This window comes from Hemiscyllium ocellatum, chromosome 35 (genome assembly GCF_020745735.1).
Source record: "Hemiscyllium ocellatum isolate sHemOce1 chromosome 35, sHemOce1.pat.X.cur, whole genome shotgun sequence".
NCBI classification, from domain to species: domain Eukaryota; kingdom Metazoa; phylum Chordata; class Chondrichthyes; order Orectolobiformes; family Hemiscylliidae; genus Hemiscyllium; species Hemiscyllium ocellatum.
Window position 1 is genome coordinate 12,182,813 of NC_083435.1, and position 72,089 is coordinate 12,254,901.

Sequence of the window (72,089 nt, forward strand, 5' to 3'; positions counted from 1 at the left end):
AAGTGAATAAATTCATGAGAGGCAATGGATAGGGTGAATGCACTCAGTCTTTTACCCAGGGTTGCAGAATCAAGGAAGAGAGGACATCAGTTTCCAGATAGTGGGAAAAGAATAAAAATGGGCAATGATTTTACAGAGAGGGTGGACTGCATACAGACTAAGCTGACAGCGAAGTGGTTGTGACAGGTGCATTAACAGCATTTCAAAGAAATTTGGAATAATAGGAAAGGTTTAGAAGGATATGGGCCAAGTCCAGGGAAATGGGGTTAGCATGGATAGACCATTTGGTTGGCATGGACCAGTTTGGGCCAAAGGGCCTCTCTCTATGCTGTAGGACTCTATCAATCTCTGACTCTAACACCCGAAAGAAGGTAGGAATGACTGAACATCCTGAGTAAATGTGGGATAATTTCCTGTGAATAGTGAATTTTAAAATAATCCAGACGAAGTTGGAATGCAAGGTATAAGGATACATATTCTGGAGGAGTTGACAAATACAATCTTAACAGGTTTACTCCCTTGGATTTATTGATGAAGTATTTCTTTTTACAAAGCCTGACGCACACTCTAGTGAATCACAGATGTTGATTTGATTGAAGAAACTATTTTCAAATTTGACACTGCCCTCCAATATAAATTATAATGACATAAATGTAAACATTGTCAAAATCTGAATTGGTTTCGCGCACAGACTGCTGGAGTAATGATTGTTATCAAACAGACATTTTCCTTGGGCTGACTTAAGGATTATCTCAGTGGAGTTAATGATGATAGATATTAACTCAGGGACAAGTGATAACTGAAATTCCAACTGCGTTGCAGTTTGTACCAGCTGAACCGTTTCAAACAGGGTTAAATATGGTCTGATTATGACATAAATGATCAGTTCACCCATCACTTTCAAATCTGAAGTATTCAAATTTTCCAATTTGATGAAAGAGCAGCAAAATTCTGGACAATAGTTACAAACTGAAAACAAAACAAAACCAGTCTCGCTATGTTACTAAATCATGTACATTACTGACACACGATAGAAATCTAAAGAAGATCAGTCTGAAATGTTTATTTTGATTGAGCTCAGTTCCCCCCCGCAGAGACCCCACTGACTCTGCAGTGAAAATGATTTATATTTCCCCCCGGTAAGACTCCACTGACCCTGCAGTGAAATGATTTGGTGTTCCCCCTGGAAAGACTCCCCTGAGCCCAGTCTGAGACCCTGATGAAGGGCTTATGCTCGAAACGTCGAATTCTCTATTCCTGAGATGCTGCCTGGCCTGCTGTGCTTTGACCAGCAACACATTTGCAGCTGTGATCTCCAGCATCTGCAGACCTCATTTTTTACCCCCAGTCTGAGGCCCACTGACTGATTCATCTCCAACACCGTCATGTAGCGCCACCTCCCGCCTGTGGAGCAACATTACAGGCAGGAAGGTCCCCTGGTTCCTGCAGCTCACAGCTCATTCTACCCAATCAGTCCCTCTCCACAATTGAGCTTCTATTTGTTTCTTCTCTCCCCCTCCTTCTTTCCCCCAGACTGAGACCGACCCCCATCAGTTTACAGCTGGCAGGAGGCAGGGGGACGGGGTGAAATTATGGGATGGATCTGTCAGTGCCCTTTAATCCCGCAGATTGTCAGCGGGGCGGAGTTTTTCCCGTCGTAATTCCCTCCCGGATTGAAGATGGGAAAGATCCTCTCAGTGAAAGTGTGGGTGAAAGTGTGGAGATGGGACATGGTGTCCGCATTGTAAAATGACACCTGTCCACCCTCATAGTCCAGGAAAACCCCGATCTTCCGGGGATTCACACTCGGGGAGAGGGGGGTCCATGAGGAGGGGGAGGTGGCGGCTGAATAACCACATCTGGGAGACAGCCTCACAATCCAGAATCCAGTCTCCGGGCTCGGGGTGATCCACCCGTTCCTCTCCACAGACTCTCGGGCCACTCCCAGACCCCAGCAGGTCTTCTCCCCCACCTCCACCTCCCAGTAATGTCTCCCTGATGTGAATCCCTCTGTTCCGAGGACGCATCGCCAGAAATAAAATCTCTCCGGGGAGTCAGGGAGCGGCTGCTCTGTGTCTCCGAGTCTCACACTGGTCCGGTCCGCAGACAGGATGAGCAGGGGATGCGCTGTGTTCGGATCCAGAGTCAGAGAGTCTGGAGCTGGGGGAGAGATCAAATAACACCGTGAGAGAGAGGGAGAGAGGGAGAGAGAGGGCAGCAGGAAGGGAGGGGGTTGAGCGATGGAGGGGGGTAGGAGAGAAGGGAAGATGAAGAGAGTCTGGAAAAACAGAATTTGAACAAGAGGGGCGGAGGCAGGGAAAGGGGAGTGAGTGAGGGAGAGTGTGGTGAGTGAGGGAGAGCGGAGGTACGAGGAGGAAGGATGGGGAGGGATGAGTGAGGGAGATGAGAGGGCTCAGTTGGAAGGATGTGAGTGGGGACATGAAGCGCACAGGAAGAACAGAACCCTAACCCTAATCATAACCCTATCGCAGGAGGGAGGGAATGGTTAAAGAGATAGGGAGAATGAGGAGGTTGGGATATAGGGTTGTGATTGAGGAGAGGTAGGAAAGAGAGGAGGGCTGAGTGAAGGGGCAGTACGAGAGAGAGGTGTGGAGAATGCGGAGGAGCTCAGAAGGTGGTGAGCAATGGGAGGGTTGAGTACTCAGGAGAGAGCAATGGCAGGTCGGAGAATGCAAAAGAAAAGGGGAGAGTGAGGTGATGTGAGGCAGTGGGAATGGGAATAATGAGGGGAGGCAGGAGTGATGGGCAGCAAGGGAGTGGGGAGACTGAGGGACGGTAGAGTGAAATTGCATTTGTAAAGGAGAATTTAGATAAGTGGGAGGGGAACATCTGGAGAATGGGAGGAAATGAGGGGAACTATTTAACCCCAGGGCAGGGAATGGAAGAGTGAAGAAATGGAGTAAGTGATAAAGGGGGGGATGATTGGAATCGGAGTAAGGATATTGGAGAGGGTTGGTGGTTTTATGAGGGGAGTGGACTGTTTGGAATGCTGTAGGGGAGAGTGAGTTATTCTATAGAATGGAAGGGTGACAACAGGAGGTCTGCAAAATAAGTGGACATTTGAGGTTTGGAGATCAGGAGAGTGAGTGGTGGAGATACAGTGAGTGAGGGGAAGAGAGAAAGGGAGGTGGGAGTGAGGAGGAAGGGATGGCTGAGCTGGAGGGGAAAAATACAGATTCATTTTGGCCATAGGAGGTGAGAGTGAGTGGGAGAGGAGTTTGAGTGGCAAGAAGTGACAGGGTACATAAGGATGTGTTAACATGCCAGAGAATTAATCCACGTGAGGAAGTGAGAGAGTGCAAAATAAGATCCTGTGGGAATTCTGGAGATGAGTGAACTGGAGGATGATGTGGAGTCGAGCAGGGAAGAGGAGAGTTAAGATGAGGGAAATGTACGATGGGGACTTCAAAGGAAGGACAGAGTTGGCTCTCAGAACTTGAAGACGTCTGTGTGGAGGAATGTGGAGGAGTTGAGTGAACGTGAGGATAAGGTGAAGAGGAGAGAGGTGGAGGCAAGTGTGAAGTGGAAGAGGAGTTTGAGGAGGCAAGATTAAACCGGGAGGGAGAATCAGGGGTGGGGGGAAATCATGTCAGAGTGATAATGGAGAATGGAGTGGAGGGGAGAGCGAATGTGAGATCGGAGTGAGGGGCAGAGCAAAGAAGAGGGTGAGAGCACAGTGAGGTTGAGGGAAGAGTGACCGGATTGGGAAGATGTGCTCTGGAGGTTAGTGAGGGAGAGGGAAGAATGAGCTGACGGTAGGAGGAGGAGGATGTGAGATTGAGGGGAATGGGAGAGCAGGAGGGAGTGAGGGGCATTGATGTGGAGGTGTGGGCAAGCAGACTGTCAGGGGGATGTGGAGTGACAAGGAGAGGGAGCATGGGAGAGTGAGGTAGCAGCGAGAGGGAATTGTGAAGGTAGGACAATGAAGAGAGGATGGGGAGGACTGAATGGTGAACAATCAAGAGGAATGGGGGAATGTGGAGGGGAGTGGGTTGTTGGGTGGAGAATGCAGTGAGGCCATGGTCTGCCAGGCTAAGGGATGTTTAATGGCAGGTGCAAACCAAGGTCAAGGGGAGAGTGTCCGGGATGGGAAGCTGTGCTAAAGGGGACAGTGAATAAGAGGGAAGAGTGAGTGGAGAGTGAGCAGGACGGCAGAAAGAGAGTGGGGGAGGTTGGGGGTGGGGCGGGAGAGTAGGGTCAGAGATGGGAGTGGGGAATGAGCAGAAGGGAGACAATGAGAGCAGGAGAGAGTGGGGTGGGAGATCAGGAGGGAGTGTTGGTTAGAGGGAGGGCGTGGAGAGTGAAATCCATGGAAGAGTGATGGGAAGGGAGGATGAGGAGTGTGGGTTCTGTATGGAGATGGAAGGGCGATGCAGTGAGGGATAGGGACAAGGAAACTGAGGAGAGTGAGGGGATGAATAAAGAGGTGGACTGTGTGAGAGTTCATGACTGTGGAGGAGGGGAGAGCCAGGGTGTAAGGGAAAATTAGAGGGACGCTGGCAGCAAAGGGGATGGAGAAGGGGAATGTAAATGAGGAGGATCAGGGAGGTGGGAGGAGGAAGTGAAAGGGAGATGTGTGGGGCAAGGCATAGAATGTGGGGATGAGTAAGGGGTGTGACGATATTGCTGCTTAATTAAGGTTAGGTTGTCCTTGTTTTTTTTTCGAGGGGTTATAAACACAGATTCCGATGTCTCTGGTTTGTATACATTTTTGGGACAAATTGATCAGGGATAACAGATACTGCCTTAGGAAAAAGGCTTTCAAGTTTAATGAAACGCTTGTATGATCGAAGGGGAGTGTCCAGGTCTCCCAAGTCAGGTTAACTCTGGTTTAGATTGGGTTTGGGAAGCAGTCAGTTTTTTTGACCCTCTCTCTCTCTGTCTCTCTCTCTGTGACATCTCTCCTGTGAGAACCTGGGTTTAAGGTTTCCTTTTTTTTGGCCAAAGAGGTGCTTATGGGGATGTTGCAACTATTTGCAACAGCATCAGTGAGTTGTGATTGTGTCGCTTGGGTTTTTAAATACTTACGTTATTCTGAGGAGATAGGACAACTTCAGGGTGGTAATGGGAGTTGTATGGGTGAGAGAATAGGGGATACTGTGATGTGAGGGGAAGGGGAGTCTTCACAAGAAGAATTTTAAAAACAAGAAGCATTGAGACAGAAAATGTTCAATGCAACAACAGTGAGTAATTAAGAATGTTAATCTTTTTGCCGAGGTATTCTGAACGTTGCAGTAAAAATGATTTCTTTTAGTTATTGACAGAATCTGCGAGAAGGAAGCAAAGAGGTCCTTCTGCAGCTGTACAGGGCCCTGGTGAGACCGCACCTGGAATATTGTGCGCACTTTTGGTCTCCAAATTTAAAGAAAGACATTCTGGCTATTGAGGGAATGCAGTGTAGCTTCACGAGGTCTATTCCCGGAATGGCAGGACAACCTTACGCTGAAAGATTGGAGCAACTGGGCTTGTATATGCTTGAGTTTAGAAGGCTAAGAGGGGATCTGATTGAGAGTATAAGATTGTTAAAGGATTGGACACTGTGGAGGCAGGAAGCATGTTTCTGCTGATGGGTGAATCCTGAACCAGAGCACAGTTTAAAAATAAGGGGTAGGCCACTTAGAGCAGAGTTGAGGAGAAATTACTTCACCCAGAGAGTGGTGAGTAGATGGAATGCTCTGCCCCAGAAGGCTGTGGAGGCCAAGTCTCTGGATACTTTCAAGAAAGAGTTGGATAGAGCTCTTCGGCATAGTGGAATGAAGGGTTATGGGGATAAGGCAGGAACAGGATACTGATTGAGGATGATCAGCCATGATCATAATGAATGGCCTACTCCTGCACCTATTGTCTATTGTCCACTGCTTGAGCCACAGGCTAAAAGAAAGTGAAGTCGACACAGTCCCAGAGGCTACTGTCTGATCTGAGAGTGAAAGCTGGTGGTGATTTTATTGTCAGCATCACCATCCCTCACTGAAGGGGCATGGATGAGAAGACAAGATGTTCACAGAGTAGGAATTGAACCTGAATCGTTACTGTCTGTCTGTATTATACAGTCAACTGATTTAACCAACCTACATAGCCATCGAATAACACAGCATCAAATGAGGCCCTTAAGCCCATTGTGGTCATTAATGGCCTATCAAATTCTATTCCATTTCCCAGCAGCTAGGGAACTTGGGGAAATAAATAGCGATGGCTTGAAAAGGGTTCACATTACAGAAGAGGATGTGCTGTTGAGATCTTCAATTGTGCAAAACTCGGTACATTCCCATGACCAGAAACTCAAGAAGCTCGGGAAGAGATTGCTGGACCAATTGCTGACATATTTGTATGAACAACAGCCACAGGTGAGGTGCCAGAACTAGAGGTCGGCTAATTTGTTGCCATCATTTTAGAAAGGTTGTAAGGAAAAGCAAGGGAACTATAGAACCAGTGAGCTTCACAGCAGTGGTCGGTAAGTTACTGGAGAGGGTGGGACAGGATTTATATGACCCTCTTATTAGGAGTCATCAACATGGCTTTGTAAGTGAGAAATCGCGTCTTGATTGAAATTTTCGAAGACGTTACAAAGTAGATTGATGAAGACAGAGCAGTAGCTGTTGTCCTTATGGACTTCAGCAAAGCATTCAACAGGGATTTGCAGGGTCGTCTGGTTAGTAAGGTTATGGGATTCAGGGAGAGCTGGCTGACACAGTACAAAATTGGATTGTCGGTAGGAGGTAGAGTGTGATGGTAGAAAGGTTACTTTTCAGACTGGAGATCAGCAGTGTGACACAAGGATTGGTGCTGGATTCCACTGCTTTTGGACCTATATATAAATCATTTGTGAACATCGGAGGCATGGTTTGTAAGTTGGTCTGTCTCGGACAGCTGCCTCCCCTTCTTGATCTCTCTGTTCCCATCTCTGGCAACAGTCTCCACATGGACGGTTGCTATAAACCCACAGACTCTCACAACTGCCTGGACCACACCTCCTCCCACCCAGTATCCTGGAAGAACTCCACTCCATTCTCCCAATTCCTCCGCCTCCGCCACATCTGCTTGGACGAGGAGACATTCCACTCGCAAGCATCCCAGGTGTCCACTTTTTTCAAATAATGTGCATTCCCCCACCCTCATCCAGTCAGCCCTCCACCGCTCCACGTCCATTCCCTGTTCCACTGCTCTAAACATTCCCACCTCAACGCAGTAAAGACAGAGACCCTCTTGCCTTCACCTTCCACCCCACCAGTCTCCGCATCCAACTGATCATCCTCAAACACTTTTATCAACTCGAACCTCACCCTACCTTCAATAACATCATCCCCTGCCCACTCCTTTCTGCCTTCAACAAGGACTGTTCCTTTCACCAGTCCTCGGTTTGTGCCACTCATCCCACTGACAGTCCCCCACCAACACCCGCACCATGCACCCGGACTCTCACGTACCTTTCTCTGCAACCAGAAAAGGTGCAAAACCTGCCGATACACCACACCACTCAGTTCCATCCAGGGCCCCAAACAGTCCTTCCAGGTGAGACAGAGGTTCACCTGCCTCTCTTCCAACCTAGTTTACTGCATCAGGTGCTCCCGATGTGGTTTTCTCTCCATTGGAGAGATCAAACGTAAATTGAGGGAACAGTGTGCTGAACATCGCAGCCGAGTCTGTAGGGGCCAACGGGACCTCCCAGTCACTGCCCATTTAATTCCCCTTCCCACTCCTTGTCTGACATGACCATCTTTGGCCTCCACCATTGCCACAATGAGTCAACCCCCAAATTGGAGGAAAAACATCTCTTCCGTTTGGGCAGTCTGCAGCCCGTAGGACTCAACAATGAGTTCTTCAATTTCAAATTACCTCCCTCCCCTTCCCCCACTCCCTTCCCTTCCCCCACTCCCTTCCCAGCCCCTCCCCCACCCTTGCAAACCTGCTCGCCACCAACTGGATTCATTCCACCCATCGACCAACCCTCTGCCTGTCTTCACCAGCCCCACTTCACCATCCTATTTCGAACACCCTTTTTATCTGTAGCATCTCCCCACCACGCCCCCCAATCCCCTCATCCATCCTCAGTCCGGAAGAAGGGTTACACTCGAAATGTCGACTTCTCTGCCTCCTGATGCTCCCTGGCTTGCTGTGTTCTCCCCACCTCCTATTTGTCTAACATGGTTCATTAGCTGGCAGATGACATGAAAATATTGTCCACTGGACAGCAAAGCAGATTATATTAGACTGCAATTGAACCTTGACCAGATGGCCAGTGAGTTGAGAAGTGGCAGATGGAGGTAAATTTAGATAAATGTGTGGTGTTGAATTTTAGTCGGGCAAACCAGGCCAGGACTATTACAGTTGATGGTGTGGCCCTGGGGAGTGTTATTGAGTGGGAGGCCTGGGCGTGCAGATACATGGCAGTGAAGTATGGCATGCTTGCCTTCATTGGTCAGAGCATTACATATTGGAGTTGGGGCATCATGTTGCGGCTGTGCAGCACGCTAAAGTGTGATTCTGGTCACCCTACCATGGGTAAATATGTAGTGAGGCTTCAGAATGTGTGGAGGACATTTGCAGGGATGTTGCTGGGACTGAAGGGTTTGAATTATAGTAGTGACTGAATAGGCTGGGGAGTTTTTTCCCTGTAGCATAGCAGGCTGAAGGGTGACCGTATAGAGGTTTATAAACCGTAAAGGGCATGGATAGGGTGAACAGCTAATGTATTTTCCCCAGGGTCGGTGACTCCAGAACTGGAGAGCTCAGATTTAAAGTGTTTTGGGAAAGATTTAAAAAAGAACCTGATGGGTAACTTTTTCATGCAGAGGGTGGTGCATGTATAGAATGGTCTGCCAGAGGAAGTGGTGGAGGTTAGTCTAATCACAACATTTAAAATGCATCAGAATGGGAATATGAATAGGAACGGTTTCGCGGGATAGGGACCAAATGCTGGCAAATGGGACTAGGGTCTGTTCAGGATATCTGGTCTGTGTGGACTCATTGGACGGAAGAGTCTGCTTCCATCCTGTGTGACTTTATCGTTCCATTTGAATAACTTCCTAAATGCTGCAAAGATTTCGATCTCTTTTCAGGCAGTCAGGTCCTGATGCCGACCATGATCTGGGGGAAAATATTCGCCTTAATTCCCCTCGAAAACCCCTGCTCCTTCTCTTAAATTTATGCACCTGTTATCGTCCATTCCATTCCTCATAACTTTCTACACCTTCATCAGGTTGTCCCCTCAGCCTTCCATGCTTCAATGAGAACATCTCCAGCCGATCGAGTCTGTCTTCAGAGTTGAAACACGCCAACCCAGGTAACATCTTGGTGAATCTCAGCTGTTCCAGCCCGGCCCTGCCTCCTGTTGGACTTGCTACCCACTGCCTTAAAAAGATCACGTGGAGAATTTGTAAGAATTCTGTCCTGTCCGAGCCCTTCACAATCTCCCTGTCCCAGTTCATCCTGGGGAAGCTGAATTCCTCCGATGTTACAACCCTTTTGCTTTTTTCATTCCTCTGAGACTTCTCTACCTATCAGTGCTTAATCTCTGACTGGCGTGGGTCTATCGTATTTTCCGAACAACGTAATCCCCAATCTTTATGAAGTTCTCCTCATGTGGCCTCACCGGAGATGCTGTTAGACTCATAGAGGTACACAGTATAGAAACAGATCCTTTGGACCAACTCATCCAAATTAATCCCATCCCATTTGCCAGCACTTGGACCATTTCCCTCTAAACCTTCCTGTTTGTGTATTCATCCAAATGCCTTTTAAATGTTGGAATTGTGCCAGCCCCCACAATTCCCTCTGCATCTCACTGCATACACGCAGCACCCTTTGCGTGAAACATTTTCCCCTCAGATTCCTTTTAAATTTGTTCGCACTCACCATAGACTTCTGCCCACTAGTTCTGGACTCCCCCACTCCTAGCTTGTCTATTTGCCTTATCCATGCTCCTCATGATTTTATAAACTTCGTTAAGATCGACTCTCCAGGGAAAACAGGTGCACCTGCATATTGAAAAGAAAATATTCTTGGACACATTTAGACTCCTAGTCCTACTCTCACTAGCACATGGTACTGGGAATACCACAGGTATTACTACTATAGAGGACGTCTTTTAATCTCCTGCATTACTATTGGGAACAATGCAATGTATTAGTTCCCTCTGTATCACTGAACCTTTCCACCACAACTGATATCATCAAAACAGATGACTTTTCATCATCACAGTGCTCTTCCTGTGACATCACTGTTCACAGATTGATTCTCCCATTCAGAATCATAGAGTCAGAGAGATGTACAGCACGGAAATAGACCCTTCAGTCTGACTCGCCCGTGCCGACCAGGTATCATAACCTAATCTCGTTCCATTTGCCAGCATTTGACAATATACCTCTGAATCCATTCTCTTCATATCCCCATCCAGGTGCATTTTTTAATGTTGTAATTGTGACTATCTTCTGGCACTCCCTCTGGCAGCTCATTCCAATAATGTGCTATGCTTTGCATGAAAATATTTCTCGTTAGGTCCATTTTAACTCTCACCCTAAAGCTATGCCCTCTACTCTAGACTTCCCTACACCAGAGAAAATACCTTGTCTATTTATACTATCCATGCCCCTCATGATTTTATAAATCTCTATCAGGTCACTCCTCAGTCTCTGATGCTCCAGGGAAAACAGCCCCAGCCTATTCAGCCTCTCCTTTTAGCCCAAATCCTCGAACCCCGGCAACACCCTTGTCAATCTTTTCTGAACTCTTTCAAGTTTCACAACAGCCTTCCAATAGGAGGGAGACCAGAACTGCACACAGTATTCCAAAACTGGTCTAAGCAATGTCCTGTACAGTTGCAATATGACCTCACAACTCCTGTATTCGACGCTCTGACCAAGAAAGGAAAGCATGCCAAATATCTTCTTCATTAATCAATCCACTTGTGACTTCACTTCCAAGGAACATGAACCTGCACTCTAACATCTCTTTGTTCAGCAACACTCCCCAGGACCTGACCATTAAGTGTGGACGTCCTGCTCAGATTTGCCTTTCCAAAGTGCAGCACCGTATGCTTATGTAAATTAAAGTCTATCTGATACTCCTCGGCCCATTGGCCCCATCTGACCATGATCCCGTTTAGTCATCTGCAAACTTGCTAACTATCCTCCTATGTTTACATTCATGTCATTTTTATAAGTGATGAAAAGTAGTGGACCCACCACCGATCCTTGTGGTACATCACTGGTTACAGGCCTCCAGTCTGACAAGAAACCATCCACCAACACTCTCTGTCTTCTATCTTCGAGTCAGTTCTGTATCCAAATGGTTAATTTCCCCAGTATTCCATGAGATCTAACCTTGATGATCGGTTTATCATGAGGAACCTTGTTGAATGCCTTACTGAAGTTCATTTAGATCACGTTCACTGCTTTGCCATCATCAATCCATTTTGTTACTTTTTCAAAAAACGAGGGGATACTGCATGTCACAAAAATGTAAATTTCAAAAGGACAAACAGAAATGAAAGTGCGATGGCATAGCATTGTGGAAATGGGATGAAGTAAATACAACAGCAAGAAATAATCTGAAATCAGAAGAATATAGACTCCACATGAGTGAAGGCAAGAAGTAGTTTGGCAGAAATGGTCTGTAAGACCCCAAACAGTAGCTACACGGTGGGGCAGATAATAATCAGGAGATAAAAAGTGCAAATAGCATTAAACCTGGGTGACATTTATCAGCATGTTGATTTAAACAGTGAGAGTAGTAGAGGGAGCTATGAGCACATAGTTTCCTGGAATAATAATATCGTGAATCCAACCTTGTATTTGCCAGTTTGAATCTGGTGAAGTGTAGTGAGACAGGTTGGATACATGTCAGAGTCAACACTGACCATAACATGGATGAATGTCGCATTCAGTTTGAAAAGGAGGATCTTGGTTGGAAAATAACTGTGCGAAGCTTAAACAAGGGTAATTGCAAAGGAATAATGGCTGAGCTTGCTGGAGTGGACTGGGGAAAGCACTTAGCATCAAAGATATTCCAGGGAGGTGAAAGAGAGGATTAGCAAAATTATTCTGAGTAGGAGTGAAAGGAACAGGGTGGTCAATGTGGGGACTTTAACTTCCCCAATATTGACTGGAAATGTTATACCTCTTGTCCATCGGATGGATCAGTGTTTGTCCAGTGTGTACAGGAGGGTTTCCTGACACAGTATATCGAAGGGCCAAAAAGAGGGGAGGCTACACTGGATCTGGTGCTTGGTAATTATTAGATTCCTTACAGTGGGGAAACAGGCCTTTCAGCCCAACAAGTCCACACCGACCCTCCAAACAGTAACCCACCCAGATCCATTTCCTCTCTGACTAATGCATCTCACACTATGGGCAATTTAGCATGGCCAATCAACCTGGCTTGCACATCTTGGTCACTGTGGGAGGAAACTGGAACAAACCCACGCAGACTTGGGAAGAATGGGCAAACTCCACATAGACAGTTTGGCCAAGGCTGGAATCGAACCTGGGACACTCGGGTTGTCAGGCAGCAGCACTAACCACTGATCCATCAAGCCGCACAGTAATGAACCAGGCCAGGTGTTTGATTTAGTTGTAGGTGAGCACTTTGTAAAGTATGATCATAATTCAGTTATGTTTAGTTTCGATGGGGCAAGGGCAATATAATGCGATTAGGCAAGAATCAGGATGCATAGAATGGGGTAGCATAGAGTGGGGGGATACAGACTATCGAAATATGGAGGAGGTTTAAGGAACAGATATTGCGTATCCTTGTTAGGGATGTCCCTGATAGGTAGGGAGGAAGTGATAAAGTAAGGGAACCGTGGTTTACTACAGAAATTGCATCTCTTGGTAAGAAGAAGAAGGAGGCTTATGTGTTGATGAGGCAAGATGGTACAGATGAGGCAATGGAGAGTTACAGATCGGCTAGGAAGGATTTAAAGAGAGAGTTAAGAAAAGCACAGCGAGGACTCGAGCAGTGTTTAGCAAATACAATAAAGGAGAACCCTAAAGCTTTCTATAGGTATGTGAGGAATAAAAGGACCATGAGGTTAGGAATAGGACCAATCAAAGACAATAGTGGGAAGTTGAGTGTGGACCCTGTGGAGATCGGAGAGGGGCTAAATGAACATTTCTCATCGGTGTTCACTCAGGAAAAGGTGAATATTGTGAAGGAGAAGAAGGAGGTACGAGATATTAGACTCGAAACGATCGAGGTTAGTTACGTACAGGTGTTATCAATTCTAGAAGGAATGAAAGTAGACAAGTCCCCTGGACTGGGTGGGATTTATCCGAGGATTCTCTGGGAAGCGAGGGAGAAGTTACCAAAGCCGTTGGCTTTGATATTTGAGTCGTCATTGTCTCCACATTTAGTACCTGAGGACTGGAGGACAGTAAATGTTGTGCTATTGTTCAAGAAGGGCAGCAGAGGTGACCCAGGTAATTAGAGGCTAGTGAGCCTTATGTATGGTGTAGGAAAGGTCTTGGAAAGGATTATAAGAAATAAGATTTATAATCATCTAGCAAGCTATGATTTGATTTCAGATGCTCAACATGGTTTCATCAAGGGCAGGTCGTGTCTCACAAAACTCATTGAGTTTTTTTGAGAAGGTGACCAAGCATGCAGATGAGCGTAGGGCAGTTGATGTGATATGCTTAGACTTCAGTCAAGCCTTTGATAAGGTTCCACATGGTAGGCTGATGGAGAAAATGCAGAGGCATGGAACTGAGGGTGATTTAGCAGTTTGGATTAGAAACTGGCTTTCTGGAAGAAGGCAGTGAGTGGTAGTTGATGGAAAATATTCAGTCTGGAGTCCAGTTACTAGTCGTGCACCAAAAGGATCTGCTTTGGGACCAATGCTGTTTGTCATTTTTATAAATGACTTAGCGGCAGGCATAGGTGGATGGACTAGTAAATTTGCAGATGATAGGAAAATCGGTGGAGTAGTGGACAGTTTGGAAGAATGTTACAGGTTAGAGGGGACTTGGATAAACTGCAGAAATAGGCTGAGAGATGGCAAATGGAGTTTAATGCAGCTAAATGTGAGGTGATGCACTTTGGGAAGAATAATAGGAAGGCAGAGTATTTGGTCAATGGAACGATTCTTGGTAGTGTGGATGTGCAGAGGGTTTGGAGTCCATGTGCATAGATCCCTGAAAGTTGCCACCTGGATGGATAGTGCTGTGAAGAAGGCATATCATGTGTTCGGTTTCATTGGTAGAGGGATTGAGTTCCACAACTGCAATATCATGCTGCAACTATACAAATTGCTGTTGGAATATTGTGTACATTTCTGGTTACCCCATTGCAGGAAGGATGTGGAAACATTGGAAACAGCGCAGAGGAGATTGACCAGGATGTTGCCTGGTCTGGAGGGAAAGGCTTATGAGAAAAGGCTGAGAGACTTGGGTCTGCTCCAATTGGAAAGAAGAAGGCTAAGGGGGGATTTGATAGAGACAAACAAGATGATCAGTGAATTAGGTAGGGTAGACAGTGAAATACTTTTTCCTCATATGATGACGTCAGCATGTATGAGGGGCATAACAACAAATTGAGGAGTGATAGATTTAAGACAGATGTCAGAGGAAAGTTCTTTATACAGAGAGTGTTAAGGGCGTGGAATGCCCTACCTGCTTACGTAGTCAACTCAGCCACATTCGGGAGATTTAAACAATCCTTAGATAAGCACATGGATGATTTTGGGATAGTGTAGGTAGTCGAGCTAAGTATAGTTCACAGGTTAGTGCGACATCAAGGGCTGAAGGGCCTGTTCTGCGCTGTATTGTTGTGTGTTCTATGTTGTAAGATATTTGAGGAATAATGGCAGACGCTAAAAAGAACAGCACATGACTCACAGCAAAGATATATTTCAGGAAGAAAAAAGAGTTAAAGGAAGGGGATGACCAAACAACAGTTAACTAGAGAAGTTAAGCACTTATAAAGAGTCATCTAAACTTGAAATGTTAGCTTGCTTTCAATGTTCGTGTGAAGATTTGTAGCTCGGGTGACTACTCATTGCTCGTTTGCTGCCATATTCCCAATATTCCAAATCACACCCTTCCCTCACTTGGAAGTGATAGCAGTTTTCCAGGTACCTGCTCCCTCCTGCAGGACCATCCCGTACCTTCTCATATTCTGAACCCTTGGAAAAGTGACCAAGAACATTACATGGAATAAGTAGAGTCAGACTGAATTGGACCTCTCCAAAATGTCATGTGCAGACATTGGGTTCACTGCTTGATCAATAGGATGACTGAAAATATTGGAACAGTGGCTTCGTGATTAGTACTGCTGCCTCACAGCACCAGGGAGCCGGGTTCATAATCCAGCATCAGGTAACTGTACGAAGTTTGTAATTCTCCCATGTTTGCATTGGTTTCCTCCCACAGTCCAAAGATGTGCAGCTTTTGTCCATTGTGTCCAGGAAAGTGCAGGCTTTGTGTATTAGCCATGGGAAAAGTGGAGTTAAAAGAATATATGAAGGCAGTGGGTCCTGGAGGGATGCTTTGCAGAGAGTCAGTGTGGATTCGATGGGCTGAATGGCCTGCTTCCACATTGGAAGGATATTGTGATTCTAACAACCTCACGACCAGCAAGCTGGAAATTTATAAATATCTCTGTCTTGTTTAATATTAGACAACGTTACACCTACAGATATTTATCAGGCTCAGCAGGTCTGGCAGCATTAGATTAGACTTACAGTGTGGAAACAGGCCCTTCGGCCCAACAAGTCCACACCGACACGAAACCCACCCATACCCCTACATTTACCCCTTACCTAACACTACGGGCAATTTAGCATGGCCAATTCATCTGGTGGAGGAAACCCACGCAGACACAGGGAGAACGTGCAAACTCCACACAGTCAATCACCTGAGTCGGGAATTGAACCCGGATTTCAGGTGCTGTGAGGCAGCAGTGCTAACCACTGTGCCACCGTGCCGCCCACAAACCACAGCATCTGTGCAGAGACATCAGAGTTAACGTTTCAGATCAAGTCACCCTTCCTCAGAACTGATGGTAGCTGGGAAATGTCAGTTTATATACAGAAGCTGGGGTGGGGGGCGAAGGGATGAGAAGTAAATAATAGGTGGGGATTGAGCCCAAAGAGAGAGAAGAGCAGTTAGATAGACAAAGGATTGGATAACTATCTGGGTAGGGGAGTGAATAGCTGTTAATGGAGACTGTTAGTGGATAACAATGCTTTGTCTGTAATATCAGACTCTGTGATAACAAGGCATGGGTGTGTGGGTTGGAGTAAGGACATGGGAGAGCTCAGACCTCAAAGTTATTTCATTTGATATTGAGTCTGCAGGATCCCCAGGCTGAAAATGAGGTGCTGTTCTTCCAGCTTGCACTGACCTGCATTGGAGCACTGCAGCAAGCCTGAGACAGAGGTGCTGACCAGGTTACAGGGTGGTGTGTGAAAAGGCAACTGGAATTTCAGGGTTTTGTTTTGGAAAACGGAATACAAGTGTTCTGAAGTCGACCCTTCATACCTCCAATAGAGAGGAGGCCGCACTGTGAGCAGTAAATGCAGGAGACTAGATTGTCAGAAGTGCCGGAAGGTGAAGGTGTGTTTGGGCCCTTGGATACTGAGGAGGTAGGAAATAAATGGACACATGTTACACCTTCAGCAGTGGCAGGAGAAAGTGCTATGATGCTGTGTGGGGGTGTTGGAAGTAACCAGAGTGTCCCAAAGGGAACGATTCCTGCAGGAGGGGAGGTGTGTGGTGTCTGGTGGTGGCACCTCGTTGGATGTGGCAGAAATGGCAGCTAATGATCTTCTGAATGTTGATGCTGTTGGGATGATAGGTAAGGACAAGGGGAACCCTATCACTGTTGCAGAACGGAGGAGAGGGGATGAGGGCTGAAGTGCGAAAGCTAGGTTGGTCCCACTTGAGGTCCCAGAGGTATCCTCGGTTGAGGAGAAACGTGGACATTTTGGAGGATCACTTGTCAAAGCTAACATTGTTAGAACCAATGTGATGGAGATGGAATAACTAGGAGAATGGAATGGAGACTTTACAGGGAGCAGGGTGCGAGTATATAAAGGCCAGGTAATTGTGAGTATTAGTGGGTTTATTGTGGATTATTAGTGGCCAATCTAACCCCAGAAATAGAAACAGTGATGTTGAGGAAGGATTCAGAGATAGACCAGGTGAAGGTGAGAGTGAGGTGGAAGTTGGAAACAAAATCGATAAACCTTTCAATTCTGAATGGGAGACGGAGGTGGCACCATGTTCCATGCCCTCAAATCCAATCCTGACTTTGTTATTAAACCTGCAGATCAGTATGGGGCTGTAGTAGTCGGCAAATGGACCACTACAGTGCAGAAGCTGAGATCCCTCTCAGATTCCTTTTCCTATCGGCGTCTAATCTGTGATCCCACAATGGAACATCAGGTCATTGCATCAACCACGGTCAGCAACCTCATTTCATCTGGGGATCTGTCCCCACTCCAAATACCTCCAGCTGGAAGTCCCACAATCCCAGACAGCTCACTTCTACCTCCTTCCCAAAATTCATAAACAGGATGACCCAGGCAGACCCATTCTTTCTGCCTGCTCCTGCCTCTCAGAACTCATCATTTCCTACCATGACTCAGTCTTGTCTCACCTGCTGCAGTCCCTGCTCACTTACATCCGCCATTCCTCTGACATTTTATGCACATTCCAAAATTTCCAGTTTGCAGCTTCAGCTGCCTCCTCTTTAACATGGACATGCAATCCCTCTGCACCTCCATCCCCCACCAGGATGGTCTCAGGCTCTCTGCTTCTTCCTGGAACACAGGCTGAACCATCCTCACCCCCCACCACTCGCTTCCCCGGGCCGAGCTCATCCTCAACTTCTCTTTCAAAATCCCTCATTGTTTTCAGTCAGAGGGGTGGTCAAAGGCACCCATCTAAGCCCCCATTTTTGCCTGTCTCCTTATGGGGTATGTGTAACATTTCTTGTTCCCATTCCAGTCCGACACATGCGTCTTTCTCTGGTATATCAATGATATCATCGGTGCTGCCTCCCTTTCTCATCTGGAATTGGAAAAGTTTATTCATTTTGATTCCAAGTTCCACCCTGCTCTCACCTTCACCTGATCCATCCTTCCCTTTCCTCAACATTCCTGTTTCCATTTCTGGCGATAGACTGGCCAATTATATCCACAATAAACCCACTGACTCCCACAATTAGCTGGCCTGTACATTCTCGCACTCTGCTTCATGTAAATAGTCCATTCCATTCTCCTCGTTACTCCGTCTCCATCGCATTCATTCCGATCCTTCCAACTTCAACAAAGGAGCCTTGAAAATGTCTACTCTTTTCCTGAACCATGGATTCCCCAGCACTATTGTTGACAGCGCCCTCGACTGGGTCCAACCCATCTCTGACATTTCAACCTTCACCCCTTCTGTTCCCTCCTGCAACAGTGATATGGTTCCCCTCGTCCTTACCTGCAATCCCACCAGCACCAACATCCAGAAAATCATCAGCCATAATCTCTGCCACCACCAGACACATATTCCACTCACCTCCTTGTCCACCTTCCATTGAGACTGTTCCCTCCAGGACACCCTGGTCTATTCTTCCCTCACTCCCATCAGCCCCCCACAGCCTCATGGCACCCTCATCTACAACTGCAGAACATGGAACACCTGTCTGTTTCCTTCCTCCCTCCTCAGTAGGCAAGGGCCCAAACAGTCCTCCTGGTGAAGCAACACCTTATCTGTACTTCACTTAATTTAGTCAACTGCATTCACTGCTCACAATGTGGTCTCCTCTCCATTAGGGAAATAAAGCATAGACTGTGTGACCGCTTTGCTGCACACTTGGATTCTGTCTATAAAAAAGACCCTGAGCTTCCAGTTGCCTGCTCCTTTTAACATCACCCTGTTCCCTGGCCAATATCTCTGTTTCAGGCTTGCTAAGAACTGCACCTCATTTTCGACTTCTGGACTCTGCAGCCTCCCTGACTCAATATCGAATTCAATAATTTTAAGAATTGAGCGTTCCCATGGCTTCCCTCAACCCCAACACATTAGGCCTCATCATTCAGAGTCTGGTATTACACACAGCCCATTGTTAGTCACAAACCATCCCCATTAACAGTTCCTCACCCTCTGAGCCAGACTGTTATCCATTCCTTTGTCTGTACAACTGTTCTTCCTTGTCTTTATGCTCTGTGCCCAGATATCGTCCAGTCCTTACCACAATCCCCACACTAATGTCTGCATATAAACCGACATTTTCTGAGCTGCCGTCAGTTCTGAGGAAGGGTCACTCAATCCGAAACATTAACTCTCTCCACAGATGCTGCCAGATGTGCTGACTTTTTCCAGCAACCTCTGTTTCTGTCTCTTATTTACAGCATCCACAGTTCTTTCAGTTGATATTTATCTGCTACAGTTTTCTTCATTGACCACTCGGTAAGACCATCACACACCTTCCATGACACAATGTAATCTCTCAGTATTTGCTACTCCTTCTCTTCGCTAAACTATCTAAATCCCACCTTCCCCTCTCAAACATCCTCTTCCACCTCCCCCCCATTCTCACACTGCTAATGTCCAACTTCCACATCACCCTCACTTTCACCTGGTCAATCTGTGATTCCTCTATCTCTTCCTTGACATGTCTGTTTCCATTTCTGGGGATAGACTGACCAATAATATCCACTATAATCCCGTCTCTCCCAAATACATAGAGTATACATTCTCACACCCTGCTTCCTGTGAACACTCTATTCCATCCTCCCAGTTTCTCCGTCTCCATTCCATCTGCTCTGACAAAGGAAACTTTGACAAGGGAGCCTCGGAAATGGCCACATCCTTCCTCAACTGAGGATTCACCAGCACTGTCATTGAGAGTGCTTTCAATCTGGTCCGACACCTCCCACACTTCTGCCCCCAGCCCCTTTCTTTTCTGCACAACAATGATAGTGTTCCTCTTGTCCCAACCTACCATCCCACCAGCATCTACAACCAGACAAGCATCAGACACCATTTCCGCCACCTGCCAGTAAGATGTCACCACCATGTACATATTTCCCTCTGCTCCCTTGTCAGCCTTTCACAGGGACCATTCCCTTCCAATCACCCTGGTGCTCTCTTCCTTCACTCCCAACACGCACCCACAGCCCCACAGCAACATCCTCAGCAACTGTCAAAGGTACAACACCTTCCCATTTACCTCCAGTATTCAAGGGTCCAACACACCTGCAAGGTGAGGTAGCACTTCACACAATCTAGTCTCTTTCATTCACCGTTCACAAAGTGGTCTCCTCTGTATTGGGGAAACAAAGCATCTGTGTTCTGCCATTTAAGAAAAAGGACTCTGAGCTTCCAGTTGCCAACCACTTTAACATACCATCCTGTTCTCTGGGCAACATCTCTGTCTCTGGCTTGCTGCAGTGCTCCACTGATGCTCTGCGCAGTCTGGAAGAACGACATCTCATTTTCCAATCCGACCCTGCAGTTCTCTGGACTCAATTACAAGGGCAATAATTCTAGTCCCAGAGCTCTGCCATGACCTAGCCCCCTACCCCACACACCAGGTTTTGTTTTCACTGCCATTACACTCTGCCTATTCTTTGGCACTAACAGTCTCCATCACCAGGTATTCACGCTCCTAATCTAATCATTATCCACTCCTTTGTCTTTCTAACTGTACTTCTCTCTGTTTCGGACTATCCCCACCTATCATTTCCTGCTTACCTCCTCCTCCACTGTACCTTCTGCATATAAACCGACTTTTACCAGCTACTATCAGCTTTGAGGAAAGATAACTCAATCTGAAAGGTTAACTCTGATTTCTCTCCACAGATGCTGGCAGACCTGGGGAGCTTTCCAGGGAATTTCTGTTTTGTTTCTCTCACAATCCCCTTTAGGTAAGTGCCTGTTAACACTGGCTCTTAAATGTCTCCATGCCTTTTGATAGTATGATGGAAACCTTTCCTCCAATGTCACACCAGATGGAGCCAGCCCAGTCTACTCGAGAAATCCTGTTTCCGTGCTCTCCTCCTCTGGTTCGACATATCCCTTCACTGGGTAAAAACAAAGACTGTAGATGCTGGAAACCAGAGTCGAGATTAGAGTGGTGCTGGAAAAGCACAGCAGGAAACAGTATCTGAGCAGCACACAGTATCTGAGCAGCAGGAAAATCGACGTTTCTGGCAAAAGCCCTTCATCAGGAATAGATTTTCCTGCACCACAGATGCTGCCTGACCTGCTGTGCTTTTCCAACACTACTCTAATCCAGAACCCTTCACTGCTCTTACACAGAGCTGATGGCTTCAGACACTTATCCAAATGGACCCACAGAAAATGCAATGTTTCCTGGGAGAGTCTCCCAGAATTAACAATTAGTGATGTGAGAATTTAAACTGGGGCCTTCAAGACCCTACATAACTGGATCTACCATCAGGAAAATGAATACAAGTGTTTACCTGGGTTAATAGTGTGCAAAATTCCTCTCCAGACTGTGTACTGTAAAGGGCCAGTGAACTGTGCGAGAGACAGAGAGCCATCAGCAGCTGAGAGTGTCTGTGCCTCATCACTAATCCTGTAAACATTAAACAGATGACATCATAAACTCTGTTTTTTCGAACATTTATGAAAACATTTATGTATTCAAGCGTTCCGCATTTTTCATGTTTGAGTCAATAGGATAGAAAGTGAAATGTTCATCTTATTTTTGTAACTGATCCAACAAGAATTCGACAATGCAAGGGCAAGGATTGGAAACACCCAAGTCCAGAGAAAAGCCCATGAACTGATAACAGATTAGGAACTGAGACATCACACACCGCAGGAGATAATATACGTTTCCTCCATCCCCTTGCCGTATTATAAACAGAGCTTGTGGAACAGAGACAAAAACCGGATACATCTAAAAGCTTCATATCCAACTGTGTAATACATAGATCCCACAACCCTCCGCGAATCCTGCTCCTCTACTTCCAGCCTCTGACCATCTCCGATTTTAGTCTCTCACCCCGCCCCCCCTACTCTCAAACCCTACCCCCCCCCCCCCACCCCCACCTCTGCAAACTCCCCATTGGAGGTTGGGCCTTCAGCTGCCCAGACCCTCAGCTCTGGAATTCCCTCCCTGAACCTCTCCATCTTTCTATTCCTCTTTCCTCCTTTAAGATCCGCAAAAAACAACAGCAATCACCTGGATTCATAGCTCAGTGACACTTTTCTATACTTTCCAACTCTCATGCAAAGGACTCAGAACATTACGTTACACTAATTAGATTTTTTTAATTTTACATTTATTGTTCCCTTTATAAAGGCTACGGTGCGAGTTAGTGTTGCAAAAAGTGAAACAAAAATTATTCCCCCTTTCTCCTCTCACTGTCTAGGGCTGGTCAGGAGCCATGCAGGGACAGGGATGGCCATTCCCTGGAAACATGGGCCATGTGTCTCTCACAGTGTCGGGTGTAGGTCACAGTCACACAAACAGTCACAAAAATCAGGGCAGTGATCACTTCCAGCCTCGGAACCAGGCTGTATTTACAGGCGCGTTGTCATTGTTTACAATGCTGCAGAACAGTGTCATAAAATCTAACACTGTTTAAAACCTGTAACAATCTTCTTCTTATAAAAAACACGTGTGTGAACCATAACCGGAGTTACTGTTATCCGATGAATCACCCTTTAAAGCGGCACCATTAACCAGGAAATAAATCCATAATTACCCGTCCCTGAGTTACTGAGCAAACTGTGCAGAGTTTCAGTAAAGAGCATGTCCTACCTTCTCTTCCGACAAGCTGCCTCCTGAAAGAAATGAATCACAAACAGTGAGGATGTCAGTAACAGATTTCAGGAGGAGACAGACACCCGCCCACACACACTCTCTCCACATGGAACTGGAACTGGATTACAATGGGAGTTCCAGGAGACAATTAAATTTGGGGAACACGGAGATAATAACAAAACAAATAAAAACATCACAATCCATTCCCGGGAGAATGTCGGTATTCCCGAGTCAAAAATCACACAACACCAGGTTATAGCCCAACAGGTTTAATTGGAAGCACACTTGCTTTCGGAGCGACGCTCCTTCATCAGGTGATTGTGGAGGGCTCGATCGTAACATAGAATTTATAGCAAAAATTTGCAGGGTGATGTAACTGAAATTATACATTGAAAAATTGATTGTCTGTTAAGCCTTTCATCTGTTAGAATACAGTGATAGTTTCACTTCTTTCATGTGAAATCACAAAACCCTTATTTTTAAAGTTGCATTCTCGGGTTAGCTGCTAACAATGGTGATAGCTAGACAATATGTTGAAGGTGTTGGCCCCCTGTGTTCCCTGTCTATGACCTGATGTTTAGATTGATTCTAATCTAATTGTGTTTTACATAAATTCATGCAGTTTTTGAGCTCAGAGTTCTACATGAATATCTGCAGTTTTTGAGCAAAGTGCAATGTATCTCTGCAATACAAATTCACCACACAAAATATATGTGTGCATGTGGGTCTTTGTCTGTCTGTGTGTGTCTGTCTGTCTGGGGTGGGGGTTTTGAGTGTGAGAAAGTGTTTGAGTGTGTGTGTGTGTAGTGGGTGCAGAGTGTCTTAAGTCTGTGAGGGGTGCATGTGTGAGCGTGGGAATGTGTGTGTCTATAAGGGTGTGTGTGAGTGTCTGTGTGCACGTCTGTATGTGTCTGTGAGAGTGTGTGTGTGTAGGAATATCTCTGTGTGTGTGTGTAGTGTAACGGTGATCACCTGTAATGTGACATGAATCCAAGGTCCCGGTTGAGGCCCTCCCTATGGGTACCGAACTTAGCTATCAGCCTCTGCTCGGCCACATTCCTCTGCTGACTGTCCCGAACTCCACCTTGGAGGATGGCCACCCGAAGGTCCGAGGCTGAATGTCCTGGACCACTGAAGTGTTCCACAACTGGGAGGGAACCCTCCTGTCTGTTGATTGTTGTGCGGTGCCCATTCATCCATTGTTGTAGCCTTTGCTCGGTTTCCCCAATGTACCATGCCTCCGGACATACTTGCCTGCAATGTGTAAGATAGACAACGTTGGCTGAGTCACATGAGTACCTGCCATGTACAAGGTGGGAGGTGTTCCCACGCGTAATAGTGGAATCTATGTCCAAAATCTGACACGTCTTGCAGTGTCCACCGTGACAGGATTGTATGGTCCACCCTGTCATGGTGGATGCTGCAAGACGTGTCAGATTGTGGACATAGATACCACTATTACGCGTGGAAAATCCTCCCACCTTGTACATGGCATGGTACATTGGGGAAACCGAGCAAAGGCTACAACAATGGATGAATAGGCACCGCACAACAATCAACAGACAGGAGGGTTCCCTCCCAGTTGGGGAACACTTCAGTGGTCCAGGACATTCAGCCTTGGACCTTTGGGAGACCATCCTCCAAGGTGGACTTCGGGACAGGCAGCAGAGTAAAGTGGCCGAGCAGAGGCTGATAGCTAAGTTCGGTATCCATAGGGAGGGCCTCAACCGGGACCTTGGGTTCATGTCACATTACAGGTGATCACCATTGCACTCCACACACACACAGATATTCCTACACACACACACTCTCACATACACACGGACACACGTACACACAGATGCGCACACAGACACCCACACACACCCTTTTAGACACACACATTCCCACTCTCACACATGCACCCCCTCACAGACTTAAGACACTCTGCACCCACTACACACACACACACACACACTTTCTCACACTCAAAACCCCCACCCCAGACAGACACACACACACATACAAAGACCCACATGCACACATATATTTTGTGTGGTGAATTTGTATTGCAGAGATACATTGCACTTTGCTCAAAAACTGCATATATTCATATAGAACTCTGAGCTCAAAAACTGCATGAATTTATGTAAAACACTGTTATCTCACTTATTAGATTAGAATCAATCTAAACATCAGGTCATAGACAGAGAACACAAGGGAGAAAGTGAGGACTGCAGATGCTGGAGATCAGAGCTGAAAGTGTATTGCTGGAAAAGCACAGCAGGTCAGGCAGCATCCAAGAAGCAGAAGAGTCAACGTTTCAGGCCTGAGCCCTTTTTAGATTAGATTAGATTACTTACAGTGTGGAAACAGACCCTTCGACCCAACAAGTCCACACCGACCCTCCGAAGCGTAACCCACCCATACCCCTACATTTACCCCTTACCTAACAGTACTGGCAATTTAGCATGGCCAATTCACCTGACCCGCACATCTTTGGAGAATGGGAGAAAACCGGAGCACCCGGAGGAAACCCACGCAGACACGGGGAGAACGTGCAAACTCCACACAGTCAGTCGCCTGAGTCGGGAATTGAACCCGGGTCTCAGGCGCTGTGAGGCAGCAGTGCTAACCACTGTGCTACCGTGCTGCCCACAAAGATTAGATTACCTCTAGTGGGGAAACAAGCCCTTCAGCCAAACAAGTCCACACCAACCCTCCGAAGAGCAACCCATCCGCCTCTGACTAATGCACCTAACACTATGGGCAATTTAACATGGCCAATTCACCTAACCTGTAACTGTGGGAGGAAACCCACGCAGTCATGGGGAGAACGTGCAAACTCCACACAGACAGTCGCCCGAGGCTAGAATTGATCCTAGCACCCTGGTACTATGAGGCAGTAGTGCTAACCACTGAGCCACTGTCTTCAGGAATGAGGAGGGTGTGCCAAGCAGGCTAAGATAAAAGGTAGGGAGGAGTCTTGGGGGAGGGGCGTTGGAAATGCGATAGGTGGAAGGAGGTCAAGGTGAGGGTGATAGGCCGGAGTGGGGGTGGGGGCGGAAAGATCAGAAAGAATATTGCAGGTTAGGAAGGCGGTGCTGAGTTCGAGGGATTTGACTGAGACAAGATGGGGGGAGGGGAAGTGAGGAAACAGGAGAAATCTAAGTTCATCCCTTGTGGTTGGAGGGTTCCTAGGCGGAAGATTAGGTGCTCTTCCTCCAACCGTCGTGTTGCTATGGTCTGGCGATGGATGAGTCCCAAGACCTGCATGTCCTTGGTGGAGTGAGAGGGGGAGTTGAAGTTTTGAACCACAGGGTGGTTGGGTTGGCTGGGTTGGTTGGTCTAGGTGTCCCAGAGGTGTTCCCTGAAACGTTCCGCAAGTTGGCGGCCTGTCTCCCCAATATAGAGGAGGCCACATCAGATGCAGTAAATGATGTGTGTGGAAGTGCAGGTGAATTTGTGGCAGATATGGAAGGATCCCTTGGGGCCTTGGAGGGAAGTAAGGGGGGAGTTGTGGGTGCAAGTTTTGCATTTCTTGCAGTTGCAGGGGAAGATACCGGGAGTGGAGGTTGGGTTGGTGGGGGGTGCGGCCAGAGGGAGACATGGAGGGTGTGGTCTTTTCTGAACACTGATAGGGGAGGGGAGGGAAATATATTTCTGGCAGTGAGGTCCGTTTGGAGGTGGCAGAAATGACAACGGATGATACGATATATATGGAGGTTGATGGGTGGTAGGTGAGGACCAGTGGGATTCTGTCCTGGTGGCGATTGGAGGGGCAGGGCTCAAGGGCGGAGGAGCGGAAGTGGAGGAGATGCTGTGGAGGGCATCTTCGATCACGTGAGGGGGGAACACAGGGGGCCAACACCTTCAACATATTGTCTAACTATCACCATTGTTAGCAGCTAACCCGAGAATGCAACTTTAAATAAAGGGGTTTTGTGATTTCACATGAAAGAAGTGAAACGATCACTGTATTCTAACAGATGAAAGGCTGAACAGACAATCAAATTTTCAATGTATAATTTCAGTTACATCACACTGCAAATTTTTGGATGAATTCTGTGTTATGATCGAGCCCTCCACTATCACCTGATGAAGGAGCGTCGCTCCGAAAGCTAGTGTGCTTCCAATTAAACCTATTGGACTATAACCTGGTCTTGTGTGATTTTTAACTGTGTACACCCCAGTCCAACACCGGCATCTCCAAATCAGGTCTTCCCGAGAATCTGCAGATAGTTTGGCAGCTGTTTGTAAAAAAAAAACAGAAATTACAGGAAAATCTCAGCAGGTTTGGAAGGATCTGTGGAAAGAAATCAGAGTGAACGCTTCGGGAGCTTTGATCCTTCTTCAGTGACAACATCAGAACCGTCTGGACACTCACAAGATCAGTTCACTTTTTTACACGACATACCATATTATTTTTACAGTTGTCATCATCATGTCCGAAATCTGTCTGAAATAACCTGCAATATCTTCCCTCACCTTCAGAAACATCAATTCGTCTTTTTGCTCCATCTGTTTCTGCAACTTTGAGAGTTTCTCCTCAATAGAATTTAAATTCTCCTGAATGTCTCGAAGGTTTTTCTCCATTGGTTCTACAATCCTCTCCTCTTCTTCCCTGAGATCTCTGAGTAAACGCTGCTCTTTCTCAGTGAGAATCTGGTGCATTTTAGTGAACTCGGATGTGATGTGGGTCTGCAGACTGCTCGCCTGTTCCTACCAAATGAAATGTGAAACCTCATTAATGTCCCGCGATAAAGGGAACAAAACAAACCGAGATCCCAGAGAATCAGCACAGGGAGAGCTCACCCTCACTTCGGAAATCTTCCGTTTCTGGGTCAGTTCGGTTTGTAGAACCGCCGATTTCTTCTCTGTGAGAGAATCTAAGGCAGATTTCAGTTTATCCTGAAATTGGGAAAGAAATTGAAGAATTAGATGTGTTAGTTTAAGTCTGGGGTCTGGGATATGTGATGAAACGCGCACTTTACAAAATATTGTCTCTTTGACCTTGCAGATTTCAACAGCCTCATCGATCGGCAGGAAGCGGTGCTCTCTGTGTTCCCGCGAATCTCGACAAATCAGACAGATCAATTTCTTGTCAGTTTCACAAAACAGCTTCAGGTCTTCCTGATGTTTCTCACAGTGAAGTTTACTCTCATTCTCTTTCGGATCCAGCTTTAATTTCCGAGCCTCCTTGGCCAGATTCGCTAAGGCCCGATTTACCCTGAGGTTTCTTTCCGGAAAAGCCTCTCTACATTCCGGGCAGGAGTTTATCTCCTTCTTTTCCCAACTTTGGGTGATACAGAAGCGGCAGAAGTTGTGTCCGCAATCCAGTATAACCGGATCGGTGAAGAAATCCAGACAAATGGGACAAATTGTCTCCTCGGTCAGCCTCAGGAGCTGCTGTCTGGAAGCCATGATCAATCTCAGCACTTCCTGTTTATAACCACTTTCAGTTTCAATGTGACTGCGCTGGTGAACACGTTCAGTTCAATCACTTACCGATGGATTTCACTGCAATTATCAGAGAAGAGTAATCAGTAACTATGTTTTATGAAGGTTTGACCTGGGAACAAGGGAAAAACAATATTTTGAAGGAGAAACAGGTTTAGGACGCTGATAGGGTTTTGACCAAGTCCCAGGAGGGTGAAGGTGCCTGGAGAGTTGCCTTTGTGGAGGGACAGTGAGACAGAAGGGAGGGTAGGACGGAGTCTGAGGGAGAGCTCATGCTCTAGATGTTCATTAAATGCACAAAAAGCTGCAAGGTTTAGTTTTATGAATCTTCATCTTGTTTCTGCCTGCAGATTTTTTTTAATTTCAAAAATTTACTTCATTCGTAAAAAAAATACACGCACTATCTATTTAGCCATTCGAGTCTGTACAGTCTTTGGAGAACAAAGACTTTCCCAACAGTTCCAACAAACAAACCATGGAGTTTCTAACGTGTGCAGTATGCTGTTTACTGGAGGGAACAGGGGGGCGTCTGATAATTCAATGAACCCCACTTTAGTTTGGCCAAAAGGTAGATTAAATGGGATGTACAGCACGGCAACAATCCCTTCAGTCCAACTTGAGCATGCTGATCAGATAACATAAATAAATCTAGTTCCATTTGTTAGCACCTGACCCATACCCCTCTAACCCTTTCAATTCATAAACCCATCCAGGTATCCATTCAATGTAGTAATTGTACCAATCTCCACCATTTCCTTGGGTAAGTTATTCCATCCATGCACCAGCCTCTGCGTGAACAAGTTGCACCTTAGGCCCCTTTTAAATATTTTCCCTCTTACCCTAAACTTTTAGTCCCAGACCCATCCAATCCAAGAAAAAGATCTTGTCGATTTATTCTATCCATGACCCTCATGATTTTTTTAAAAAACACATAAGATCTCCCCTCAGCCTTCAACCCTCCAGGGAAAACAGCCTCAACCTATCCAGTGTCTCCATACAGCTCAAACTCTTCAATCAAGCAACAGCCCTGCAAATCTCTTCTGAACCCCCTCATGTTTCACATCTTTCTCATAGGATTGCACACAATAATAAGTGGCCTAATCAATGTCCGACACAGTCACAACATGACCTCCCAACTCCTATGTTCAATGTAGTGACCAATAAAGGCAAGCATACCAAACGGCCCCTTCACTATCCTGTCTACCTGTGACTCCAGCCTCAAGGAAATATGAACCTGCAAGACAAGGTCTCCTTGTTCAGCAACACCCTCCAGGACCTTACTATTGAGTGTACAAGTCCTGGCCTAGTTTGCCTTTCCAAATTGCAGCCCCTCGTATTTTCTAAATGAAGTTACATCTGCCACCACTCGGCCCGTTGACCTTCTATGCATCTATGTAGTGACATAAATGCCCTGAATAATTGAAGTACAACATTCCTACTTTGATACAGTACTGCATATGTGGTGATCTGAAATAAAAACAGAAATTGCTGGTGAAATTCAGCAGGACTGGCAGAATCTGTGAAGAGAGATGACATGTCAATGATGATGGTCTACATTATGACGCAATGATACTTGCATTGTTTACATAACGCGAGATGTGGGTCACATAATACTGAAAATTTCAATTCGTTTTAGTCCAATACTTCGTATCTGCACCAGCATTAAATCCATTTGCATGACCGAGCTCAAGATGAACAATTCATAGGCACTGCACCATGCTTCACTCGGCATGTCATGCTGCAAAAGGACCGAGTTCAGTAAGTTAGAAACTGAGAACTTCAAGTCACATATTATGATATAGTGACGATATAAGTACCTCATTGAAGATGTATTAGACTACTGCTATGAGACATAACACAATATCGCAAAAGTTTTCAAAATGTTACCCAACATCAACAAATAATGTTGTACAAAACCAAATAAGCATTATCAATTCTGTACCTATATAGACATGTATGAACAACGTTAACAAGATTAACAACTTGAATTTTGAAATCATGTTTTTGACAGTATTCCCTGATCTGATCATTATATGTCCATTTGGAGAGTTATGTGTTATTCATAGTTCCTCTTGGTCATCTTGATTCTGGCTGCTATTACTCAGCATCATCTCACAATCGTTACCTTAGGTCTTGTATTCCTGACTCTCAGCACACCCTACATTGCTCTGGAATTGGCTTTTGCTGTTTTACAACGTAGCGTGGTGATCTATCATGATCTCATACAACATGGGTTGATTGCATACCTTAGAAACGTTTCCAGTTATCCAAGTACTTGTGACTGGATTTCTGATCCAATCTCTGTGTCCGGTGCCTAATTGTGGTAGTCCTTCCAAGTCTAAATTGTGTTGGGGATGATGATCCTTTCCAAATTAGTGGTGAACATTTGGCACTGTTATGTGAAAATTCTGTTTTGTTGGACGACACCTGAAGTATATGAATTTGATGTTTGTATCATTGGTTGTGCTAAACTGTTGAGTATGGGATGACAATATTATATGAGTAACTTCCCAATTAGCAGACGTTTTGATATGCTTTGCCAGCGAAATGTGTTTTTTGTTGGATACAATTTGCTCTGGCACAGTGAATGAGCTGAAAATCGAAGTCTGTGTTTCCGTGATGGTTGCACTGATTTTGTTCCTCAGTCCATTGAACTATCGGAAATTTAGAAAAGCAATGTGGCAAGGATGTCATTTTCGCCATGCACTGAGAGTAAATCTGTTCCTATTTTTTTCCTGAAGACTGGAAATAACAACGTATAGATGTAGAATCACCTTTCACTGCTCGGGTTAATCATTTTCATACAGCCAGGAGGCTGGAAGAACACAAGAAGCTAGGTGGGAGAAGTCAACATTTCCGGTATAACACTTCTTCAGAACGGGGTGGGAGTAAGAGGAACTGCAGAAAAAGGGAGTGGGGAAGAACCGGGAGGGTTTGTAAGGAAGAAGGGTGGAGGGGGAGTGGTGAGAGAGTGATAGATGAACGCAGGTAGAGAGTCTGACCTGATCGGCCGACGGGCAGAATGAAGCCAGTTGGTAGCTGGAGGGAAGGATCACACAGAGAAATGGAAGGAAGGAGGACGTTCTGGAAAGGGAGTCTGGGGAAAGGAAGGGCGGTTAATCATTTGGTGTGCTTCATGTGTATTCATGAGTTGTTGGATATCCCCATTCATTCCTTGCCAGTTTAAAGATTCATGTGCTCACCTTCTCTGTGTTCAAGTACCCATTATTGTTGGTGTAACATGGTCATAATATCTTGGTGTAATGCTTTTGATATTATCACTTTCTTTCTCTTGAAAATTACTTGGAGTGAAATGCCAAGTTTATCAACTCTGTCTGGCCAAAAGAAAGGAACTTCCTTAATAATGTCAGGCAACCCTCGGTTGGTTTTGGCAACGTTTCTCGGTGTAGGCAGTTGCTGACTGCAGCAGTGCAAGTGATTCCAGCCAAAACACTTGTTTGGATGAATTTGGAGAATTATATGCAGTTTTGGTACCACTCTACCAGCATGTTGTGGAAACTTTGGAAAGAGTACAGAGAAGGTGCACCAGGATGTTGCCTGGCCTCAGGACATTGGAAATGAGAAAATGTTAAGAAGACTAGGATTACTTTCCCTGGAAAGATGATGGCTGAGAGAAAGCTTATAGAGGTCTACACAATTATGAGAGACAAGGCTAGGATATACAGTGAGAGGCATTTTTCCAGAGTTAAAATATCAATTACAAGGGGGCTCAGATTCAAGATGAGAGGGGAAAGTTTAAGGGAGAAGAGTGAAGAACTTTTACACACAGACAGTGATCGGTGCCTGGAACACATTGCCATAGGAGGTGGTGGAAGCAGACACGTTGGTGAGACATCTGGATAGTAACATGAATAGGGAGGGAATAGAGAAATACAAACTAAATAAGGGCCAGTGGATTTTTTTTTAGATTAGTTCAGGCATGATGATTGGCACAGGCTTGGAAGGCTGAAAGGCCTACTCCTCTGCTGTATATCTCTATGTTCTCTGTAAGAGATCGACCTTGAGAAATCCAGAACATCCATGAACTTCTTGCCAATTAAGTTGATATGAAACTTCAATTTGATATGATTCATTATTGCCATGTCTACCAACACACTGTAAAAGTATTGTTGTGCATGCTGTCCAGGCAAATCATACCTTACGTAAGCACATTCAGAAAAGAATGCAGAACATAATCCTATAGCTACAGAGAAGATGCAGAGAAAGATCGACTCTAACATATGAGAGGTCTGTACCTGTGCTAAAATCGAATGTTTTCTACTGAAAGAATTCTCTCTAAAGAAAAGTAATAAGATTTTTGTGTTGCATATAAGAATGTTGTATACAGTACCATCATCGCCTTAAATTGATTTATTATTGTTACGTGTACCTACATACAGTGAAAAGTTTGGTTTTGCATGCTATACAGACAAATCAATACCTCTTTGTTCTTGGATTCAGTGCCCTGAGTGACAGAAACAATTATCTCATATGCCATCTTAGTCTCCTCCTAACTGCCCTGCTGCCTTCAATGAGCTATGGAGATGTACATCAAGATCTTTCTGATCCCCTGGACCTACTGGGTGCGACCGTTCACCATGTAATCACTGGCCTTGTTGGTTGTCCCACAATGCACCACTTCATAATTTTCGGCATTAAATTCCTTTTGCCACCATTCAAATATTGTCAGGACACAACGCGGCTCCCACTTGAATTTTCTGCCGTCACTCGTCTTGACTGAGGTGCCTGGATCCACTGAGCCGGTTAGCTGCCTGTTCACACACGCTCTCCAATGTCTGTGTGTCCTCCCGCGAATACAGTGGTCAAAATCCTGCTCATGTGTCCGATCTCCTGGAGAAGCTCGAGTTCACATCCTGAGATCCGTGCTCCCTTCCTGTGTTTATCCAAACCCCTTAGTTCTTTCAGAACAGGATTTATCAGCAGAATTATTACCAGAGCTTTACTGGAGTTATCTATCATTGCTCTCCACATTGTGTACGTGCCTTTAAACTTTGTGACAGGCAGGGGGCTATCAGCTACTGAGATCATTGTCACTCAGTCTGTAACTATTGAACAGTCGGAATGAATTTGTCTTTGCTCGAATGTTTAAGAATTGATATCAGTGCTCACTATCCCAGCATTATCCCACCGACAACCTTGGGATGAACCAGGAAATAAATCCTCATCAACAATTTCTCTGAACTGCTGTTCAGTAAAGAGCGTGTCTTTCGCTTTCCATAAACTTCCACCTGAACTCATTCCAAACTGAAACAGTGAGCCTGACAGTAACAGACCCACGGGAAGATGTGGTGGAATGAGCGGAGACAGGACAGATGGGAATGAACAAGGGGATTGGAATGGATACATTTCGGAAGGAAGGTTGAGGAGTGGCATTAAAAACTGAAACTTAACACGAGTCCCCGGTTACGCTGATAGCGACTGTCACACACCCACTGTATCAGGGAGGAGAAAGTGAGGGCTACGGATGCTGGGGATTAGAGTCGAGAGTGTGCTGCTGGAAAAGCACAGCAGGTCAGGCAGTTTCCGAGGAGCAGGAGAAACGCTGTTTCAAGAAAAACCGAAATGTCGATTCTCCTGCTCTTCTGGTGCTGCCTGACTTGCTGTGCTTTTCCAGCACCACACTCTCGGCACTGTATCAGGGACCCAAAGGCATTCACAACACAGAGCTATGACTGGATTAACGTGGGAGTTCCGGCACCTAACTGACCAAAGGAACGGTAAGGATGACAAAAATATGTCAATCCTCACATATTATGGGCGTCAGATGATTGAATGTAAATTATTGTCGGACGATGCAAACTTTACAGTGTTATGCTCACCCTGGGTTATATGAAAATATCAGATACACATTGGGTTGTTGTGAGGATTTCAAACATATATCGGTTTATAGAATCATACAGTGATACAGCATGTACACAGACCATTCTGTCCAATTAGTCCAGGCCGATCATGTTCCCAAACTAAACTAGTCCCACTTGCCTGCGTTTGGTCCATCTCCATCCAAACTTGTCATATTCATGAAGTTAGCCAAATATCTTTTAATGGTGTAACCGTACCTGCATCCACCACTTTCTCTCGCAGTTAATTTCACACCTGAACGACTCTGTGAGTAAAAAAAGTTGCCCCTCACGTTCTTTCTAAATCTTTCTCCTCCCACCTTAAAATAGTTTTGAACTCCACACTCCGGGGAAAATGGCTATTCATCTTATCCATGGCTTTCTTGATTTTATAAGGTCACCCCTCAACTTCCGACATTCCAGTCAAAAAAGTCCCAGGTTATTTGAATGACTCAAACCCTCCCTTCCTGGCAACATCCTGGGAAATCTTGTCTGAACCCTCTCCAATTTCATAATATCAGGGAGGGCGACCAGAACTGCTTACAGTACTCCAGCAGAAACCTCGAACATCGTAGGCAACAACCACATACGTTTATGTCTCAACTTTAACTGACTCAGACTATCCCAGGACACGGCCCTGCATTATAAACCAAAACCCGGCAGCAAGGCCCGTTTGGAGCTGGAAGGTCATGTGACCAACACCCTGGCCAAAGAGGGATGTTTGAAGGGAGATGAGTGAAAGTGAAGTCGAGGGGCGAGGGGGAAGGAATTCAACCTAGAGATTGGGGCCCAGGCAACCAGAAGACAGAGCCACCTGTGAGCGACTCAAATCAAGGGCGCTCCCAGTGGACAGAGTTACAGGAATGCAGATTATCCAGAGGGTTTACACTACAGCTGATGTGGTATATATAGAGAGAGCATGGAGATCATGGATTTCAAAGTAAGGGGGAGAATATTAAAACCAGATTCTCCTTCTCCAGGAGTCCAGGGAGCTCACTGAGTACGGGAGTGGAGGGCGGCTGGTACTGTGTGTACAGGATAAGGGTACGTTTGACAGCAGGTTGACAGCGGGTGGGATGTGGGAGTCCTGGATTGGAGTGGTGCTGGAAAAGCACAGCAGGTCAGGCAGCATCCAAGGAGCAGGAAAATCGACGTTTCGGGCAAAAGCATTTCATCAGTCCTGTCTGGAATGGGAGGGGACTGTCGAGATTGAGAGGCTTTAAAATAAAAGGCATGTTGTGTACTGAGTTGGGTTTGATTCGGTGGGCCGAAAGTTTCCCTTCTGTACTATAAATCCATCTCAGACTCAATATTCTAAGAGAAAACTAAACTTGAGGATCCACGGAAAGAATGAGAACCCAAGTGTAAAGCTCATGTCAGTTTATTCCCGGAACGATACCGCTATTTCTGGGAGTTCACAGACAGTGGGTGAGTGCGAGAATTCGATGAAAACAAACACACAGCCTCCCCCAAAAAGCACAAAATCGTTTAATTTGTTCCTGCTTTCCAGTAAAAATACAGCCATGCAACTCACTCAGAGAGTCCGTGGCCATTCGGGCTATTAACTATCAAAGGCATTGCTCACTTTTTGTGGGTGTGAGGGCGGTTCACCGGTCCTGAAACGTTAAATCTGATTTCTCCCCACAGATGCTGCCAGACCTGCTGAGCTTTACTTGTTTCTGATGTTCAGCATCCGCAGTTCTCTTTTGCGTGCTCTTTTCAGTGATCAGTGTCTTCCTGCAGTTCTGAGAGTATGTCAGCAGGTGGCGGACGTGCACCGTGTAACAAAGAGAGTCCAGCACCTCAACCCATTCCAGCCTCAGGGAATTAGGGAAATGGAGCAGCCAATATATACAAAATACGGTCTTGAAAAGCACAATCTGGAAATAAAACGTTTCCTCGGTTAATATCGCTTGGAACGTTTGGTGGTCTGAAAATTGTTCGTCTCACATCGATACCGGGAGAACTGCCCTGCTCCTCATCACAGTGGGATCTGAAACCTCTGGCCCACCGAGCCTGCACTGATCTCCCTTCACTCGATCAGTTTTCAGCAATTGATCCATAATTGTGACTATTATGGTAGCACAAGAATTTTTCCAGGACATTTTAAAGTTCATGAGGTCTCCTGCCTCAACAACCATCCCAAGCATTCCAGAATCCCATCGCACTGAGGGAAAAACATTTTCCTGAAATCCCCTCTAAACAAAGAACATTTACAACACTTCGGACCTCCAAGCCTGAACCAATCCAAATCCATTGTCTAAACTCGTCGCCCAATTCCCAAGTATACCTCTGCTCCCCACCTACTCATGCATCTGTCCAGATGCACCATAAATGAATCTACCGTGCCTGCCGTTACTACCTCTGCTGGCAACGCGTTCCAGGCACCAACTACCCTCTGTGTAAACTGCTTGCCACGTATTGCCCTCTTAAACTTTTCACCTCTCACTTTGAAAGTGTGACCTCTCGTTATTAAATCCCTCACCCTGGGAAAAACCTTATTTCTATTTACCCTGTCTATAACCTTCATTATTTTGTAGACCTCAATAAGATCCCCCCTCAATCTCCTTTTTTCTGCTGAAAACACTCCAATCTACTCAACCTCTCTTCACAACCAGCACCTTCCATACCAGGCAACATCCTCGTAAACTTTCTCTGCACCCTCTCCAAAGTGTCCATATCGTTTTGGTAATGTGGCGACCAGAAATGTACATAGTGTTCTAAACGCGGCCGATCCAATGTCTTGTTTAACATGACCTGCCAGCTCTTACACTCAATAACCCCGTCCAATGAAGGCAAGCATACCATTTACCTTCTTGACCACTTTATTCCCCTGCGCAGCAACCTTTCGGGTACAATGGACCTGAACTCCCAGATCTTTCTGCTCATCATCTTTTCCCAAGGCCCTTCCGTTTACTGTATAGTTTGCTCTAGAATTAGACTTCCCAAAATGCATCACCACACATTTGCCTGGATTGAACTCAATCTGCCACTTCTCCATCCAACTCTCCAGCCGATCTTTATCCTCCTGTATTCTTTGACAGCCCCCTATGCTTTCTGCCCCTCCACCAATCTTCGTGTCATCTGTAAACTGACTGATCAAACCCACAATACCCTCTTCCAGATCATTTATGGAAATGTTTTTATTTTAAACCTCCTGCTATTCATCACTGTTGGCAGGAACGAATTCCTCAATGTCCCCACCATCTGGTCATGGAACAATAAACTTTGGGAATTCACTCCCCAATTGCTACATTGAATTTTGTAAAGAGTATGACACTGTTGCCCCCACCCCAGCCGGGGGAGAGTAGGTTGGAAAGCTAAACAGGATTCCGTCCTTGGGGAAGGATACCCGCCGCTAACAGATTTAATGCTATTCACTCAGTAAAATGACCGAATGATGAACAAGAAGGAATCTGTGAATGAGTGACCGTGACAGATGGCATAACCATCTTCAGCTGCGTTATCAATGACCATCCCTCCATCATAAGGTCAGAAGTCGGGATGTTTGCTGATGATTGCATAAAGTTCAGCACCATTCGCCCCTCATCAGACACAGAAGTCATCCATGACCCAATGCAACAGCCCCTGGGCAATATCAAGGCTTTGGCTGGATTAGTGGTGCTGGAAAAGCACAGCCGTTCAGACAGCATCCGAGGAGCAGTAAAATCGACGTTTCGGGCAAAAGTCCTTCATCAGGAATAGAGGCAGAGTGTCTGGAGGGTGGAGACATAGAGAGACGACGAAAACTTCTACAAGGCATGCATCTTTGCGAGAGGATTCGTAGTCAGGTTAAAGTCAAGGAGATAAAAACGATGACCAGCAGATGCTGAAAACCAGATTCTGGATTAGTGGTGCTGTAAAAGTACAGCAATTCAGGCAGCATCCGACGAGCAGCTAAATCGACGTTTTGGGCCCCAATCTCAGGAATACAGGCAGAGTGCCTGAAGGGTGGAGAGATAGAGAGAGGAGGAAAACTTCTTCAAGGCAGCCTGACAAGTGGCAAGTAACACTGATGCCACACAAATAATAAGCAATGATAGAACCTCACTACCACCTTTTGATGTTCAATAGCATTACCATTACAGAGTTCCCTAGCATCAACACACTGCAGGTTGCCACCGAACAGAAATGGAACGGTGCTAGCCATATAATTACAATGGTTACAAATTCAAGTCAGAGCCGAGGAACCCTGCAGCAAGTAATCTATCTCCTGACTGCACGAAGCCCACACAGCATTTCAAAAATACAAGTCAGGAATGTGATGGAATATTCTTCACGTGTCGAGATGGATGCAGCTCCAACAAGACACAAGAAATGTGACAGCAATCAGGATAAAGCTGCCTCCTCTATTGATACTCCATCCAGAAATATTCACTCCCTCCTCCACTAATGTTCGACAGCAGTAGTGTGTCCTATCTCCAAGATGGACTATAGATATTCAGCAGGATTCCATAGACAACACACTCAAATCCAACAAACAATACTATCTGGAATGATAAGGGCATCGAGTACATGGGGACAGAGTTACCTGCAAGTTCTCCTCCAAGTCCTGACTTGGAAATATATCAACAATTCACGAGCTCAAAATCCTGGAATATAACGTGGTATGAACAGGCAACAAATGCTAACCCAGCCAGCAATCTCCATGTCCCACGAATGATTACAAAATGTCATTATATTCAAATGTGCTCAAAAACAATGAGCCATCATTTGACATCAAATGCTAGAATTTGGAGCTTGTTTTCAGTTACCCTTTGCCATTTTCCACATCAAATATATTTGAAAATGCAAAAGGCGTAGTGAATGCACTCGATAGCATCAAAATTAAACACTCAAAAAGCAAAAATAAGTTCAAATATATCAAGTATCATCAGCAATATAACACATTGAAAGGAATGAGGGATTTGATGAACAAAGTAAAAGTGCATACCTCAGCCCTTTGTTACAAGTATTCTCCAAGAATGTTTTACTTGCATGGTGGGTTTATTTATTTCTGTGCCTCAGTGCTGGTAGATGTAGATGCTTGCTGATTAATAATCTGGACAGCCTTTAGAGGTAAATGATTGTCCCACTAACTGCAACAGCAACTGTGCCCCAACCGCATGGCCTGGCCCAGCATTCCATTGATAAAGCTAAAAATCACACAACACCAGGTGATAATCCAACAGTACAAGCTTTCAGTTAAACCTGTTGGACTATGACCTGGTATTTTATGGTTTTGAAATTTATCCACTCCAGGCCAACACCGCCACCTCCACATCATGGCTTCCATTGATAAGACTGTGTGCACCACACTCCTCAATGTAAGCTGTGGTTTTTCCACATGCCTGAGAGCTGCCAGTTGGTGAAAGAAACACTTACAGCATTTCCACTTTCTCCTGGTAATGGGCCTGATGGTTCAGAAATTCTTTTGAGTACATGACAATGAGTGTGATTTGGAGGTCTGTGTGGCTGCCAATTTAAAGCAACTCAATGCTCATGTCACAAGAAAAGCCTGACCAGATTTTTGTGTTTGCTCTCTCTATGAACTGGACTTGCTCATTTCCAAATTTCAATCATGACTCTCCTGTCTTCTGCTTTGGTGGTATCCAGTGTTCCTTGCTGTGTATTGGCATTGTCATCATGGCTGTTCCAGTGAGTGTGATTTTGTTCAGGGTGACTGTCCTGATGTAAGTTACCAGCGGTATGTGTAAAGAAACTCCTTTTGTTTTAATAACAAGAATGTTGAAAAGAAAGTGTGACATCATTGTCTGGCGTGTTGTGGTTCCTTGGTATCAGGTCGTGATTATTCCGTTGGGCCTATGTCTACATCACAGAAAGTGAGGGAAGGGAATCTCCAAGTTCATATTCACTTACAGGTCTGCTCTCTCCGAAACATTGTGCTATGAGATAATGACAGCAGAGTGCAAGAAATGCGCCTTTACCAGTGTAATAATCACAGTGGAAAAATTCAAAAACAGAAAAGTGCCTGACCACCCACTTCACATTCAATAACAAGACCTATAAACAAATCATTGGAAACCCATTTCGATCACCAATATCAGGGTTCCTAGCAGACGCACTAATGCAGAAATTCAAACAAACAGCCCTTCCAAACATCCAAACCCAACTTTTGGTCCAAAACGTAGATGATACCTTTGTCATCACTAAATGAAACAAAGTAGAGAAAACCTACACCGCCATCAACAATATACTTAGCGGCATAAAATCAAAAAAGGGGGAGAACAATGAAAAAGTGTCATTCCCAAATGTCACAGTACAGCGAACACTCAATGGGGGACTTCAAACCAGCGTCTACAGGAAAACAATACACACAGATCAAATACTTAATGACAGAAGCAAATCATCCCACAAATGAAGCTGCATTAGGACATTATTTCAACAAGCCACTAAACACTGCAGCACCGAGGAACTATGAAGAGCAGAAGAGAAATACCTATACAGAGTATTCAAGAAGAATGGGTACCCAATAAACAAATCTGCCAATTTCTCAGCAACAAACCCAAACAAACAGACATAGCATGCCCAGAAACCCAAGCCACTTTACCTGACATTAAAGACATCTTTGAAATGACATCCAGACTACTCAGTCACCTTGCCATCATGGAAACCCACAAATCTACCAACACACTGAAACAGAGTCTAATGAACTTAAAGGCCCCTGTACAAACAACAGGTACAATGAATGCCATTTACAAAATACCTTGCAAGGACTACAACAAATATTATACCAGATAAAGAGGCAGAAAACTCCAGGATACATGAACATCAACTAGCCACCAAAACACATCCTTATATACAGATGAAGAACGACATACTTTGACTGGGAAAATTCATCCATCCTAGGATAAGCCAAACAGAGACATGCATGAGAATTCCCGAGAACTCCACCAATAAACACATCGATTTAGACCCCAATTGCCCTCATCCTCTCAGAAAAAGTACCGCAAACGTTATCACCCACCTTAAGAAACCAAAACACATAAATAGAAAGTGGATTGTGGGACTTCTGAGACTCACTGATGATGTTACCTAGCATGGTGGCGAAATGTCTGAAAATAAACCTCCCAGCTCAGTGAACAATCTTAAATCTAGAATTTTAACTTGTGTTACAAATCTTCTCAAAAATCCCTGAAAAATCCCATTTTCCTTCCATTGATTGTGTTGAGAATGGACAGGACTCCAAAGTCTGAAATTATGGAGAATCCACTGAATAGTAGAATGTAGCAAGAACAGAATTTCTTCTCTCATTTGCCTTGGCTCAAATATGTACTTCTGTGTGAAGGCCCTGCAGACATTTATTCTCCTGTCTTCATGTTTCCAGTTTGCTCTGTGGGTCAGAGTGTTTCACTGTTCACCACTTGGGTAAAATACCAGCCTTGGGTCTCATAGTTCAATATGTCAGGACTATGCTTCTCAAAGTATCAGTTCACCTTATCCTTCGCCCAACATTGGAACGCACATTGTTAGTGTTTATTGGTTCCTTCTCAGTCTTCCCTGTTCTTTCATAGGCTGGGGGCATTTGTGAAAGCCAGCATTTGCTGCCCATCCCTAATTGCCCTTGAACTGAGTGACTTATGGGGCTAATTTAGAGGACAGTTAAAATTCAACCAATTTGCTGTGGTTCTGAGTTACATGTCAGTCAGACTAGGCAAGGGTGACAGTTTACCTTCCCTAAAGGAAATAAGTGAGTCAGTTGGGGTTTTACACATTTGCTGACATTTCACACAGACACTATTGCTGAGATTAGCTTTACATTCCAAGCTTCTGAATTGAACTCACTGTGATAGGATTGGAATCTGACTCCCTAGTGTAGTATCCTGGGTCTCTCGAGTATTACTCCAGTGATATAACCAGTTCACCATCATATCTGTTCATAAAAGCAAAGTAATCCAATCTTTGTGTCACAAGAAAAATAAAAAATAAAGCTGATATCTTTTCATATTCCACTCACATTGTCTGGCTTAGCTCTCACATTGGTCAGGTAGACTCACCCTTACAATTTTTTTTGAAACTTATATGCCTGATTTTGCACTTCTGTTCAGCTTTGCTTTCTTCACTGTCTGTGATTCAGCTATGATTCAGCACATCATTCAGCAGTGGAGAGTGCTTAAGAGGAGCCTCATCAGTGAACTGGAAATAATTCCTTCCTTGAAGTTGAACAAAGCTTTTGTGAATGCCTCTGAGCTCTCTTGTGGCACAGTGGTGGTGTCCCTACCTCTAAGATCCAGGTTCAAGTCCTACATGCTCCAGAGATGTGTAATAAAGTCAATGAACAGGTTGATAAGAAAATCTTGTTGAGAATGCCTCATGTGCATGGAATAGGCAGGGTTTCCTTCACTAAAAAAACATTTTCTTATCGTGTTAATTAGATCTTCATTTCACTTTCTCTATCGCCCAATGTTGAAAAAGTCATTGTCTATGCCATACCTGTTAAGTCATGTACTTGAAGCAAGATTAAGTTGGCTCTTTTACATTGCAATCCACAAACATACAAGGTAGACTGTGGGAGAAAGATCTGCCGCCCTGCCCACCCACAGCATAACCACAAAGAAATGCAGAAATCAAGCCGGCCAAAACACACAGAACATACCCACAATGCTCCAGTCTTGACCAAACTGGCTAAAGTCGAAACCAGACATGGCCAAGCTACTCCCAGTCCAGAGAATACACTTCCCAAACAGGCTTCACAGCAAACTCCCAGCCCGAATAGCACTGCAGTCCCAATCCCCTCAGGGCAGGCTTGTTGAAACTGATATCGCATAAACAAAGAGGCAGACCGAGAAACCCCGGAAAACTTCGCTCCCTGGAGGAACACAATGGACAGACCTGGATGCCTGGAGAAGGGACATCTGCGCATATTCACATAGACAGGAAATACTGTCAGTGAAGAATCCTCTCAAAGACATACTCGCCTACTGAGGGAGATGGCTGGAATCCCCTGTGTCAATTACAAATGAATTGCTACTGCTGGACGCTTGATTAATGTCCACTCAGTTTAATCTTCTTTCAATCACTTTACAATTTTCACCACTGTACTATAACTACTTTACAATTATCACCTTTGCGTTGAATCCCGATAAAGCCTGCCTGCTCTCCCCATGCAGGGAAGATCGTTCTGGCCATCTGTGCAGAGAATCAGTTCTGTGTCAGCCTGGTCAATTTGTCTTCTGCGATATTGCTTTTCTTTTAAAATAAACTGTTTGTCAATTTCACCGTGATCCTCATTTATGATCCCTGATTCATTGGACTGAATTTCTCCGACAGAGATAAAAACCAATTTGAACAGCCCTGCTTTAGCCAGGCAATGTGTCTGAACTCAATGCAGTATCCATGTGACATCACAGGGGAAAAAGTGCAGCACTTAATTTGAAAATCTTGCTTCACTTTATCTGTCATGTTGCACCTTCTGCTTGATTAGTTTCATTGGGTACAGCAGAAAATGCCTCAATGATGGTTAGGTTTTTATGGATCCAGAACATCCAGCTGATCCTTGAGATCTTTATTTAGCTGGGCCCGGGGCGGGGGTGGGGGGGGTGGTGATAATTGATAGAAACAATGAGATTATTAACAATTAGGTGTCATGAACTAGTGTGCATGGTGAGAGGGTCTGGTTAGTAACCTGCTGATGGGACAGACTGGACAAAGGTAAAAGCTTCAAGATAATGAAGGAAACTTGTCAGTCTAGAACACATTGCGAGCAAACAAACAAAAAGTTGCTGATGCTGGAAATGTGAAACAAAAACAGGAATTGCTGGAGAAACTCTGCATGTCTGGCAGCCTCAATGGAAAGAAAGCAGAGTGAACATTTCAGGTCCAGTGATACTTCTCCAGTTTTGTAAATTGATCACTGGACATGAAACATTGACGCTACTTTCCCTCCACTGATGTTGACAGACCGACTGAGTTTCACCAGCAATTTCTGTTTTTGTCGTATAGTTTGTGATTGGCAGTGACATATTGGTTTGATTTGGTTTATTGTAGTCACTTATGCAAAGTACAGCAAAGAGTTTCATTTTGCAAGCAGTACCACAGGTCGATGATAGACAACTAGGACATACAGTTCATTGGATGCTTAGACCAAGTGAGTATACAAGGTTACAATTGCACAGGAGGTGCACAAAGCAACATCAACATGAGCAAGATCAATATTATTAAAGTTAGATCAGCAGTCTGCTAACAGCAGGGGAAGAAGTTGTTCTTGAATCTGTTGGTGTGTGTGATCAAGCCTCTGTATCTTCTCCCTGATGGAAGATGTTAGAAAAGAGCATTACTGGTGTGGGAGGAGTTTTTGATGATGTTGGCAGCCTTTCCACAGTAACAAGAAGTGGAAACGGAGATCATGGATAGAACGCTGGCTTCCATGATGGTCTGGACTTTGTACATATGCTCCATAGTTTTTGGTACTGGGAGAGGAGTTGTCATACAAGGCCATTATGCAATCAGATAGAATGCTTTCAGATAGATATGGCACATCTGGAAAGGTTGGTGAGGGTTTTATGGACATGTTGAATTTGCTAAACTGCCTGAGGAAGGAGAGGCATTGTGGAACTCTCTTGACCATCACAACAACGTGATAGACCCCGAACAAATTGTTGGTTCTCATCACTCCTACAAACTTTACACTCTCTACTCACTCCACCTCAGCATCGTTGCTGGAGATAAAGGTGTGTCCTCCTTCTTTCTTCGTGAACACGATGATCAGTTCTTTTGTATTTCCAAAATTGAGAGAGGTTGTTATCATTGCACCACTTCATCAAGCACTCTATCTCCTTCCTATATTCTGACTCATTGTTGTTCCTCAGGTTCATTTCAAAGAGTTGATGATTTTTTCTTCCAATAGGCTGTGCATTTGCTTGTCCATTGCTGAACAAGGACATCATGTTATCCTCCTGAATCCCCCTTTAAACTGTCTCTGTCGTGAAAGAAGACCATGAAACCTCTTTTACCTACCACAGAAATCAGTAATTATATACCCTCTCACTAGACACACACAGACAGCTCCAGATGAGTCAAATCAGACTCAAAACGCCAACTTTGTTTCCTTCTCCAAAGCTCCTGCCACAACTGCAGCGTTTTGGCAGCATTCTCTACGTATGCGTGGACTTTCTTACTGCAGATGACTGATTAGGCTGGGTCATTCAGTACTTTCCAGGAGCAGATGGATGGATGTTTAGCAAGGGGGGAAATCCAAGGTTGCGTGATGAAGGCCAGAAATTGGAGTTGAGGATGATCAGATCAGCCATGATCTCATTAAAGAGTCCTGAAGAAGGGTTACACCTGAAACATCAACTTCTTCACTTCCATAGGCTGCCTGGCTTGCTTTGTTCTTCCAGCCTCATGCCTGTCTATTTTGGATTCCAGCATTTGCAGTTTTTATTTCTCTCACCAACTATGATCTCATTAAAGGCAGAGCAGATTTGATGGGCTGAATGGCCAACTTATGCTCCTCTCATGTTCTCATCCAGTACAATCCTTCAATCATGCAGTCATAAACAGCAGATTATCTTCCCATTATCTCATTACTGCTTGAGAGAGCTTGCTGTGTGTAAATTGGCTGCAGTGACTATAATACAAATTTGACTACACTCCAAACGGCCATAAATGGCAGCAAAGTGCCTCTTGCTGATATTTCTGTATCATCGATAGTCACAGGTGACGTGCCGGAAGACTGGAGGTTGGCAAACGTGGTGACTCTGTTTAAGAAGGGTGGTAAGGACAAGCCAGCGAACTTTAGACCAGTGAGCCTGACCTCGGTGGTGGGCAAGCTGTTGGAGGGAATCCTGAGGGACAGGATATCCATGTATTTGGAAAAGCAAGGACCGGGATAGTCAACATGGCTTTGTGCGTGGGAAATCATGTCTCACAAACTTGATTGAGTTTTTTGAAGAAGTAGAATAGAAGATTAATGAGAGCAGAGCAGTAGATGTGACCTATATGTACTTCAGTAAGGTGTTCGATAAGGTTCCCCACGGGAGACTGATTAGCAAGGTTAGATCTCATGGAATACAGGGAGAACTAGACATTTGGATACAAAACTGGCTCAAAGGTAGAAGAAAGAAGGTGGTAGTGGAGGTTTGTTTTTCAGACTGAAGGACTGTGACCAGTGGAGTGCCACAAGAATCGGTGCTGGGCTTTTTGTTATTTGCATAAATGTTTTGGATGCGAGTGTAAGAGGTGTAGTTCGTAAGTTTGCAGATGACACAAAATCGACATGTAGTGGACAATGAAGAGGGTTACCTCAGATTGCAACAGGATCTGGACCAAATGGGCCAATGGGCTGAGAAGTGGCAGATGGAGTTTAATTCAGATAAATGCGAGGTGCTACATTTTGGGAAAACAAATCTTAACAGGTTTTATACACTTAATGGTCATGTCTTTGCGATTATTGCTGAATAAAGAGACCTTGGAGTGCAAGTTTATATCTCTTTGAAAGTGGAGTCGCAGGTAGATAGGATAGTGAAGAAGACGTTTGATATGCTTTCCTTTATTGGTCAGAATATTGAGTACAGGAGTTGGGAGGTCATGTTGTGGCTGTACAGGACATTGGTTGACCACTGTTGGAGCATTGCATGCAATTCTGGTCTCCTTCCTATCGGAAAGATGCTGTGAAACTTGAAAGGGTTCAGAACAGATTTCCAAGGATGTTGCCAGGGTTGGTGGATCTGAGCTACAGGGAGAGGCTGAACAGGCTGGGGCTGTTTTCCCTGGAGCGTCGGAGACTGAGGGGTGATCTTATAGTGGCTCACAAAATTATGAGGAGTGTGGATAGGATACACAGACAAAGTCTTTTCCTTGGTGTCGGGGAGTCCAGAACTAGAGGTTATAGGTTTAGGCTGAGAGGGGAAAAATTTAAAAGAGACCTAAGGGGCAACGTTTTCACGCAGAGGGTGGTCTGTGTATGGAATGAGCTGCCAGAGGATGTGGTGGAGGCTGCTACAATTGCAAATATTAAGAGTGATTTGGATGGGTATATGCGTCGGGAGGGTTTGGAGGGATATGGGTCGGGCGCTGGCAGGTGGGACGAGATTGGGTTGGGATATCTGGTCGGCACGGACAGGTTGGACCGAAAGATCTGTTTCCGTGTTGTACACCTCTGTGACTCTATGACTCTATAACTCATCGAGTGGCCCTGCAAGTTACTTTCCAAATTCAAATCTCGTATTTCCTTCCTCTTATGTCTCTGCCTTTATTCTCCTGCAAAACCCTCCTTAAATCATTCTCTTTTCCCAAGTTCTGATCATTGTCCTGTGGGGATTGCTATCAAATATTTGTGTAATAATTGCTTCTGCAAAGCAATAATCTTAAAGGTGCAGTGGAAATGCAATTTGTTACCATGTAACCAGGTGCCAGATGTCAACTGGTTATTTTTCCCACAGAGTATCATGAAGAAGTGTGGAAAGTTCTTAAAGTTCAGTTTTTTCAAGGAAAAAGTGATGGGGCAAGGTGGCATGATTTGGTATTTAAACCAGTTGACGAGGGAGAAAGGGGCCATTTAAATAATAGGGTTTCATGTTCGCTGTATTGTCACATTCTTACCTCACCCTTGAAAAATCACTTCATTGGCTATGAAGAACTTTGGGGCATCCTCACATCAAGAAAGGCATCGTATGAATGCAGGCTTTTAATTTGTACAGTAGAGAGAGTGTTAGCTTGGATTTTGCTCTTAAATCTCTGCTACTGGCTCACTTCCTGAGGAGCTGAATTTAGCAAAACACACCGTGCAAGAAATCTATGGGATCTGGAGCTTTGAACTCACTGCTTGAAGTGGTGTGCGAGGTAAAAAATACTCTCTGCATTGAAGCAACATTGAGATATTCTCATGAAGTGTTGTAATCTACACAACTGCCATTCAGGAGTTGGAAAACATGGACAAAGCAATTCTGTGTCTTGCACGTACCTTGACCACATAAGAAAGAAGAGCAGAATTATTAGATTAGATTACTTACAGTGTGGAAAGAGACCCAACAAGTCCACACTGACCCGCTGAAGCGCAACCTGCCGAGACTCATTCCCCTACACGTAATACTGCGGGTAATTTAGCATGGCCAATTCGCCTAACCTGCACACTTTTGGATTGCGGGAGAAAACAGGAGCACCCGGAGGAAACCCACGCAGAAACGGGGAGAATGTGCCAACTCCACATAGTCAGCCCATTTGGCCCCAGAGCATCTCACAAAATTGAAGGTGGGAGTATCTTCACTATGTCCAAAGTGTAAAATAATTATCAGGACTCTCACTCATTGTCTGCGGTCTTGCCTCAGAAAGATATTGGAGTGCTGTGGCAGGTGTAATAGAGAGTTTCTTGGGAATAGAAGTTAAGAGGGATCTTATCTCTCTTCCTCTGGCCCACCCTAATTAGTCTTCTTTGAACACTCATGGGAAAAGAAATCTCTTTAATATTCTCACTTTTCATGTGAGGAAAAGAATTGTGATGTGGTGGATCTCTGAAAACCTCCAGGTCCGTTGATTTAGCAGAAGTTAATTATGAACATACTCCTATAGACATTCTTATCAATGTGATTCACCAATAAACCGAAAATTTGTAAAATCTTAGCGGCTCCTTGTGGATTATCTGGATATAGACTTATCTGCAATCTTAATGCGGGCTTTTCTGTCACCATGATGATGCCCTGGAAGGAAGAATTTCAAATAAATTCATGTGTAATACCTAATGATCTCAGAGGTTGCGAGCTACAGTTTGCACCTGAGCGTAGTTGTGTTTTGTTAGCAGTGGTGTTTCTTGTTGATTTTTATGTTTTAGAGTCATAGAGTCATAGAGATGTACAGCATGGAAACAGATCCTTCGGACAAACCCGTCCATGCCAACCAGATATCTCAATCCAATCTCGCCCCAACTGCCAACACCCGGCCCATATCCCTGCTAACCCTTCCTATTCATAATACCCACCCAAATGCCTCTTAAATGTTGCAATTGTACCAGCCTCCACCACTTCGTCTGGCAGCTCATTCCATACACGTACCACCCTCTGTGTGAAAAAGTTGCTCCTTAGGTCTCTTTCATATCTTTCCACTCTCACCCTCAACCTATGCACTCTCGTGCTGGAATCCCCCACTCCAGGGAAAAGACTTTTACTATTTACCCTATCCATGCCCCTCATAATTTTGTAAATCTCCATAAGGTTACCCCTCAGCCTCCAAGGGTCCAGGGAAAACAGCCCCAGCCTGTACAATCTTTTCCTAAAGCTCAAATTCTCCAATCCTGGCAACATCCTTAGTAAATCTTTTCTAAACCCTTTCAAATTTCACAACATTTTTCTGATAGGAAAGAGACCAGAATCGTGCGCAATATTCCAACAGTGGTCTTTCAAATGTCCTGTACAGCCGCAACGTGACCTCCCAATACCTGTACTCAATACTCTGACCAATAAAGTTAAGCATACCAAACGCCTTCATCACTATCCTATCTACCTGCGACTCCACTTCCAAGGAGCTATGAACCTGCACTCCAAGGTCTCTTTGTTCAGCAACACTCCCAAAGACATTACCATTAAATGTATAAGTCCTGTAAAGATTAGCTTTCCCAAAATGCAGCACCTCGCATTTATCTTAATTAAACTCCATCTGCCACTTCTCAGTCCATTGGCCCATCTGGTCAAGCTCCTGTTGTAATCTGAGGTAACCCTCTTCGCTGTCGACTACACCTCTAATTTTTGTGTCATCTGCAAACTTATTAACCATACCTCTTATGGTCGCATCCAAATCATTTATGTAAATGAAAAAGAGTAGAGGACGCAGCACTGATTCTTGTGGCACTCCACTGGTATAGCATAGTGTTTTTTGTTGGTTTATTGCGGTTGTACCTTTGTAATTTTACAAAAGGTTCTATCTCTCTTAATAAATATATCTAAATGAAAAGAAAAGGGACTTGACGGGCAATGTTTTCAAAAAAAGTGTAATAAACTGCCATAGGAAGTGGTGGAGGCTGGAAAATTTACGAAGTTAAAAGACATTTGGATAGGTTTTTGAGCAGAAGGGGTTGAGAGGGTAACAGAGCAAATGCTGGCAAATGGGACTAGATTTATTTAGGATATTTGGTTGGGATAGATGGGTTAGACATAAGGTCTGTTTCTGTACTGAGCATCTCGATGACTTTTAACTCTATAACTGAGATGAGGAATTGCTTCAAACTCATTGTTACAGAATGATGTGGAGACCTAGTCATTGAGTGTATTTAAGACAGAGATAGATAGCGTCTTGATGAACAAAGGGAGCAGGTTTGCAGGGAGAAGGAAGGAGAAGGGGGACTGAGAAAGAAATCAGCCACGCTCAAATGGCGGAGAAAACCGATTGGTGTATGACCTCATTCTGCTACTGCACCTTATAGCCAGCAGGAGGAAAGCTGTCAACTGGATATATTAGTGACTGTCTTACATTTGTAACCCTTAGTCTCCATCACAAGTGATGACGGTATCGTAACGCTGTCAAATTCCTTAATAACCTATTGAATGCCTCAAATAAAAAGACTGAGATTTGCATAGTGCCTTTGATGATATCTCAAAGCTTCTTAAAGTCTTTGAAGTATTTCAGAATTGTATTCAATGTTGCAACGTGAACCATAAGTTAGCCAGTCTGTACAGAGCAGGCTCCCATAAACAGCAATGTGAACAGGTCATCTAATTATTTTGATGTTGAATGGGAGACAAATATTGGCTGTGGGATTTTTTTTTATATTCACCTCTACATAACTTTTGGATCAAAGTCCCAATACTGCAGCACTCCCTCAGTACTACACTTATATTAGTCTGGGTATTTCAACGTCGTGGCACACATTGCAAGCTCAGACCGTCTACCTTCTCCTCCAAATTATTAATATACGGTGTCTCAGCACAGATCACTGCACAACACCACTGGGCACAGATCTCCAGTCAGAAAGACAAACTTCCACCACTCTCATCAATCTTCTTTTTCACTTCCTCAAAAACCTAAGGAAGTTTGTCAGATGTGACCTCTCCTCTGCTTTGCCGTTTAATAAGATTATAGCTAATCTGATCATTCTCAAATTGACTATCTGGCATTAACTTCATAAACTTTGATTCCCTTCCTCGTTGAAAATCTGTCCAACTCAGCCTTGTATATACTGAATGACCCAGCCTCAACAAACCTCTGCAGCATCAAATTCCACACAAACTCCAAGAATGCTGGAGAAACTCAGCAGGTTTGGCAGCAGCTGAGGTGAGAGAAATATTTCACATCCAATATGACTCTTGTTCAGAGTTGTTTGTGTCTGTCCAGTGGAAGAGTGTCGAAAATATTGATTTAAATGATAGGTTTGAGAGGGTTCACAGTCCTTTTCTCACCACAGAGGCACAGCCCTGCAATGTAAAAGGGAATTCAAGAAGATATCATGGAGTCCTTGGTGGCAGTGGGTAAGCTAATGCCTCAGCCCACTTGAAACCTAATTCATCAACCCTTTGAAATTATCTGGAAGAATCTCAATTTCATTGCCAATCACAAGGTATCCGACAAAAATAAAAATTGCTCAAGAAACTGTAGTAGTGTCACTGGAGCTAAAATGTTGTCTCTTCTTTCTCTTCACTCCCGCTGCCAGATTGCTGATTCTCACCAGCAATTTCTGTTTTTGTAGCACACCTTGGCAGTGAAAATTGAAGTCTATCGCACACCTAGTCATAAAAAAACAAAGAATTGCAAATGCTGGTAATGTGAAACAAAACAGAAATTGATGGGAGAATCTGCTTTCTGTGCACAGATGCTGCCACAGCTGCTGAGTTTCAGTGTTCCTGGAACAGACTGACACAGAACATTACTGTAAAACTCAACTCATGTCAAAAATTCACATTCACCGTCACCCAGTCAAATTCATCTTTAAGTTTTCATTGGTGTTTCATTCAATGGGCTTCAATAATGCTTCTAAATCTTTTATGTGACAATTTCACAAAAGTATTTTCAAGTCTAGGATCAAATTCCCTCTGAATCCTAATTGTATCTCCAGTCAAAAGCTCAATCAATTCAGATAAACATGACTTGCTTTGAATAAACCCACACTGTCTTTCCTCAATTATCCAGAATTGCTGAACTGTGTTGAATATTATCCTTAAAATTTCCCACCACCGAGGTTAATCTCACTGACCTGTTGCTGCAGCTTTACATTTACACTTCATTTAGAAACCAAAACATTGACAATACTACAATATTGAATGAAATTTTGACTGTAAAAACAGTATTGCAGGGCAGGAGGGGAAAGGGGACTGGACCAGCTAAATACTCTATCCATGGATATTTACAACTTAACGTTCTGAAACGAGTGGATGATCCCATTGACTAACACAAATCAATTTGCAGATAACACTAAAATAAGCAGTACTGTGGACTGTGAGGAAGGAAATTGCAACAGGACCTTGATTAGCTGGGGAAGTGGGAAGAGAAATGGCAAGTGGAGTTTAATACACACACGTCTGAGGTCCTGCGTAGTGGAAAGTCAAATCAAGGTGAGCATTTCGTGATGAATATTAGGGCCTTAAGGAGTATAGTAGAACAGAGGGACTTGGAGGTCAGGTACACGGTTCTCTGAAAGTGGAGTCACTGGGAGACAGGGCAATCACGAAGGCTTTGGCACATTGGCACTGTCAGGGCACTGAGTTTAGAAGTTGGGAAGTTATGTTACAGTTGTGTAGGACATTGGTGAGGCTGCATTGAGTCATAGAGCTGTAAAGCATGGAAACAGACCCTTCAGTCCAACCCGTCCATGCCGACCAGATATCCCAACCCAATCTACTCCCACCTGCCAGCGCCCGGCCCATATTCTTCCAAACCCTTCCTATTCATATACCCATCCATATATGCCTCTTAAATGTTGTAATTGTACCAGCCTCCACACATCCTTTCGCAGCTCATTCCATACACGTACCACCATCTGTGTGATAAAGTTGCCCCTTAGGTCTCTTTTGTATCTTTCCCCTCTCACCCTTAACCTATGCCATCTAGTTCTGGACTCCTCAACTCCAAGGAAAAGATTTTGTCTATTTATCCTATCCATGCCACTCACAATTTTTTAAACCTCTATATATGGTCACCCCTCAGCCTCTGACTCTCCAGGGAAATCGCCCCAGCCTGTACAGCCTCTCCCTGTAGCTCAGCTCCTCCAACCCTAGCAACATTCTTGTAAATCTTTTCTGAACCCTTCCAAGTTTCACAGCATCTTTCCAATAGGAAGGAGACCAGAACTGCACGCAATATTCCAACAGTGGCCTAATCAATGTCCTGTACAGCCGCAACATGACCTCCCAACTCCTGTACTCAATATTCTGACCAATAAGGGAAAGCATACCAAACGCCTTCTTTACTATCCTATCTACCTGCGACTCCACTTCCAAGGAGCTATGAACTTGCACTCCAACACTGCCTTGGACCTTACCATTAAGTGTATAAAACCTGCTAAGATTTGCTTTCCCAAAATGCAGCACTTTGCATTTATCTGTATCAAACTCCATCTGCCACTTCTCAGCCTACTGGCCCATTGGCCCATCTGGTCCAGATCCTATTGCAATCTGAGGTAATCCTCTTCGCTGTCCACTACACATCCAATTTTGGTGTCATCTGCAAACTTACTAACTGCACCTCTTACACTCGCATCCAAATCATTTATGTAAGTGGCAAAATGTACATGGTGCAGTACCAATCCTTGTGGCACTCCACTGGTCACAGGCCTCCAGTCTGAAAAACAACCCCCCACCACCACCCTTTGTCTTCTACCTTTGAGCCAGTTCCGTATCCAAGTGGCTAGTTGTCCCTGTATTCCGTGAGATCTAACCTTACTAATCAGTCTCCCATGAGGAACCTTGTCTAATGCTTTACTGAAGTACATATAGATCACATCTACTGCTCTGCCCTCATCAATCCTCATTGTTACTTCCCCAAAAAACTTAACCAAGTTTATGAGATATGTTTCCCACGCACAAACCCATGTGGACTATCCCAAATCAGTTCTTGACTTTCCAAATACATGTACATCCTGTCCCTCGGGAATCCCTCCAACAGCTTGCCCACAACTGAGGTCAGGCTCACCGGTCTATAGTTCCCTGGCTTGTCTATACCGTCCTTCTTAAACAGTGTCACCACGTTTGCCAACCTCCAGTCTTCCAGCACCTCACCTGTGACTATCGCTGATACAAATATCTCAGCAAGAGGCCCAGCAATCACTTGTCTAGCTTCCCACAAAGTTGTCAGGTACTCCTGATCGTGTCCTGCGGATTTATCCACCTTTGGCCGTTTCAAGACGTCCAGCACTTCCTCCTCTGTAATATGGACATTTTTCAAGGTGTCACTATCTAATGGCCTACAGTCTATATCTTCCATATCCTTTTTCACATTAAATACTGATGCAAAATATTCATTTAGTATCTCCCCCATTTTATGTGACTCCACACAAAGGCCGCTGTGCTGATCTTTGAGGGGGCCCTATTCTCTCCCTAGTAACCCTTTTGAGCTTAATATATTTGTCAAACCCCTTTGGATTCTCCTTAATGCTATTTGCCAAAGCTATCTCATGTTCCTGTTTTGCCCTCCTGATTTCCCTCTTAAGAATACTCCTACTTTCTTTGTACTCTTCTAAGGATTCACTCGATCTAACCTGACATATGCTTCCTTCTTTTTCTTAACAAAACCCTCAATTTCTTTCGTCATCCACGATTCCCTATACCTACTAGCCTTCCCATTCACCTTTACAGGAATATTCTTTCTCTGGATTCTTGTTATCTCATTTCTGATGTCTTCCCATTTTCCAGCCGTTCATTTACCGGCGAACATCTGTCTCCAATCAGTTTTTGAAAGTTCGTGCCTAATACCATCAAAATTGGCCTTTCTCTAATTTAGAACTTCAACTTTTAGATCTGGTCTATCCTTTTCCATCACTATTTTAAAACGAATAGAATTATGGTCGCTGGCCCCAAAGTGCTCCCCCACTGACACCTCAGTCACCTACCCTGCCTTATTTCCCAACGATAGGTCAAGTTTTGTACCTTCTCCTGTAGGTATATCCACATTCTGAATCAGATAATTGTCCTGAACACCCTTAAGAGATTCCTCTCCATCTAAACTTTTAACACTATGGCAGTCCCAGTCGATGTTTGGAAAGTTAAAATCCTCTACCATTACTCCCCTATTATTCTGACAGATAGCTGAGATCTCCTTACAAGTTTGTTTCTCAATTTCCCTCTGACTATTGGGGGGTCGATAATACAATCCCAATCAGGTGATCATCCCTTTCTTATTTCTCAGTTCCACCCAAATAACATCCCTGAATGTATTTCCAGGAATATCCTCCCTTAGAAAAGCTGTAATGCTATCCCTTATTTTGCCACTTCCCCTCCTCTCTTGCCTCCCTTTCTATTATCCTTCCTGTAGCATTTGTATCCTGAAACATTCAACTGCCAGTCGTGCCCATCCCTGAGCCATGTTTCCGTAATTGCTATAATATCCCAGTCCCATGTTCGTCACCATGCCCTTAGTTCATCTGCCTTCACTGTTAGTCCCCTTGCATTGAAATAAATGCAGTTTAATTTATTTGTCCTATCTTGTCCCTGCACTTGGAGTATTGGGTACAGTTTTGGTCTCCTTGCTGTAGGAAGGATGTTATTAAACTAGAAAGAGTGCAGAAGACTTTTACAAGGATGTTGCCTGGACTCAATGGTCTGAGTTATAGGGAAAGGTTGGACTCATGTAGACTTTTTTTCTTTAGACCGAAGGAGATGGAGTGAGGGGGGAATCTTACAGAAGTGAATAAGTTCATGAGAGGCATGGATAGGGTGAATGCATTCAGTCTTTTACCCAGTGTTGCATAATCAAGGAAGAGAGGACATCAGTTTCCAGATAGTGGGAAAAGAATAAAAAGGGGCAATGATTTGACGGAGAGGGTGGGGTGCATACAGAATAAGTCGACAGAGAAGTGGTTCAGATGGGTGCATTAACAGCATTTCAAAGAAATTTGGAGAAATAGGAAAGGTTTAGAAGGATATGGGTCAAGTGCAGGGAAATGAGATTAGCGTGGATAGACCATTTGGTTGGCATAGACCAGTTTGGGCAGAAGGGCCTCTCTCTATGGTGTAGGATTCTATCAATCTCTGATTCTAAGACAAAAGTAGGTAGCAATGACTGAAGGTCCAGAGTAAAAGTGGGATAATTTCCAGGTAGCTAACACTCCATTGACTTGAAATAGTGATTTTCAAAATAATCCAGACGAAGTTGGAATGCAAGGTGTAAGGATACATATTCTGGAGAAATTGACAAATACAATCTTAACAGGTTTACTCTCTTGGATTTATTGATGAAGTTTTTTTAAAAAAAGCCTTACTTACACTTTAGTGAATCACAGATGTTGATTTGATTGAAGAAACTATTTTCAAATTTGATACTGCCCTCCAATATAAATTATAATTACATAAACATAAACTTTGTCAAAATCTGAACTGGTCCCGCGCACAGCGTGCTGGAGTAATTAATGATTTTTATCAAACATACATTTTCATTGGGCTGACGTAAGGATTATCTCAGTGCAGATATTGATGATAGATAATAACTCAGGGACAAGTGATAACTGTAATTCCAACTACATTGCAGTTTGTACCAGCTGAACGATTTCAAACATGGTTAAATATTATCTGATTGTGACATAAATGATCAGCTCACCCATCACTTTCAAATCTGAGGTTTTCAAATTTTCCAATTTTATGAAAGAGCAGCAAAATTCTGGATAATAGTTACAAACTGAAAACAAAACAAAACCAGTCTCGCTATATTACTAAATCATGTACATTACTGACACATGATGGAAGCCTAAAGAAGATCAGTCTGAAATGTTTATTTTGACTGAGCCCAGTCCCCCCGCAAAGACCCCATTGACAATGCAGTGACATGATTTAAATTTCCCCTCGGAAACACTCCACTGACTCTGCAGTGAAATGATTTGGTGTCCCTCCTGGAAAGACTCCCCTGAGCCCAGTCTGAGACCCTCTGACTGATTCATCTCCAACACCGTCATGTAGCGCCACCTCCCGCCTGTGGAGCAACATTACAGGCAGGAAGGCCCATGGGTTCCTGCAGCTCACAGCTCATTCTACCCAGTCAGTCCCTCTCTACAATTGAGCTTCTATTGGTTTCTTCTCTCCCCCTCCTTCTATCCCCCAGACTGAGACCGACCCCCATCAGTTTACAGCTGGCAGGAGGCAGGGGGACGGGGTGAAATTATGGGATGGATCTGTCAGTGCCCTTCAATCCCGCAGATTGTCAGCGGGGCGGAGTTTTTCCCGCGGTCATTCCCTCCCGGATGGAAGATGGGAAAGAGCCTCTCAGTGAAAGTGTGGGTGAAAGTGTGGAGATGGGACATGCTGTCCGCATTGTAAAATGACACCTGTCCACCTTCATAGTCCAGGAAAACCCCGATCTTCCGGGAATTCACACTCGGGGAGAGGGGGGTCAGGGAGGGGGAGGTGGCGGCAAAATAACCCCATCCGGGTAACAGCCCCACAATCCAGAATCCAGACTCCGGGCTCGGGATGGTCACCACCACTTTCCTCTCCACAGACTCTCGGGCCACTCCCAGATACCACCAGGTCTTCTCCCCCAACTCCACCTCCCAGTAATGTCTCCCTGATGTGTATCCCTCTGATCCCAGGACACATTCCCAGGAATAAAATTTCTCCAGGGAGTCAGGGAGCGGCTGCATTTTGTCTCCGAGTGTCACACTGGTCCGGTCCGCAGACAGGATGAGCAGGGGATGCGCTGTGTTCGGATCCAGAGTCAGAGAGGCTGGAGCTGGGGGAGAGATCAAATAACACCGTCAGAGAGAGAGGGGGAGAGAAGGAAGTGAGGGGTTGAGCGATGGAGGGGGGTGGGAAAGAAGGGAAGATGAAGAGAGTCTGGAAAAACTGAATTTGAACAAGAAATGCAGAGACACGGAAAGGGGAGTGAGTGAGGGAGAGTGTGGTGAGTGAGGGAGAGCGGAGGTATGAGGAGGAAGGATGGGGAGGGATGAGTGAGGGAGATGAGAGGGCTCATTTGGAGGGATGTGAATGGGGACATGAAGTGCACAGGAAGAACAGAACCCTAACCCTAATCATAACCCTATCGCAGGAGGGAGGGGATGGTTAAAGAGAGGAGGAGAGTGAGGAGATTTGCGATAGAAAGTTGTGATTGAGGAGAGGTAGGAAAGAGAGGAGGGCTGAGTGAAGGGGCAGTACGAGAGAGAGGTGTGGAGAATGCGGAGGACCTCAGAAGGTGGTGACCAATGGGAGGGTTGAGTACTCGTTTGAGAGCAATGGCAGGTCAGAGAATGCAAAAGAAAAGGGGAGAGTGAGGTGATGTGAGGCAGTGGGAATGGGAATAATGAGGGGAGACGGGAGTGATGGGCAGCAAGGGAGTGGGGATACTGAGGGACGGTAGAGTGAAAGTGCATTTCTAAAGGAGAATTTAGCTAAGTGGGAGGGGAGCATCTGGAGAATGGGAGGAAATGAGGGGAGGTACTTATCCCCAGGACCGGGAATGTAAGAGTGAAGAAATGGAGTAAGTGATGGAGGAGGGAATGATTGGAATTGGAGTAAGGATATTGGAGAGGGTTGGTGGTGGTTTTATGAGGGGAGGGGAATGTTTGAAATGCTGTAGGGGAGAGTGAGTTATACTATAGAATGGAAGGGTGACAACAGGAGGTCTGCAACGTAAGTGGACATTTGAGGTTTGGAGATCAGGAGAGTGAGTGGGAGAGTTGAGAGGTGGAGATGCAGTGAGTGAGGGGAAGAGAGAAAGGGAGGTGGGAGTGAGGAAGAAAGGATGGCTGAACTGGAGGGGAGAAATAAAGGTTCATTTTGGCCATGGGAGGTGAGAGTGAGTGGGAGAGGAGTGTGAGTGGCAAGAAGTGACAGGGTACATCAGGATGTGTTAAGATGCCAGAGAATTAATCCACGTGAGGAAGTGAGAGAGTGCAAAATAAGGTCTTGTGGGAATTCTGGAAGTGAGTGAACTGGAGGATGACGTGGAGTCGAGCAGGGGAGAGGAGAGTTAAGATGAGGGGAATGGAGAATGGAGGCTTCAAAGGAAGGACAGAGTTGGGTCTCAGAATTTGAAGAAGTCTGTGTGGAGGAATGTGGAGGAGTTGAGTGAACGTGAAGATAAGGTGAAGGGGAGAGAGGTGGAGGCAAGTGTGAAGGGGAAGAGGAGGCAAGATTAAACGGGGAGGGAGAATCAGGAGTGGGGGAAGTCATAGCAGAGTGATAATGGAGAATGGAGTGGAGGGGAGAAGGAATGTGAGGTAGGAGTGAGGGGCAGACAAAGAAGAGGGTGTGGGCACAGTGAGGTTGAGGGGGCAGTGACCGGATTGGGAAGTTGTGCTCTGGAGGTTAGTGAGGGAGAGGGAAGAATGAGCTGACGGTAGGAGGAGTGATCAGGAGGTGATGTGAGATTGAGGGGAATGGGAGAGCAGGAGGGAGTGAGGGGGCATTGATGGGGAGGCGTGGGCAAGCAGACTGTCAGGGGGATGTGGAGTGACAAGGAGAGGGATCATGGGAGAGTGAGGTAGCGGCGAGAGGGAATAATGGTGGGAGGACAAAGAAGGGAGGGTGGGGAGGTCTGAATGGTGAACAATCAAGAGGAATGGATGGATGTGGTGAATGTGGAGGTGAGTGGGTTGTTGGGTGGAGAATGCAGTGAGGCCATGGTCTGCCAGGCTAAGAGATGGTTATTGGCAGGTGCAAACCAAGGTCAAGGGGAGACTGTCCGGGATGGGGAGCTGTGCTAAAGGGGACAGTGAATAAGAGGGAAGAGTGAGTGGAGAGTGAGCAGGATGGCAGAAAGAGAGTGGGAGAGTTTGGGGATGGGTCGGGAGAGTATGGTCAGAGATGGGAGTGGGGAATGAGCAGAATGGAGACAATGAGAGCAGGAGAGAGTAGGGTGGGAGATCAGGAGGGAGTGTTGGTTAGAGGGAGGGCGTGGAGAGTGAAATCCATGGAAGAGTGATGGGAAGGGAGGGTGAGGAGAGTGGGTCCTGTATGGAGATGGAAGGGCGATGCAGTGAGGGATTGGGACAAGGAAACTTAGGAGAGAGTGAGGGGATGAATAAAGAGGTGGACTGTGTGAGAGTTCATGACTGTGCAGGAGGGGAGAGGCAGGGTGTAAGGGAAAATGAGAGGGAAGTTGGCAGCAAAGGGGATGGGGAGGGGGAATTTAAATGAGGAGGATGACTCGAACAAGGAGAATAGGGAAGATGGGAGGAGGAAGTGAAAGGGAGATGTGTGGGGGAAGGCATAGAATGTGGGGATGACTGAGGGGTGTGACGATATTGCTACTTAATTAAGGTTAGGTTGTCCCTGTTTTTTTTAGAGGGGTTATAAACATAGATTCCGATGAAGGGCTTATGCCCGAAACGTCGAATTTCCTGTTCCTTGGATGCTGTCTGACTTGCTGCGCTTTAACCAGCGACACATTTTCAGCTCTGATCTCCAGCATCTGCAGACCTCACTTTTTACTCGGAGAATGCAGTGAGAGTGGGAGAGGTTGGGGGTGAAAGCCATGGAAGAGTGATGGGATGGGAGGGTGAGGAGATGGAAGGGCGATGCAGTGAGGGATAGGGACAAGGAAACTGAGGAGAGAATGAGGGGATTAATAAAGAGGTGGACTGTGTGAGAGTTCATGACTGTGGAGGAGGGGAGAGGAAGGGTGTAAGGGAAAATGAGAGGGAAGTTGGCAGCAAAGGGAATGGAGAAGGGGAATGCAAATGTGGAGGATCAGGGAGATGGGAGGAGGAAGTGAAAGGGAGATGTGTGGGGGAAGGCATAGAATGTGGGGATGAGTGAGGGTGTGAAGATATTGCTACTGAATTAAGGTTAGATTGTCCTTGTGTTTTTTAGAGGGGTTATAAACACAGATTCCGATGTCTCTGGTTTGTATATATTTTCGGGACAAATTGATCATGGATAACAGATACTGCCTCAGACAAAAGGCTTTCAAGTTTAATGAAACGCTTGTATAATCGAAGGGGAGTGTCCAAGTCTCCCAAGTCAGCTTAACTCTGGTTTTGGTTTGGTTTGGCAAGCAGTCAGTTTTTTGATCCTCTCTCTCTCTCTCTCTCTGTCTCTCTCTCTCTCTCTCTCTCTCTCTCTCTGACATCTCTCCTGTGTGAACCTGGGTTTAAGAGTTCCTTTTTTGCGAAAGAGGTGCTTATGGGGATGTTGCAAGTATTTGCAAAAGTGAGTTGTGATTGAGTCGCTTGGGTTTTTAAATACTTACATTATTCTGAGGAGATAGAATAACTTTGGGGTGGTAATGGGAGTTGTGCGGGTGAGAGAATGGGGGATACTGTGAGGCCTGAGTGATGTGAGGGGAAGGGATGTCTTCACAAGGAAGAATTTTAAAAACAAGAAGCATTCTTAAAACAGAGGTAACTGACAGAATTGCCAGTGACAGAGTGATCTTGGTGTTCTAATGTATGAGACAGAAAATGTTTAATACAGGAACTGTGAGGAATTAAGAAGGTTAATCTTTTGCCGAGGGAATGTGAACATTGCACTAAAAATGATATCTTTTAGTTATTGACAGAATCTGCGAGAAGGAAGCAAAGAGGTCCTTCTGAAGCTGTACAGGGCCCTGGTGAGACCACACCTGGAACATTGTGCGCAGTTTTGGTCTCCAAATTTGAGGAAAGACATTCTGGCAATTGAAGGAGTGCACCTTAGATTCACGTGGTCAATTCCTGGAATGGCAGGACCATCTTACGCTGAAAGATTGGCGCAACTGGGCTTGTATACACTTGAGTTTAGAAGGCGAAGAGGGGATCTGATTGAGAGTATAACATCGTTAAAGGATTGGATGCTGTGGAGGCAGGAAGCATGTTTCTGCTGACGAGTGAATCCTGAACCAGAGGACACAGTTTAAAAATAAGGGATAGGCCACTTAGAGCAGAGTTGAGGAGAGACTACTTCACCCAGAGAGTGGTGGGTGTATGGAATGCTCTGCCCCAGAAGGCTGTGGAGGCCAAGTCTCTGGATAATTTCAAGAAAGAGTTGGATAGAGCTCTTAAGGACAGTGGAATCAAGGGTTATGGGGATAAGGCAGGAACAGGATACTGATTGAGGATGATCAGCCATGATCATAATGAATGGCATACTCCTGCACCTATTGTCTATTGTCCACTGCTTGAGCCACAGGCTAAAAGAAAGTGAAGTCAGCACAGTCCCAGAGGCTACTGTCTGATCTGAGAGTGAAAGCTGGTGGTGTTTTTATTGTCAGCGTCACCATCCCTCACTGAAGGGGCATGGATGAGAAGACAAGATATTCACAGAGTAGGAATTGAACATGAATTGTTACTGTCAGTCTGTATCTTACAGCAGCTGTCCAGCCAAAAGATTTAAGCAAACTACATGGCCATCGAAAAACACAGCATCAAATGAGGCCCTTAATCCCATTGTGGACATCAATGGCCTATCAAATTCTATTCCATTTCCCAGCAGCTAGGGAACTTGGGGAAATAAATAGTGATGTCTTCAAAAGGGTTCACATTACAGAAGAGGATGTGCTGTTGAGGTCTTCAATTGTGCAAAAATTGGTAAATTCCCATGACCAGAAACTAGAGAAGCTCGGGAAGAGATTGCTGGACCAATTGCTGACATATTTGTATGAACAACAGCCACAGGTGAGGTGCCAGAACTCGAGGTCGGCTAATTTGTTGCCATCATTTTAGAAAGTTTGTAAGGAAAAGCAAGGGAACTATAGAACCAGTGAGCTTCACAGCAGTGGGTCGGTAAGTTACTGGAGAGGGTGGGACAGGATTTACATGACCCTCTTATTAGGAGTCATCAAAATGGCTTTGTAAGTGAGAAATCGTTTCTTGATTGAAATTTTCGAAGATGTTACAAAGTAGATTGATGAAGACAGAGCAGTAGATGTTGTCCTTATGGGCTTCAGCAAAGCATTCAACAGGGATTTGCAGGGTCGACTGGTTAGTAAGGTTATGGGATTCAGGGAGAGCTAGCTGACACAGTACAAAATTGGATTGTAGGTAGGAGATAGAGTGTGATGGTAGAAGGTTGCTTTTCAGACTGGAGATCAGCAGTGTGACACAAGGATTGGTGCTGGATTCCACTGCTTTTGGACCTCTAACTAAATTATTTGTGAACATCGGAGTCATGCTTTGTAAGTTGGTCTGTCTCGGACAACTCCCTCTCCTTCTTGATCTCTCTGTTCCAATCTCTGGCAACAGTCTCCACATGGCCGGTTGCTATACCCACAGACTCTCACAACTACCTGGACCACACCTCTTCCCACCCAGTATCCTGCAAGAACTCCACCCCATTCTCCCAATTCCTCCGCCTCCGCTGCATCTGCTTGGATGAGGAGACATTCCACTCGCGAGCATTCCAGGTGTCCACCTTTTTCAAACAATGTGCATTCCGCCCTCATTCATCCAGACAGCCCTCCACCTCTCCACCTCCATTCCCTGTTCCACTGCTCTAAACATTCCCACCTCAACGCAGTAACTACAGAAACCCTCTTGCCTTCACCTTCCACCCCACCAGTCTCAGTATCCAACAGATCATCCTCAAACACTTCTTCCAACTCCAAATTCACCTTCCCCTCAATAACATTATCCCCTGCCCACTCCTTTCTGGATTCCACAAGGACTGTTCCCTTCACCAGTCCTCGGTTTGTGCCACTCATCCCACTGACAGCCCACCACAAAGACGCCCACCATGCACCCGGACTCTCACATACCTATTTCTGCAACCAGAAAAGGTGCAAAACCTGCCGATACACCACACCACTCAGCTCCATCCAGGGCCCCAAACAGTCCTTCCAGGTGAGACAGAGGTTCACCTGCCTCTCTTCCAGCCTAGTTTACTGCATCAGGTGCTCCCGATGTGGTCTTCTCTCCATTGGAGAGATCAAACATAAATTGAGGGAAGAGTGTGCTGAGCATCGCAGCCGGGTCCGTAGGGGCTGACCGGACCTCCCACTCACTGTCGATTTAATTCCCCTTCCCACTCCTTTTCCGACATGACAATCTTTGACCTCCACCACAATGAGTCAACCCCCAAATTGGAGGAAAAACATCTCTTCCGTTTGGGGGGTCTACAGCCCGTAGGACTCAACAATAAGTTCTTCAATTTCAAATCACCTCCCTTCCCCTCCCCCACTCCGTTTCCAGCCCTTCCCCCTCCCTTGCACACCTCCTAGCCACCAATTGGATTCATTCCACCCATCCACCAACCCCCTGCCTGTTTTCACCAGCCCTACTTCACCATCCTACTTCCGACACCCTCTTTATCTGCAGCTCCACCTCCCCCACCACCCCACCGCCCCACAACCCCTCACCCATCCTCAGTCCGGAAGAAGCGTCACAGTCGAAACGTCGACTTCTCTGCCTCCCAATGCTCCCTGGCTTGCTGTGTTCTCCCCGCCTCCTATTTGTCTAACATGGTTCATTAGCTGGCAGGTGACATGAAAATATGTCCACTGGACGGTAAAGAAGATTATATTAGACTGCAATGGAACCTTGACCAGCTGGCTAGTGGGTTGAGGAGTGGCAGATGGAGGTAAATTTAGATAAATGTGTGGTGTTGAATTTTAATCAGGCAAACTAGGCCAGGACTATTACAGTTGACGATGTGGCCGTGGAGAGTGTTACTGAGTGGGAGGCCTGGGCGTGCAGATACACGGTTCTTTGGGGTGGAGTTGCAGGTAGACAGGGCAGAGAAGTGTGCAATGCTTGCCTTCATTGGTCGGAGCATTGAGTACTGGAGTTGGGGCATCATGTTGTGGCTGTGCAGCACACTGGAGAGTGATTCTGGTCACCCTACCATGGGTAAGTATGTTGTGAGGCTTAAGAATGTGTGGAGGACATTTGCAGGGATGTTGCTGGGACTGGAGGGTTTGAGTTATAGGGAGTGACTGAATTGGCTGGGGAGTTTTTTCCCTGTAGCATAGCAAGCTGAGGGGTGGCCGTTTAGAGGTTTATAAAACCGTAAAGGGCATGGATAGGGTGAATAGCTAATGTATTTTCCCCAGGGGAGGTGACTCCAGAACGGGAGGGCTCAGATTTAAGGTGAGTTGGGAAAGATTTAAAAAGAACCTGAGGGGTAACTTTTTCAAGCAGAGGGTGGTGCGTGTATGGAATGGTCTGCCAGAGGAAGTAGTGGAGGTTGGTCTAATCACAACATTTAAAATGCATCAGGATGGGAATACGAATAGGATCGTTATTGCGGGATAGGGAACAAATGCTGGCAAATGGGACTAGGGCCTGTTCAGGATATCTGTTCTGTGTGGACTCATTGGATGGAAGAGTCTGCTTCCATCCTGTGTGACTTTATCGTTCCATTTGAATAACTTCCTAAATGCTGCAAAGATTTCTATCTCTTTTCAGGCAGTGAGGTCCTGATGCTGACCATGATCTGGGGTAAATATTCATCTTAATATTTTCGAAATAATATCCCTCAAAAACCCCTGCTCCTTCTCTTAAATTTATGCATCTGTTATTGTCCATTCCATTCCTCATAACTTTCTACACCTTCATCAGGTTGTCCCCTCAGCCTTCCCTGCTTCAATGAGAACATCTCCAGCCGACCGAGTCTGTCTTCAGAGTTGAAACGTGCCAACTCAGCCAATATCTTGGTGAATCTCAGCTGTTCCAGCCCGGCCCTGCCTCCTGTTGGATTTTCTACACACTGCCTTAAAAAGATCACGTGGAGAATTTGTAAGAATTCTGTCCTGTCCGAGCCCTTCACAATCTCCCTGTCCCAGTTCATCCCGGGGAAACTGAATTCCTCCAATGTTACAACCTTTTTGCTTTTTTCATTCCTCTGAGATTTCTCTACCAATCGGTGCTTAACCTCTGACTGGTGTGGGTCTACAGTACTTTCCTAACAATGTAATCCCCAGTTTGTATGAAGTTCTCCCCATGTGGCCTCACCGGAGATGCTGTTAGACTCATAGAGGTACACAGAATGGAAACAAACCCTTTGGACCAACTCATCCAAATTAATCTTGTCCCATTTGCCAGCACTTGGACCATATCCCTCTAAACCTTCCTATTTGTCTATCCATCCAAATGCCTTTTAAAAGTTGGAATTGTGCCAGCCCCCACAATTCCCTCTGCATCTCACTGCATACACGCAGCACCCTTTGCATGAAACATTTTCCCCTTAGATTCCTTTTAAATTTTTTCGCACTCACCATCGATTTCTGCCCACTAGTTCTGGTCTCCCCCACTCCTAGCTTGTCTATTTGCCCTATCCATGCTCCTCATGATTTTATAAATTTCGTTAAGGTCGACTCTCCAGGGAAAACAGGTGCACCTGCATATTGAATCAGAAAATATTCTTGGACACACTTAGACTCCTAGTCATCCAACTCCTTAACACAATGGCATTCCCAGTTTATACTTGAAAAGTTAAAATTCCATTTTATTGCAACCCTATTAATCTTACAGATAACTGAGATCTGCCTGCATGTTGCTTCTCAATTTCCCACTGTCTATCTGAGAGCTTTTCTGCAATCCCAAAGAGGTCTTTCTTAGTTACATGCAAATAACTTCCCTTGATGGTCTCCAGGAGTATCCTCCCTAAGTACAGCCATAATGTTATCTTTAATTACAAATGCCACACCCCTCCTTTCGTGCCTCCCATTCTATCTTGACAATGACTCCCTACACTTCCCTGAGCTACTTTTCATCAGTAATAGCTATGATATTCCAATCCTGTGCTCCCAACCATGCCCGAAGTTAATCGGTCTTATCTGTCTGGCCTCTTGCATTAAATAGATGCAGTTCAGTTGCTCAGATTTACCTCACTCTCTCCTGTGCTCCTGCCCAACTTGAGTACTTAATTTGCTCACTTTATCTACTGCGCCACATTTCTTTGCTCATATGAATATACCCACTCCCCCTTTACTAGTTTAAAGCTTACCACGTCGCACTAGCAAATCTCCCCTTCAGGATATTTAGCTCCTTCCAATTCAGTTTCAACCCATCTGTCTTCGACAGGTCACTTCTATCCCAGCAAAGGTCCCAGAGGTCCAAACATTTGAATTCTTGCTCCTTACTTCAGCTCCTTAGCTGCACATTATCCTCGTACTCCTACTCTCACTAGCACATGGGACTGGGAAGAACACAGGTATTACTACCATTGAGGACCTCTTTGTAATCCCCTGCATTACTATTAGGAACAATGCAATGTATTAGTTCCTTCTGTACCACTGAACCTTTCCACCACAACTGATATCATCAAAACAAATGACTTTTCATCATCATAGTGTTCTTCCTGTGACATCACTGTTCACAGATTGATTCTCTCATTGAGAATCATAGTTAGAGAGATGTACAGCACGGAAATAGACCCTTCAGTCTGACTCGCCTGTGCCCACCAGATATCATAACCTAATCTCATCCCATTTGTCAGCATTTGACAATATACCTCTGAATCTATTCTCTTCATAGACCCATCCAGGTGCATTTTTTATGTTGTAGTTGTGACTATCTCCACCACTCCCTATGGCAGCTCATTCCAATAATGTGCTATCCTTTGCATGAAAACATTTCTCCTTAGGTCCATTTTAACTCTCACCCTAAAACTATGCCCTCTACTCTAGACTTCCCTACCCCAGGGAAAAGACCTTGTCTATTTATACTATCCATGCCCCTCATGATTTTATAAATCTCTATCAGGTCACTCCTCAGTCTCTGATGCTCCAGGGAAAACAGCCCCAGCCTATTCAGCCTCTCCTTTCAGACCAAATCCTCCAGTCCCGGCAACATTTTTGTCAATCTTTTCTGAACTCTTTCAAGTTTCACAACAGCCTTCCAATAGGAGGGAGACCAGAACTGTACACAGTATTCCAAAACTGGTCTAAAAACTGTCCTGTACAGTTGCAATATGACCTCACAACTCCTGTATTCGATGCTCTGACCAAGAAAGGAAAGCATTCCAAATATCTTCTTCACTAATCTATCCACTTGCGACTTCACTTTCAAGGAAATATGAATCTGCACTCTAACATCTCTTTGTTCAGCAACACTCCCCAGGACCTGACCATTAAGGTGGACGTCCTGCTCAGATTTGCCTTTCCAAAGTGTAGCAACGTACATTTATGTAAATTAAAGTCTATCTGATACTCCTCGGTCCATTGGCCCCATCTGATCATGATCCCGTTTTGTCATCTGCAAACTTACTAACTATCTCCTATGTTTACATTCATATCATTTTTATTAGTGATGAAAAGTAGTGGACCCACCACCGATCCTTGTGGTACATCACTGGTTACAGGCCTCCAGTCTGACAAGAAACCATCCACCACCACTCTCTGTCTTCTACCTTCGAGTCAGTTCTGTATCCAAATGGCTAATTCCCCCAGTATTCCATGAGATCTAACCTTGATAACCAGTTTATCATGATGAACCTTGTCGAATGCCTTACTGAAGTTCATTTAGATCATGTTCACTGCTTTGCCATCATCAATCCATTTTGTTACTTCTTCAAAAAACGAGGGGATACTGCATGTCGCAAAAATGTAAATTTCAAAAGGACAAGCAGAAATAAAAGTGCGATGGCATAGCATTGTGGAAATGGGATGAAGTAAATACACCAGCAAGAAATAATCTGAAATCAGAAGAATATAGACTCCACATGAGTGTAGGCAAGAAATAAAGTAAGTAGTTTGGCAGAAATGCTCTGTAAGACCCCAAACAGGAGCTACACGTTGGGGCAGATAATAATCAGGAGATAAAAAGTGCAAGTAGCATTAAACCTGGGTGACATTTATCAGCATGTTGATTTAAACAGTGAGATTAGTAGAGGAAGCTATGAGCATATTGTTTCTAGAATAACAATATTGTGAATCCAACCTTGTATTTGCCAGTTTGAATCTGGTGAAGTGTAATGAGGCAGGTTAGATACATGATGTCAGAGTGAACACTGACCATAACATGGATGAATGTCGCATTCAGTTTGAAAGGGAGGATCTTGGTTGGAAAATAACTGTGTGAAGCTTAAACAAGGGTAATTGCAAAGGAATGATGGCTGAGCTTGCTGGAGTGGACTGGGGAAAGCACTTAGCATCAAAGATATTCCATGGAGGTGAAAGAGAGGATTAGCAAAATTATTCTGAGTAGGATTGAAAGGAACAGGGTGGTCATTATGGGGATATTAACTTCCCCGATATTGACTGGAAATGTTATACCTCTTGTACATCGGATGGATCAGTGTTTTGTCCAGTTGTACATGAGGGTTTCCTGACACAGTATATCGAAGGGCCAAAAAGAGGGGAGGCTACAATGGATCTGGTGCTTGGTAATGATTAGATTCCCTACAGTGGGGAAACAGGCATTTCGGCCCAACAAGTCCACACCGACCCGCCGAACGGTAACCCACCCAGACCCAGACCCATTTCCCTCTGACTAATGCATCTAACACTATGGGCAATTTAGCATGGCCAATCAACGTGACTTGCACATCTTTGTGACTGTGGGAGGAAACTGGAGCAAACCCATGCAGACATGGGGAAAATGGGCAAACTCCACATAGACAGATTGCCCAAGGCTGGAATCGAACCTCGGACACTCGGGCAGTGAGGCAGCAGCGCTAATCACTGAGCCATCAAGCCGCACAGTGATGAACCAGGCCAGGTGTTTGATTTAGTTGTAGGTGAGCACTTTGGAAAGAGTGACCATAATTCAGTTATGTTCAGTTTCGATGGGGCAAGGGCAATTATAATGCGATTAGGCAAGAATCAGGATGCATAGAATGGGGTAGCATAGAGTGAGGGGATACAGACTATCGAAATGTCGAGGAGGTTTAAGGAACAGATATTGCGTATTCTTGTGAGGTATGTCCCTGACAAGCAGGTAGGAAGTGATAAAGTAAGGGAACCGTGGTTTACTACAGAAATTGCATCTCTTGGTAAGAAGAAGAAGGAGGCTTATGTGTTGATGAGGCAAGATGGTACAGATGAGGCGATGGAGAGTTACAGATCTGTTAGGAAGGATTTAAAGAGAGAGTTAAGAAGAGCAAAGTGAGGACAGGAGCAGTCTTTAGCAAATAGAATAAAAGAGAACCCTAAAGCTTGCTACAGGTATGTGAGGAATAAAAGGACCATGAGGCTAGGAATAGGGCCAATCAAAGACATTAGTGGGAAGTTGAGTGTGCACCCTGTGGAGATTGGAGAGTTGCTAAATGAACATTTCTCATCGGTGTTCACTCAGGAAAAGGTGAATATTGTGAAGGAGAAGAAGTAGTTTCAAGATGTTAGACTAGAACGGATTGAGGTTAGTTACGCACAGTTGTTATCAATTCTAGAAGGAATGAAAGTAGACAAGTCCCCTAGGCTGGATGGCATTTATCCGAGGATTCTCTGGGAAGCGAGGGAGGAGGTAGCAGAGCCATTGGCTTTGATATTTGAGTCGTCGTTATCTCCACATTTAGTACCTAAGGACTGGAGAATTGCAAATGTTGTGCCATTGTTCAAGAAGGGCAGCAGAGGTGACCAAGGTAATTATAGGCTCGTGAGCCTTACGCATGTTGTAGGAAAGGTTTTGGAAAGGATTATAAGAAATAAGATTTATAATCATCTAGCAAGCTACGATTTGATTTCAGATGTTTAACATGGTTTCGTCATGGGCAGGTCGTGTCTCACAAAACTCATTGAGTTTTTTGAGAAGGTGACCAAGCAAGCAGATGAGAGTAGGGCAGTTGATGTGGTATGCATAGACTTCAGTAAAGCCTTTGATAAGATTCCACATGGTAGGGTGATGGCGAAAATGCAGAGGCATGGAATTGAGGGTGATTTAGCAGTTTGGATTAGAGACTGTCTTTCTGGAAGAAGGCAGTGAATGGTAGTTGATGGAAAATATTCAGTCTGGAGTCCAGTCACGAGTTGCGCGCCACAAGGATCTGTTTTGGGACCACTGCTGTTTGTCATTTTTATAAATTACTTAGACGCAGGCATAGGTGGATGGACTAGTAAATTAGCAGATGATAGTAAAGTCGGTGGAGTACTGGACAGTTTGGCAGAATGTTACAGGTTGGAGGGGACTGCAGAAATAGGCTCAGAGATGGCAAATGGAGTTCAATGCAGCTAAATGTGAGGTGATGCACTTTGGGAAGAATAATAGGAAGGCAGTGTATTTGGTCAATGGAACAATTCTTGGTAGCGTGGATGCACAGAGGGTTTGGAGTCCATGTGTATAGATCCCTGAAAGTTGCCACCCGGGTAGATAGTGCTGTGAAGAAGGCATATCGTGTGTTCAGTTTCATTGGTAGAGGGATTGAGTTCTGGAACCGCAAAATCATGCTGCAACTACACAAAACGCTGTTGTGGCCACACTTGGAATATTGTGTACAGTTCTGGTCACCCCATCGCAGGAAGGATGTAGAAGCATTGGAAAGGTGTAGAGGAGTTTTACCAGGATGTTGCCTGGTCTGGAGGGAAGTTCTTATGAGAAAAGGCTGAGAGTTTTACGTCTGTTCGCATTGGAAAGAAGAAGGCTAAGGGAGTTTTTGATAGAGACATACAAGATGATCAGTGGATTAGATAGGATAGACAGTGAAATAATTTTTCCTCGGATGATGACGTCAGCATGTACGAGGGGGCATAACAACAAATTGAGGGGTGATAGATTTAAGACAGATGTCAGAGGAAAGTTCTTAAAACAGAGAGTGTTAAGGGTGTGGAATGCCCTACCTGCTAATTAAGTCAACTCAGACACATTAGGGAGATTTAAACAATCCTTAGATAAGCACGTGGATGATTTTGAGATTGTGTAGGGAGTCGGCCTGAGAATAGTTCACAGGACGGTGCGACATCAAGGAGCGAAGGGACTGTTCTGCGCTGTATTGTTCTATGTTCTATGTTGTAAGATATTTGAGGAACAATGGCAGACGCTAAAAAGAACAGCACATGACGCATATCAAAGATATATTTCAGTGAGGAAAAAGAGTTATAGGAAGGGGATGAGCTAGCAACAGTTAACTAGGGAAGTTAAGCACTTATAAAGAGTCATCTGGACTCGAAATGTTAGCTTGCTTTCAATGT

At 45.0% G+C, this 72,089-nt stretch overlaps 2 protein-coding genes across 2 annotated transcripts in view; both read right to left on the reverse strand.

Annotated features, from left to right (window-relative positions):
• Window positions 1-591: 591 nt before the first annotated feature.
• Window positions 592-28,152, reverse strand: LOC132832970 (zinc-binding protein A33-like). The gene is made up of 6 exons (XM_060851217.1): window positions 27,742-28,152; window positions 27,544-27,639; window positions 27,217-27,450; window positions 22,747-22,769; window positions 21,437-21,552; window positions 592-2,160 (listed from the first exon to the last, which is right to left on the reverse strand). The coding sequence occupies exons 1-6, from the start codon at window positions 28,150-28,152 to the stop codon at window positions 1,607-1,609; spliced, it is 1,434 nt and encodes a 477-aa protein (XP_060707200.1). The 3' UTR covers window positions 592-1,606.
• A 29,133-nt stretch (window positions 28,153-57,285) lies between these two features.
• LOC132832971 (zinc-binding protein A33-like) overlaps window positions 57,286-72,089 on the reverse strand; it is a 22,307-nt gene continuing 7,503 nt past the window's right edge. The window contains exon 6 of the mRNA XM_060851218.1: window positions 57,286-57,839. Within this exon, the coding sequence (XP_060707201.1) occupies window positions 57,286-57,839 (554 nt within the window). The remainder of the gene's footprint in view (window positions 57,840-72,089) is intronic.

Bases quoted from the DNA above. Each gene is read 5' to 3' on its own strand.
- LOC132832970 (XM_060851217.1), bottom strand. From the start codon at position 28,152: ATGGCTTCCAGACAGCAGCTCCTGAGGCTGACCGAGGAGACAATTTGT. The intron at 27,451-27,543 runs GTGAGCTCTCCC...TTCATTTGGTAG, and splicing joins GGAAGATTTCCGAAGTGAGG to GAACAGGCGAGCAGTCTGCA. The intron at 21,553-22,746 runs GTAGGACATGCT...TAATGTTTACAG, and splicing joins GCAGCTTGTCGGAAGAGAAG to GATTAGTGATGAGGCACAGA.